The sequence below is a fragment of the Pinus tabuliformis genome, chromosome 8 (genome assembly GCF_031772625.1).
Source record: "Pinus tabuliformis cultivar Carrire ecotype Pingquan chromosome 8, CPIR1, whole genome shotgun sequence".
Classification (NCBI taxonomy): domain Eukaryota; kingdom Viridiplantae; phylum Streptophyta; class Pinopsida; order Pinales; family Pinaceae; genus Pinus; species Pinus tabuliformis.
In genome coordinates, this window is record NC_142294.1 from 1,536,431,083 (window position 1) to 1,536,503,171 (window position 72,089).

Here is a 72,089-nt window from a genome sequence, read left to right on the forward strand (position 1 = left end):
TTCACTAAAAAGGATTCCTAGGCCTAATCAAGGGCAACCACCTCTAGGATTTACCATATATCACGTCATTAACCTATTGAGGATTCCTATGCCCATCGAGGCACACAATACCTAGCTTTACTGCAACCCATAGTTCAGCTCAAGGGTCACTAGGCCAATGGCTTTACCACAATCCACAGTTTGGTTTAGGGATCACTAGGCCATGTTTTTTTTCTTTTGAAGATCCACCTCACTTAGCTTCAAATCCATCCAAAAATCCAACTCAACCAAAACACGAGAACCCCATCATACCATGGCTATCGAGAAATGGAAAGTCTAGGATAAAAATGCTATCACACCTACCAAACCCATGCCATGACAGCAAAGAAGCACATGCAATACCATGCATGCCAAAGCTAGCAAGAAAATCGTGCATACAAAACAATACTTGAAAAGAATCATGTTGTAGTTACTTGATCCTGCTCTTCCTTGCTTGCTCCTTTGTTCCTCTTTTCTTGTTTCCCTTTATCGATCTAATTCCAAAGTGCTCCAAGAAAAATCTAAGTGTCCAAGAGAGAGAGAGAGAGAGAGAAAGAGAAAGAGAGAGAATAGTGAGAGAGCTCGAAAATTGAACTCACCAAAGGTTAAACTAACAAAAGGTTACAGTGACCAAGCCTGCTGATTGATCCTCAAAAGCCTTTTTATCAATAAGGCCTCTATTTTCTTCAATTTCCATTATTTTCCTTCATTTTTCTCCTCACATCCAACCTATGACCTTTCACCTTCTTTTTCTCCTAATTTTCATTATTTTCATAAATAAATGTGCCAAAAATGCCATTTTGCCTTTCCAAAGCCTTTGCCATTTCCTTTGCCAAATTCCTTAGCCATAATAAACCAATGAACACCTACTTGGATGTTTTTCCCAACATTCAGCTTGGAATACATGTCTCGTGACCATGGTCTTATATATTTTTCCTTTATTAACTTTTTACATGGAATTTTGACTAGGGTTTTTACAGTTGACACCATCATTTTGAATCAGTGTAAGTATTTTAAAATTGATTTTGATAGTGAACCTTTTTTTTCAATCCCATTAACCTCAAAATTCATCTAATGCATCCACTAATCACATGCCCAAAATGCACCAAAGGTAGCTAATAAAATTCACATTTCTTAAAATCCTCCTATAGTTTATGCTCTTTTAGGGTCTATGATGCCTACATGAGATGTCAAATATGATGTTCGAATGTATAACTATAAACCATTATATAATTCATGTACACTCGAAAGGAATGGAATACATCATTAATCAAATTCAAAAATATGGGTGGTACAAATTACATTTAAAAACAAGAAGAAAACAAAAGTTTACAAGCCATTCATATTGATATTTCATTGAATTAAAGGTTTCTTTCTACATGTCCTCTTATTTTACTCATTCCGATGGTATCCTTACTTGGGATCCAACTTGGCGAAGTACTTGGCATACTACAACTAATCTAGAAAGTTATTAATCATTGGATGAGGGTATCAATTCTTATGTATTATGGTCATAGTTAACCAAGCAAATGAGTTTCTTGGTTGAATCACTCCTTTCTCCAATAGTTTTGTCCACTATTTCTTTATTGCATTTTCTTCTTGGATTGCCTATTTATACAACCCAATATTTGGTGGTGGGGATCTAGGTAAAAACTATATATCATGTTCCTTTTCTCACTTAGTTTGTAGAGATTCCTTTAATTTTTTAAATTCAACTCTTGTTTAATTCTCTCTTGATAAGGGTAATAAGAGCTTCCTACTACAATCCATCGATTTCTGGGCTTGGTTGGCACTTACCAAAGAGATCTTGTATTCACCTTTTTGTGCTTTCATAATAAATTATTTATATCCTTGATCAGGTGGTATTATTTTTCTATTATGATAGATATTCCAAGGGATTTAAAGCACTATAACACAAACATCAAGTGGTACTACATCTCCCTCCACTTCATCAATATAGTTTTCACTTATACAAAAATTAATTTCAGACAATTTAACAACCTTGAGCTATGCATTATTATTTACCCATCCAAATGGATGCAAGTGAGGATGGCTATGAACATTGTTGAAATATGGCAATAAGAATATTCCAATTTAATTTTTCCTTGAATTAAATTCTGAATTAAAATCGAATTTAGTCTTAACAGCTACTTGGAAATACTTAATTAATTTGTTTCAAATTAATTAGTTGGAGAAATTCAAGTTAGAAGTCTTTCTGCAGTCATGCAAAATTTATCCCTTAAATTAAGGAGATAAGATTGAGTTATATTTGAGTTGTAATTAGTTAACTCATTTTACTAAGTTAAGTCGAGTTAAATTAGTTCCAAACTGTTTGAGGAACTAATACTGAGTTAACAGTCAGTTGATGCATGCATGCACTCAACTAGTGCTACTCCAGTTAACTGAAGATTCCCTCATCAGAAACTCATGCATGTCTATTCTGAGAAAGACCCAGTTGAGACAAATGTGCAGGGACAGTGTACTATTAGTTGTATGTGTTTTCTTATGGAGAAAACTAATGCATGCAGTCAAGTATTTATCCTTGAGGATTGTGCAGTTTTGGAGGAAGATCATCCACTTGCTTAAAGGAAAATCTTCCGCAAGAAACAACACAAGGAAATAGGAGCTTGGAGGCCAAAGAGGAAGGCTAGAGAGAAGCCAAGATTTCCTGTGAGCATACGTGAGCATTGTACTAAGAGCTGGCTAGCTGTGAGAGCTAAGGATTTGTATAATTCCTATGTATTTCCACCATGTATGATAATACAATAGTATGGGGTTTTAAGCTAAGGATTTCCCCAAAGTATTTTCATGTGTATTGTGTGATTGATTCTTCTTCTTCTGGTTATATTGTTCAGCTCAATCTTTAATCTTTTGCAAATTGATAGTAGAAGTAGGTTATAGTATTCTGCTTTGATTTATATTGCATTATCAGGTTAACCTACATAGAAATTTCTACATGGTATCGGAGCTGGATTTGTAGAGATTGTCTACATGGTATCGGAGCTGTGAACAGTATGTAGAAAAGAGAATTCAAAGTTTGAAGTCCAGAGTTGCAGGTGCAAATCGAATTCATATCATACTTCAAGGTTGGCCAATGGCATTCTATGGCTTGAGACTCGAGTATGCCTTGGAAGGTAGCTCAAATTACATAGCATGGAAAGATAGAATGGAGGCTATATTAGAAGACAATGGCTTGAAGGAATTCATTGATCAAGAAATCCTGAAGCCAACTTCAACTAATGCACAGGAGTTGGCTGAGTGGAAGAAGTGTGTGGCGAAGGCGAGACGGATCATCCTTGAGGGAGTTTGAGACCATATTGTCTTGAGTCTCCATGGGAAAGATAGTCCATTTTCAATGTGGAAGACATTGAAGGACCTCTACCAGAACAATAGTGACTAGAGGAAATTGGCACTAAGGATAAGCTTCGAAGAATCAATATGGAGAAGGGCGATACTATTTCCACATATCTAAATAAGCTCACCACCTGCAGGGATGAGCTTGGCAGTGTGGGAATAACTACTGCCGATGATGATATGGTGAGCCTTTCTCTCCTTGGCCTTCCAAAGAGTTGGAATAGCTACCAGGACTCTGTGAATGGAAGGGAGAAACTGCCAGATTGGGAACAACTGTGGTTGGATCTTATGCAGGAGGAGATCAGGAGAAGCACACAAGATGGTTCTTCATCCAAGAATGACGATGAAGAAAATTTGGCCCTAGCAAGTAAGGCAAGGAAAGGGAAGGGGAAGGCTTCCCATTTCAACTCGAATTCTTCTCATGGAGGGAAGAAGGGTGACATGTCTAAAGTAAGATGCTTTAATTGTCATAAGACGGGACATTATGCGACTAATTGCCCATCGAAGAAGTCCAAGAAGGGATCCTTGGAAGGATCTGAAGGTGAGGCATTAGCTTCTCAGTTCGAAATGGACTTTACCCTCATCACATCCATGGTGTCATCGATGATGGGTTGTGTCTAGTATCTTGACAATGGAGCCTCATTTCACATGCTCGGTGATAAAAATTTATTGAGTGCCTCGGAGGAGAAAGACCTCAAGATGTGCATAGATATGGGTGACGATGGAAGGTATAGTGTTTCAGGAGTGGGCACAGTTGCTTTTTAGAGGGAGCATGGAGCTCCTCTCACCTTGACAGATGTGATGTATGTTCCTAGATTGAAGGAGAACTTCATATCGGTCGTGATGTTGGAGGAAAAAGGCTACGATGTTGTCTTTAGTAAAGGAAAGGCATTCCTAAGACACATAGCCACGGGTCAGACCAAGAGGATAGGGATTCGGGTGAAGAATCTCTATAAACTAGAGGTAGATGATTGTGCAGCGTTGAGTACGAAAGTAGAATTGGTGCAAATCCAAGACATTGGCAAGTTGTGGCATAGGCAGTTGGGCCATTTGCATCATGGGGCTTCGAAGATAATGCAGCAGATATCTACAGGACTTCCCAAAGGTAAACTTGAGCAAGTTGACACATGCAAAGGTTGTACCTTAGGGAAAGTACACCAAGTCTTCCTTTCATGATCAAGACAGTCAAGCAGAGGCTATCTTAGAGCGAGTTCATACTACTTTGTGTGGACCATTCTCGACGGTATCCACAATGAAGAAAAGGTATTATGTGATTTTCATTGATGACTATTCTTGTAAATGTTGGATTTTTTTCATGCAAAAGAAGGTCCAAACTTTCAAAAAGTTTTATGAGTTCAAAGCTTTGGTCGAGAAAGATTTAGGGAAGAAGATCAAGGCCTTGAGAAGTGACAACGGTGGATAATATGTCTCTCAAGAGTTTAAGGACTTCTGTGCAGTGGAAGGAATTAAACGAGAGTTGACGGCACCTCATAACCCACAGCAGAATGGGGTGGCCGAGAGGAAGAATAGAACTATTGTAGGGGCAACATGAGCAATGCTGCATGACCAAGGCCTACCACTTCACTTGTGGGCTGAGGCATGCAACACAATGGTCTATTTACATAATAGAAGCCCGCATCACATACTTAGGATGAAGACACCAGAGGAAGCTTTCTCCAATAAGAGACTAGATGTGTGTCACTTTGGATCTTTGGCTCATCAGTATATTTCCATGTGACAAAGGATGCACGAAAGAAGCTTGAGCCGACAGCAGAGTTGGGGATATTTGTGGGGTACACTGATACACCTCACAACTATCGGATATACTTGCCTACCAGTCGGAGGATAGTGGTTTGCAGAGATCTTAATTTTGATCAACAGAAGGCCATGTGAGTTTCCCTTGAGAGGGAGCTCCAATTACCGGCTGTGGAGGAATTTTTGGTTCCTGAGGAGGAGGAGCTTCAGAATGATGCGGAGTAGCCACATGCAGAGGTTCTAAGAGTGGAGACATCTACTCAAGCAGAGTCTTCTAGAGATGGACGGAAGTGAACGAGAGAAGCTGACAGATTATTGGAGGATGCGAGAGAGAATGTGGGAGCACCATCTTCTCAGCGCAGACAGAGAAGGTCACTTGAGAGGTACATTGGATAGATGGCCCTTGCTGGGGAATGTGCTAAGATCGAGCCATCTTCCTTTGAGGAAGTAGTGTAGCAACCAATTTGGGTTGATGTTGTAGTGGAGGAGTATGACTCCATAGTTCATAAAAGTGTTTGGGACATGGTTCCAAGACTAGAGAACAAGTCAGTGGTGAGTTTCCATTGGCTTTACAAGGTAAAGCAAGCTACTGATGGTAGTGTGGAGAAGCATAAGGCAAGATTTGTTGCCCGTGGCTTTTCACAAGTCGAGAGGATCATGTTGTTGCAGTATATTTCAACAGAGGAGCAAGATGCTTGTAAACTCAAGTTCCACAGAGACAGGATCGAGGTGGTAGATAATCCCTTTCTTGTTGAGAGGGAGTGTTGAAATATGGCAACAAGAATATTCCAATTTAATTTTTCCTTGAATTAAATTGTGAATTAATATAAATTTTGTCCTAACAGCTACATGGAAATAATTAATTAATTTGTTTCAAATTAATTAGTTGGAGAAATTCAAGTTAGAAGTCTTTCTGAAGTCATGTAAGAGTTATCCCTTAAATTAAGGAGATAAGATTGAGTTATATTTTAGCTGTAATTAGTTAACTCGGTTTACTAATTTAAGTCCAGTTAAATTAGTTCCAAACTGTTTGAGGAACTAATACTGAGTTAACAGTCAGTTGATGCATGCATTCACTCAACTAGTGCTAATCCAGTTAACTGAAGACTCCCTCATTAGAAACTCATGCATGTCTATTATGAGAAAGACCTAGTTGAGATAAATGTTCAAGAACAATGTACTATTAGTTGTATGTGTTTTCTTATGGAGAGAACTCATGCATGCAGTCAAGGATTTATCCTTGAGGATTGCGCAATTTTAGAGGAAGAGCATCCACTTGGTAAAAGGAAAATCATCCAAAAGAAAAAACGCAAGGAAATAGGAGCTTGGAGGCCAGAGAGGAAGGCTGGAGAGAAGCCAAGATTTCCTGTGAGCATCTATTAGGATTGTACTGAGAGCTGGCTAGCTGTGAGAGCTAAGGCTTTTTATAATTCCTATGTATTTCCACCATGTATGATAATATAATAGTATGGGGTTTTTAGCTTAGGATTTCCCCAAAGTATTTTCATGTGTATTGTACGATTGATTCTTCTTCTTCTGGTTATATTATTCAGATCGATCTTTAAGTTCTGCAAATTGATAGTAGAAGTAGGTTATAATATTTTGCTTTCATTTATATTGCATTATCGGGTTAACCTATGCAGATTTTCTACAAAATTCCAATCCAAGCTTGTTGATAAAATATTCTACTATGAGGTTGGATGGATTATGAATTGGAATAAAAAAGAGCATCCATGTTTACCTTCATAACCTGGATGTCAATATGTAAGTACTTAGCCATATTCTTTTCGTCCTTTGGATAGGGGCTACTCAAATTCACCTCCTTATACATTCTCATTAAACAATATTTTTATTTATATTTGAGTTACTCTCTAATTGGTGGTAAATCCATTGTTATAATGTTTTTCTTCTAGGTATCCTCTTTATAGTTATTGAATACATCTCTGGATGTAACTTCCATCACTTACCTTGATCATCAGTATTATAATGATTACAATAGTTGTTCCAATCCTTATACTATTGTGTTATGGTTGTTTTCTTCATATTCTTTCCTTTCCACTTCTTCTTTACCTCCTTGGAAACATATTGGTAGACTTTTAATTTTTACCTTCTTGGTTGTCGTTTCTTCCTGTCTATATTCTCCAAAAAATGTACTTATGCACATACCTCATCAACTACCCTAACTTTAAGGAACATCACTTTCCTCCATAAATGTTTGTGTATGCCTCCTGGATGCTTTAAGGGTACGTACAAGTTCTTGTGGGAGACATCTAACATAATCCATTGTTTTCTAAACTTGGTAGCGTACCCTTACACATTCTTCCCTCTCCTCTAATAAAATTAATACCAGTGGACCCTCTAGTGTTGTTCATAACTAATATGTTAAAATTGGTAGGATAATTACTTCACTTATACAATAAGAGATTAGAAAGAAGTGATGTCCGCATAACTTGGTATTTCTTTCTTTGTTTCTTTTTTTGACTCGTTTCTTAAGTCCTTTTTATCTCAAGATTTCTCATTTCAGCCACATTTTTTGTTAGAGATACCAAACCTCTAAAAAATTCAAAGCTTATTCTCTATAGCTTCCATGAGGATGACATTGTTAAAAGAGATGTTAATCACTTGTGATTCTAGAATTAAGAATATAACCTTGAACATGTCCTATGGATTTCTACTATAATCATTTATGATGGTCGAGGTTTTAAGGCTTCTTTCTTAAGAAACTTCCTATATCCCACAACATTTGATGGAAACACTAAATAAAGTTACTATAATATCAATATGATTTTTAAATTATCATTGGTATTCCATTGAAATAATTCAACACAACAAATCTTGCAAGTTAATAAAATAGCACACCATCCAGACAATGAATAGAAGTTATACCTTAGGAAAACCTAGTAAAATAAACACCCAACTAGAAGGTGAGGCATATGCCTTGTTATTCTCTTTTTAGTTATGAAATGCAAATACAAAGAAAGTGAACTCACCATGTAGTTTCCAATGGATATTGTCACTTGTATTATTGCTATAGGATCTTCTACCTCCTCCAATCTACTTCAATATCCCACTCCCAAATGCTCTACTCAACTATGTAACAAGAAAAAATACAGTATGAATGGAACTTCTTCCTTTTCTAGAAGCACATGGTTTAATAATCATTTATTGTTAGGGATATAGATTTTTTATGCCATCATTGTTAATTAGGATTAGGTTTTTTGAACCTCTAGAACTTCTTGAAATTCCACATGTGACTAGATCCATGTGTGAGTAATGGAAGTTGACAAGGAATACAATACCAACATTCATAGTTTTCAACATAATAGGTCATGGTGGTTAACATAATAGGTCAAAGTTGTGGGAGGCATAACTTCCTCATATTAACTTCAACTAAGTAGATATTTGCACTGTTAGAAATGTCTTTATGTGTGAAAAATATTGAAAGGGAAAAAAATTATTTGTAAATTTTTTACACCAAAAATGACTATTTAAACCTAAAATAGACTATAAGTTTCTAGACCCCAAACCACCGAAGTGGGACTTATCACTAAAATGGACCCTCCAGGTCAATAGCTCCAATTTTCCTACCTCTAAATGAATAATAAGTTATATAATAATCCATTTAACATTATTAATAAAGAGAACATATACAATACTCATAAGGAATATCATTATTTGTCTCAATACAAAGTTGGTGAGAAAAAAAATTATTTTACGTAAGAATGACCCCCAAGCTAAAACACAACTAGAGTCTTGCATACCTCATGAACCCACACTAAACTAAAGATATAAGTTTTAGTAAAGCTAACGTTGGGAAGAAATCAACTCTATGAGGATCAATAATAAGTTCTAAATATATTAAAATGAAAACCCTTGTCTATCTCATCTTTAAATAGATCATGAGCATACATCATAAAAATCATGTTAAAAGTACTCTTTTATGAAATTTCAATCAGGATTAAAACTCTCATAATTAATGTTGTGAATAATAAACCATTATTTCAAAAAAAATATTTAATTTTTAATTATCAACTTAATATGCATTAAAAATTTAATAATTGACTCTCGAAACTTGCACTTTCTAAATTAGAAATAAATTTTATAAACATTAAAATGAAAATCATTATCTATGACCTTCATTATCTATGACCTTTAAACTTTCTAAATTAGAAATAAATTTTATAAACATTAAAATGAAAATCATTATCTATGACCTTTAAATAGATCATAAGTATGCATTGAAAAATCATACTAAAAAAACATTCTTTAAAAATAAATTTGATGAAACTTCACCATCATAAGCACGCATTGAAAATTCATACTAAAAAGACATTCTTTAAAAATAAATGTGATGAAACTTATAATTGTGAAGGATGAAACAAAGTCTTCAAAAACTTTGTTTAATCTTTCATTATTAATTTAAAATATTAAAAAAAAATATAGTTGAAGCGAAATCCATTTCAACTGTCAAAAAATCAATAAAAGTTTTAAATATATAAAAACTCCCCCTTCTTATCTTTTACTAAAATTTAATAACTTCTTCCATAATCGAATGTAAAATACTTACCCTTATTGACAAATAATCTGTTTAACATTCTCATAACAATAATTATTCCTCACAGTACACACTACACTTGTTTCCTTAACCGACCGATAAAGCCCACTCATTAAGGATATATTACAAATATAATTGAAATAATTATTTTCCAATGTACAAATTAAACAAGTCAAAAAGGCAAGAGACTTTGCTTACCAAGCTATATAATTTTTTATTACCAAGTTGTTATCAACCTTCATTGTCATACACTTTAGGACATTTTGGTCTAAGTCGTCTTCTTTTTCCCTATTCAAAGTTTTATAAAGATTATAACTTCGTCAAGATATATCCAATCGCTTTTCCTTTTGCATACTTTATTGGTGTACTTAATTCAAATGCAATGATCATGATTGGTTACCAATGAACATTAAAACGTAATTAAAAAAGGTGGTCAAAGATCATTAAGCCGAATTTCTAGGTTGTGACAATGCTTACCCCCACCTTCACATCTCTTGGTATCTTCCCATTTCTACTTTTTTGACACTCTCTCAAAGTTTCCACTCATAAGGAGAAAAAATCGTTCCCCACCCTTTGAAACTTCCCCACATTCACATCTTTTGTTATCTCCGTGATGTAGGGGTTAAATATAAATATAATTTTAATCAAATATTAAATTAAAGAAGGGCATACAAGGTTAGACTTTGGTGTCAATATTTGTAAATATTTTTTTCAAAAGTAAAGTAATAATATTGAATATTTATTAATTTTGAGTCACTTAAATGTAATATAATATATATTTAAAGGTTATATTTTCTATTTAATTTCATATATATTTTCTATTTAATATATATTGAATGGTTATATGTCTTGTGACAAATCACATTACCCATGTATGTATTTTTAGATGTTCTCTTATATGTAGTTTAATTAACAATTTGTTTAATGTTAAAGGGGTTAGCTCATTTCATTATAGTGTTTATTTGGTTGAAAATTATGGGAGAGAAAATAATTCATGTTAATATCGATACAAGGGATGCATCAATGAATGTGGGAAAATATTTTTTAGGTTTTTTTACAAGGTTTCTTTTAAAAAAAGTCAATTTATGTAATCATAAATAACATTGCCAATGTTGTGAGGTTATGGATTTGTTTTGCAAATGCTTTAACACACAAAATTTGAAATCTTAATCTCTAAACTACATCTCTAAAATAGTTCATAATTTTAAAAATAAGAAGCTTATAAGAAAACATAAAGTATTTAACCTTCCAAAAAAATTCAATCCTTCCATTGTTGGAAAATGGAAATAGCCATGTAAGATTGTGCAAAATCTACCTCATCACTACATGCTCTAATATCCCTTATCGAAACCCTATTGTCAACCAAAATTAATATTTTTGAAATTCATACCAGCCTTAGCTCCCCGAAGGGTTGAACCTTTTTGCTCCCCTCAGCTTTATTTAGTCTCTCATGGTATATGAAACTTAGTAGGGAATTAATGTTATGATGAGGGAGCTTATGCAAGCGCATAAGTTATTTCTAAAAGTTGAATCAATCCAATGTATCTCCAAAAATTGACTATATCAATGTATCTTCCAAAAATGGATTAGATGAAATGTCTCTCCAAAAGACATAGTAGATCCATATCTTTGAAAGGTAGAACTTATATTCTCAACCTTAATTTAATATCTTTTAGATAATGATTGAAGAAATATTTCATTAAAAAAGAAAAACTTTTATTCCAAATTCATCCTCCAATTGAGTTTCATGGGATTTTACTAGTCTTTTCTTTGTTTGTTAACTTGTTTGTGACTTACGAAAGTAGATTTTTCTCTAGGAAAACCATGACCTTGGAACATCTAAGTCATCAAAATCACCTAGAGATACCACCTAGTCTATGCCACGCCAATCCTTAACATCACTAGATTTTTTTTTATGTCTCCTCCTAAATAACGTGAGTTTCAAACCTTTATCACCTTACAAAATGGAACCCTTGAAATCCAATCACACTAGTAGGATTTGATGGTTTTTAGTATCCTTTAATATTATAATAATTATTGTTGAATTAAAAAATTTTAAACTCTTAAATTGGTTGAACAAAAATCCTATAATAGTTGGGTCTTATGAAATAGGTGTTCAATTTTTGGATTGATTGTCTAAGTATACTCCAAGAAATTAACCAACCAAATAAAAGAATTTAGAATTTTCTAGATAAATGTGTGCTATGTTTGCTTAACTTGAAATTAGAAAAAAATGAATGATGAATTTGTGTGATATGAGATTTTTTTATTTATTTTTTTATGAAAGTTAACAATTTTTATTAATATAAAAGAATGAAAATCACACTCTTCAAGCACACGTAACACATTACAAATATATATTATTTAAGCATTCAAAAATATCCAACTATATGTTTCTTAATATGAGAAAAAAAATTGATTTACACATAATCACAGTTAGAACAAACCCTCAAAATTTAATTTTTCTCCTTCTTTGTAAACCTTTGTCCACCTAGGGACCTATAGAAATCTAATATAAGTAAACTTCTAAAGGTAACTATTCACCATAATTATCTACTCCTTGTGTAATTTTTAACTCTCTAACTCATGAACTTACTTCACTCCTCCTAACAAGGTATCCATTACTATTACAACATGTGAAGGAGTGATGTTCAAAATGCATTTATCCTTTTGATTCTCTACCAAATATAAGCTACCTTAATTCAATTTTGTTGGGATAAAATCTTCATCTTCATCTAGTTTAGAGGTTTTTGTAAATTATTTACTTATTCATATAACTAATTATACTTCTACTACTTACGATATTATCATCTCCTTCTCTTTGGCTTGGACCCTTTCTTTCTTGGATCGTGAGGTAAAACTTGTGGTAAAGTATTCTAGACATGTCCTATTTCTTGAGAAATCTAGAACCAGAAAGCTATATTTTCATAATCATGAATCTATTTCCACATGAAGTTATACCATATAAGAATCATGGAAGAAAATACAATAGAAGAGACAAAATTGTTTTATATATATTTTGAACATTGAAATACTAGACTAATTGTTATAGCCTTAAAAACCACTCATATGTGACTTACACAATCACATCATATTCTACACTAAGACCCTACCTACATCATTTCCTCTTAGAAACATGATTTTGAGCACGTTCATTAACACAAAATCTACTAGAGTGTAACCAGTCATGGGATGCACCTCTTGTATCACATGATGGTTGTGATTTTCACTACTACCAAACAGTGACTACCATTTGGAGCTCCAAAATTGATAGTCTTAAGAAGAATCATCTTAGGAATCAAGTTACACTTTGTATGTATCACCATCAAACTTGATTACCAGCGTAATCTTGCCTAGTGCACTGAAGAATTCAAGCACATCCACTCATCCTAATACTATCTTTGCTAGATCTATATAATAAAGGTTAAGCCAAAGGAAATATGAGGAAGAAAACAAGTATGTCTATGTTGGAGAATTTTTGAGAGAGTCTGAAAGAGAGACTAAGGTAAAAAACTAGAGAGGTCTATTTCAGGAACTGAGGTAATTTTTTTATGTACTACAATTTTGCTACTGATTAATACAAATGGATATATAGAACTCTCCCATCCTTAACTACAGTATAAATTCAAGCATGTTAGTTTCATCAATATATTTTCTATATGCATTCTTGTTGGAAATAATTCTGAGAGGGGCGTGAATCAATTTTATCAGATCAATAATTTTATTTCTCAAACAGATTTATATATGCTACTTCAATGAAGTGAACTGGCGTGTACACACAATTGTGATTAGAGAAACCAACGTATATCCAGAGAACTTGTGATTTAGAAAATTTATCATGTGTTGATCTTAAACCAGTACATCAGTAATTTATTAGATAGTGCAGTAAAAGCAAAATAAAGCATCACACATAAGCAACACACATGAACACAAAGATTTAAGGTGGAAAGCCAATGTGGGTGAAAACCACCTGCTGCTCTCTTCTCTGTATTCTTTTAATAATAAGGAAATCTGTTTACAATATTGTACTGGTGCAGACTCATACCAGTACGCAGGCTTCTACCTGCACAAGGTTACAACCTTCTCTCATTCTCCAGCTTCTACTGGAAGGGAGCTACAACCCCCTAGCTCTTGTACTAGCCAATATGTTTACTAGTACGTAGGTGCCATCCTACAGAAAACTCCACTCTTCCACTAGGGACCACGTTTCATGAATTTTCAGACTGGATGCTCCTGGCACATATGAAGACCTTGACTCATCAATAACCCATCAGAAATTTAGAAACTCAAACTTCATCAACCAATATGCAGTTAATTTGAAACAATCAGATCACTATCACCATAACACTGTGTTGAACTCAGAAACCTTCATCATCATTTAGAACCAGTTGTAACCTCAAAAACTATGAATGAGACTGTATACACTACTTGGCAGAACCCAAACTGTGTGTATATGCTACTTCCATTAACCAAACCTGCGTATACCTCCAAAGCTACTGCAAACACATACTTTTGAATCAAGTCTGTACCAACTAGCAATATATTGAACATCTACTATCAACTTACAGAGCTTTACATAGGTAGCAACAGAGATCACTTCTTCTCACTTATACAATCAATCTATCAAATATCAAACTCCTTATTCATTTAGTTTTACATTCAGATCTAAGAAGACTTCATTGACAGACAGCAGTAAAACAGCAGCACTGATTTGATAGATCAATCATCCCTGAACATCAAGCTTTTCTTTTGCATACACTACTTGGAAGAGCCGAACCAGTGTATATATGCACCTTCACCCAAGCGAACCAGCATATAGATCTACAAATACTTACTTATAACTTCATTGTTATTTCGAACTTCAGACATACCCAGATCATCACATATAATGGATAAAACATGTGTTAGCAATCAGATCTAGACTATCCATTATTAGATCACATAATGATAAGTCATTATGATCTTGATCCATCATTAGATCTCATCCATCATCACACACTTAGGTGCATACTTAGTTCAGATCAAGCAAAGCATCAGAAACCCATAACATGCATATTTGCTTTTGATGTAACACTTCATAAGATATTCATTACTTGTGCACTTAGCCCTTTGATATTCTCCTCTTATATACTTAGATCCTTTGCCAATACCTCGAACGAAAACCACTTAGGACCAATACCTTGGACCAAATACCTAGGGTCAATACCTTGGACGAATACCTTGGACCAAAATACCTTGGACCAAATACCTCAGACCAAAACCTTGGATTTCCAACATGTACATGCTTTTCCTCTTGTGGGAGTGCATGTATACGTATATGCTCTTTTTTTTCAATGGACCAGTGTGTATACACTGTTTTGACTAAGTGGACCTGCGTATACTTCTTAAACTACTTTACATCAACCTTTTCCTTTACCTTCTTTATTCTGATTAGTAGACCTTAGTTCCATCTTCCTGTTCTTCTGTACCATTCCCGTGTAACCTCTGAATATACCTGTTGCCTTTTACCAAAATTGAATTGACCTGTGAGTGAGTTGCCATCAAGGACAACACTTGTATCATAATGCAAACAATATCCCCCTTTGGACTTGATGGCAACCATGATGGTGTTGATTTCTGCACGTTGTAAAAATTGTTAGAGATAATAAGAAACACCAAAATTCTCTCCCCCTTTGACATCAAGGGCAAAGGGAAAACCAGGATACTCTTCATATCTAAACAACTAAATATGATCATGCTCCCCCTAGGCACATGCTGAAATATTTGATTAAACTCCCTCTTTTTTCATGTTCTAATATCATTGTACATGTTGTGATGCACTAACCGTCCATGCTCCCCATGAACATATGCAAAGTCTGCAAAAATGTTTTCCAAAAGAATAACATGACTCTATAACTCAACTATGTGAGTTTGACCTTGCTATCACCAATGACTCATACATACATCAATCTCCCAATCAACTAGGGATATACCAAATTTGACTCATCAACCCAACCAAGTGGGGATATACCAATTGTTTATACATGACAGAAATACAATAAGTATTACATCATCCATCCCATGCAAAGTGGGGATACAAATTACATCATTTTTCTAATAGTACTCATTCAAATGTATGAGAAGTCATATCACACCCTAGACTTTTACATGAATTAAGAAACAAATGGTATAAATATTTGAACTCATAGCTGGACTCAGCAACCATAATGCCAACAATGCAGAATGCATGTGAAGCTTAATGCTCCCCCTGAACCTATGCTACCTGTGCATTGTTAACAAGTCATTAATCAAGGCCTATTTGTTAGTCAGATAAAAATTAATGAACAAAACATATCGTTAGACTGTAATCATCAACATCAAAAAGAGCACCCATATCAAAGTCCGACCCACTGTTTTTCCTATTAGAAAAACATATACGCTTCTTCAACCATGGAAACACGCGTGTATATGCAACTATACTTCACGAAACCCGCGTATAATAACCTTCCTCTGAAAAACTGGATTTAACATTAGGATGATGCAGCAACTACTCCCAGCGTTTGTTTGAGATATTCAAATGTTTCTCTGGGTAGTGGTTTAGTGAATTTATCATCAACCTATTCTTTAGAGTGGACATAGGCCAATTTGACCTTTTGTTTAAGCGCTTGTTCTTGTAGAAAATGATACTTGATGGGTATGCACTTGGTCTTGGAGTGCATGACTGGATTCTTTGAAATACTGATGGCACTTGTATTATCACATAGAATGGAGATGGGTGGAGTACATGTGATCTAAATTTCTTGAAAGTTTGCACCATCCAAAGTAGTTGTGTGCAGCAAGATGCAACAGCCACATATTTTGCTTCAGCTATAAATAAAGCAATTGAAATTTGTTTCTTGTTGAACCAAGACACTAACCTAGAACTCATATAGAATGCACCACCACTAGTGCTTTTTCTATCATCAACACTTCCTGCCCAATTTGCATCTATATATGCATGAAGAATAAGATCTGCATCTTTAGGATACCATAGTCCAAAGTCCTGAGTTCCTTGAAGATATTTGAAAATTCTTTTGACTGCCTGAAGGTGTGATTCCTTTGGATTTTCTCAGAATCTTCCAACTATTCCTAATGCATGCATGATGTCAGGTCGGGTGCCTGTTAGATAAAGCAGACTGCCAATCATGGAGCTATAAGTTGGTTGATGTACTACTGTTGATTCATCATTTGAGCTGAGACTGCATCTTGCTACCATTGGAGTATATACAAGTTTAGAATCTTCCATTCTCTACTTTTTCAAGATCTGCTTGAGACATTTGGTTTGTGAAAGAAAAATACCATCTTTAGTTTGTTGAACTTGTAGACCAAGAAAATAGGTAAGTTCACCAAGAAAGGACATTTCAAATTCTTGCTGCATTACTAAAGCAAAATTGTGACTCATGGATTCTTCATTGCTACCAAAAATGGTATCATCAACATAAACAATAATAATTAGCAATTTATGATTTTCAATCTTTTTATATAAATTGTTATCTGCAAAACCTTTTGTAAAACCTTGTTGGTGTAGATATTTGTCAAGGCGGTAATACCAAGCCCTTGGAGCCTATTTTAGACCATAGAGAGCCTTTTTGAGTTTGCATACAAGTTTTGCATCATTTCCAAGAATGAATCCTTCTAGTTGTTCAATATAAACTTCTTCTTCTAAATCTCCATTAAGGAAGGCTGATTTTACATCCATTTGGTATACTTTGAATTTTTGAAAACTAGAAAGAGAAAGAAACATCCTTATGGCTTCAAGTCTGGCAATAGGTTCAATAGTTTCTTCAAAATCTATACCTTCTTGTTGAGCATACCATTTACAAACAAGTCTGGTCTTGTTTCTAATGACTTCTCCATTTTCATTCAGCTTGTTCTTGAATATCCATTTAGTTCCTATAATATTTTTATTATGAGGTCTAGGAACTAATTCCCAAGTATCATTCTTTTCAATTTTCTCAAGTTCTTCATCCATGGCCTTGACCCAACATTAATCTTTGCATGCTTCATTTACATTTTGAGGTTCAATGGAGGATAGTAATGCTAGATAGCTTAAGGTCCCTGTAATAGTTCTTCTTGTTTGCACACTAGCCTCCTTTTCCCCTAAAATTTGAGTTTCTGGATGAATTTTTTGAACATACCTGGATGGAATCTTTTCTTCTACCATTATACCTTCTTCTGGTGCTTCATTAGTTTCTTCTTCAATATAATTTTGATTTGATGTGGGAAATTAGTCCATCTTCCTCATTGTCATAATCTTCTGTTGATTTTATCTGTTTTGGATTTCTGTATGCTTCATCAACTACAACATCAATGCTTTCAACAACTTTCCCAAGTATTTTATTATAACATTTATATCCTTTACTTCTGGAAGAATAACCAAGAAGAATACCTTCATCTGCTCTAGGTTCAAACTTACCAAATTTTTCATTAGTCCTTTTGATAAAACATTTGCTTCCAAAAGCTTTAAAGTATTTTACAGTAGGAGTCTTACCATACCAAAGTTTATGTGGAGTTTGAGTGCTATTTACCCAAACATTTGCTTTGTTGAGAATAGTCATGGCAGCAAATGTGGCTTCACCCCAGAAGGTTGTAGGAGTTCCAGATTCATCTAGCATGGCTCGAGCCATTTGTTGAACTGTTCTGTTCATCCTTTCTACTACACCATTTTGCTGAGGTGTTCTTGTAGTGGAGAATTCCCTTTTTATTTCATGTTGTTTACAAAAGTCAAATAATTCATCCGATATAAATTCCCCTCCTCGATCAGATCTGAGGCATTTGATTTTTCGATCTGATTCATTTTCAACCAAAGTTTTGAAAGCTTGGAACTTTTCAAATGCTTCATCTTTATGCTTTAGAAGACCTATCCAACACATTCTGGAAAAATAATCAATGAAAAAAATAAAGTATTCTTCTCCACGAGGTGACTTTTTCCTTGTTGGTCCACATAAATCAGTATGGATAAGTTCAAGAGGCTTACTAGCTGACCCTTCATTTTCCATGAAGTGAACTCTGGTTTGCTTGCCAATTTGACATGGTTTGCATATTGTATTTTCTGGGATGCTGATATCTGGAAGATCACGAACAACCTTGAGTTTGCATGCTTTTCTTATTTTAGAAAAGCTTAGATGTCCCAATCTTCTATGCCACAGCCAGTTTTCATCATTTTTTCTTAGATAGCATTGTTGTTGTCGTCCTTTGAGTATGTATAAGTTGTTTGAAGTTCTTGTACCTTTGATAACGATCTCTCCTATATCAAGCTCACGAAACACACATCCATTTGATCGAAACACCACTTCATTTCCTTGATCACACATTTGACTGACACTCAACAGGTTATGCTTTAAACGATCTACATACATAACATTTCCATATTTAACCTTTTCTTTCAAGAAAATAGAACCTTTACCTTTTATGACAGCTGGAGTGTCATTTCCAAATGAGACATTATTTTCCTTTTCTAAGGCATTATATGAGTGAAGTTTCTCTTTGTCACATGTCATGTGTTTGGAGCATCCACTGTCGATGTACCACTAATTTCTTGTCCTTTTGCATACAAGGCTATACCACATCTTTCTATTTGAGATTATTTCCTTCTCTATATCTTGGGATTTAATGGTGTTTCCTCCTTTTGAGGTGTTTGCCGAAATTTCCTTCTGCGTTGAGATTGTTCATGACCAAAGTTGTTACAGAGCGAGCATTCTATTTCATTTTCAAGAGGAAAAAAGTTATTATAGGAACTTCTCTTAATCCCTATTACATTCCTTTGATTTCGTGCTTCTCTAGTCATGATGGTTTTGTAAGCAATGCATTGAGCAACTTTGTGCCCAAAATTATGACATGAAAAGCATTGCCCATTAAAGAGGTTTCCGTGACTATTGAATCTATTTACCTGTTGATTGTAGTTTCTATTGATATTCGTCTTTGGAGCAAATTGAGTATGATTTCCCTGAGGTTGGTTGTGGCTTCTATTGATATTCATCTTTGGAGAAAATTGAATATGATTTACCTGGTGATCAGCTTTATGCTTTTGTTGACGATTGGCATACTGTTCATTGGTCTTTGTTGCATCAAGATAGCTTTTGGTGGAGGTTGATTACTTTTGTGATTGAGATGCTTCTTTAGTATATCCAAGACCTGTCTTTATCAGAGGAGAATGCTGAACTTTGACAATTTCATTTAAAGTTTCTGATCCTTTAGCAAATCTAAGATTGAGAGATTTCGTTTTCTCAAGATCTTTTCTTAGACCCACAATTTCACATTCTAGTTTTTCATTGTGTTTTTCTTTTTCAGCAAGTTGGTATGTCAAGGTATCTATGATCATATTCTTTTCTTCTAAATAGATTTTAAGTTTAGAGATTTCTTCATGAAAGTTTTCTTCTTCTAAAGCATCCCAAAAATCATCATTTTCATAAGCCATGAGAAGTCTACAATCATCACTATTAGATAAACCATCACTATCCTCTTCACAACTATCCCAAAAATCATCGATATCATAAGCCATGAGAAGTATGTAATCTTGTCTAGTTTCCTCTACCTCACTATTAGATAAACCATCACTATCTTCATGAGTATAGTAACTCCTTATATTCACAACTTGTTTCCTATTCCCTTTTGCATGTTCCTTTCCTTTTTAATATTTATCTTTATGAGGACATCTGGCAGCATAATGACCGACTCTACCACAAGAAAAGCATTTGAAAGGTAGCTTACCTCTAAATCTTCCAGAACCCCGTTGAAGCTTCATGACAAAATTTACCTCATCTTCTTCTTCTGAAATGTGTCCTGATTCATTATGTTCTTCATTTTCTTTTCATTTTGCTGAAGCTTTAAATGCGGCTTCTCTCATATTTGATGGACCTCCTTTTCTCATCTCAAAAGTATTTAGGATTCTATGAAGCCATGTCATAGTGATATTCTGCAGATCCTATTTTTCTTCTATGGTAGACACTTTTGATTCAAAATTAGCAGACAAGGATCTCAAAATTTTCTCAACTAAGGTAACTTCCTTTATTTCTTCACCCAGATTCTTCATACAATTAACAACCTCATCTATACGTAAGAAGTAACTAGCTATACTCTCATCACTATGCATCTTAAGATTTTCATACTGAATTCTGATAGTTTGAAGCTTAGCACATTTTACTTGAGAGTCTCCTTTGTAGCTCTGAACGATTTTGTCCCATATCTCTTTGACTAATTTGAGCTACATGACTTTGAAAAACTCTAATTATGACAAACTTCCCAATAAAGTATTGATAGCTTTGGCATTGGTTTCATATTGCTTTTTACATGCCGTGTCTGTAGGAATTGCTGTTGGAAAATTATATCCTCTTTCCACAATTTCCCAGACATCTGTTCCAAGATATTTTAGATAGGTTGTGGTTCTTATTTTCCAATAAACAAAGTTTCTCCCATCAAAGATTGGTGGTCTGATGGATCCCATGCTTTCGTAATTATTCATCTTGATGGATCTTCCTTCAAGCGATCAAGCTTCTTCTAAAGGACCTACTCTGATACCAATTGTTGGAAATAATACTAAGAAGGGGGTGAATCGGTATGATCAGATCAATAATTTTATTTCTCAAATAGATTTATATACACTACTTCAATGAAGTGAACTAGTGTGTACACACAAAGTATGATTAGAGAAACCAGCATATATCCATAGAACTTTTGATTTAGACAATATATGATGTGTTGATCTTAAACCTGTACATTAGTAACTTATTAGACAATGTAGTAAAAGTAGAATAAATCATCACACATAATCAACACACATGAATGCTAGGATTTAAGGTGGAAACCCAATGTGGGTGAAAACCACCTGCTGCTGTCGTATCTGTCTTCTTTTAATAATAAGAAAATATGTTTATAATCTTGTACTGGTGTAGACTCATACCAGTACGCATGCTTCTACCTGCAGAAGGTTACAACCTTCTCTCGTTCTCCAGCTTGTACTGGAAGGGATCTACAACCCCAAGCTCTTGTACTAGCTAGTATGTTTACTAGTACATAGTTGCCACCCTATAGAAAACTCCACTCTTCCACCAGCGACCATGTTTCATGAATTTTCAGACTAGATTCTCCTGGCATATATGAAGACCTTGACTCATTAATAGCCCATCAGAAATTTAGAAACTCAAACTTCATCAACCAACATGCAGTTAATATGAAGCAATCAGATCACTGTCACCAGAACACTGTGCTGAACCTAGAAAGCTTCATCATCATTCAGAACCAACTGTAACCTTAGAAACCATGCATCAGATTGTATACACTACTTGGCAGAACCCAAACTGTGTGTATACGCTACTTCCATTAATTAAACCTACGTATACCTCCAAAGCTACTGCAAACATAAACTTTTGAATCAAGTCTTTACCAACCAACAATATACTGAACATCTACTGTCAACTTATAAAGCTTTACATAGGTAGCAACAGAGATCACTTCTTCTCACTTATACAATCAATCTATCAAATATCAAACTCCTTATTCATTCAATTTTACATTAAGCTCTAAGAAGGCTTCATTGACAGACAGCAGTAAAACAGTAGCACTGATCTGATAGATCAATCATCCTTGAACATCAAGCTTTTCTTTTGCATACGCTACTTGGAAGAGCCGAACCAGTGTGTATATGCACCTTCACCAAAGCGAACCAGTGTACAGATCTACAAATACTTATTTATAACTTAGTTGTAATTCCAGACTTCAGACATGCCCAGATCATCACATATAAAGGATAAAATGTGTGTTAGCAATCAGATCAAGCCCGTCGATTATTAGATCACATAATGATAAGTCATTATGATCTCGATCCATCATTAGATCTCATCCATCATTAAACACTTAGGTGCATACTTAGTTCAGATCAAGCAAAGCATCAGAAACCCATAACATGCATATTTTCTTTTGATCTAACACTTCATAAGATATTCATTACTTGTGCGCTTAGCCCTTTGATCTTCTCCTCCTTATATACTTAGATCCTTTGTCAATACCTCGAACCAAAACCACTTAGGACCAATACCTTGGACCAAATACCTAGGGTCAGTACCTCGGACCAAATACCTTGAACCAAATACCTTGGACCAAAATACCTTGGACCAAATACCTTGGACCAAAACCTCGGACCAAATACCTCGGACCAAGATACCTTGGACCAAATACCTCGGACCAAAACCTTGGTTTTCCCACATGTACACGCTTTTCCTCTTGTGGGAGTGTGCGTTTACGTATACGCTCTTTTTGTTTAGTGGACCAACATGTATATGGTGTTTTGACTAAGTGGACCTGCGTATACTTCTTAAATTGCTTTACATCAACCTTTTCCTTTACCTTCTTTATTCTGATCAGTAGACATTAGTTCCATCTTCCTGTTCTTCTGTACCATTGCCCTGTAACCTCTGAATATACATGTTTCCTTTTACCAAAACTAAATTGTCCTGTGAGTGAGTTGCCATCATCGACAACACTTGTATCATAATGCCAACAATTATTATGTGTTTTAATTAAGAAGGACAATATCACTTTATTGCTAAAAATATGTTTTGTGCAAATATTTTGGAAAAAGTGTCTATGTTTTTCTATGTAAATAAAGCATGTCATACAAGCTAGAGCTTCGAAACCCTAGAGTCATTCCCACCAAGGACACGTAGGAAAATCATTGTTAAGAAAGGTGCACTTTGATTACATGTTTTCCATTTTGTATATCTAAATGGACTACTTTCTTAAATTTGATTCGTTGTCTATATAATGTTTTGTCCTTGTTTTGCCTCGCATTAAGGGAAAACTCAAGGAAAGACTCATGTGTTCGCGGGTCATATTTTTCTCCATAGAAAAATTAGTGACACCACTAGGTAGAACTAACTCTCTTTCTTTATGATCTAATTTGTTGGGTCCCTAGAGTTACACTATGTCATGTTATAGTGCAGAGCCTAGGGACATCTAAATTTTCTCTAATTTGTTGTTACTGATTTGATTTTATATTGAAAATTTGTGTATGAAATCATCTATGTTTATCCAATTTTGTTAAAGATAGCTCTATGTTCTTTAGAGTTTTAAATTTCATGTGTATTCGTTCTTGGTTTCAAGCTTCAACAAGAAAAATAATACTGATGAAAAATTGCAACAAATTAAATCAAATGTTAATTCTTTCTTATTGCAAATGCAGTTTCGTGAAATGATTATATGAATTCTACCTTAAATTATGTTGATATTTTATGTGTTCATAGAGGGGATAGATCCTTCGATTTATTATAGGAAATACCTCTTTCAATTTCTTTATTGGAAGTCTGGTGACGAGGAAATGATAGGTACAAACCATAGTTCAGATCTTCCGGAACATATCTATGATAGACCTCGTGCTCTAGAGATTCAATATTCTAGAAATGAAATATCCAACGAGGTAGGACCATCTTGATGAAGATAACAGATCGGTCTTCTGCACTATAAATATGGATCGATTTCAACAAGTCGCACACCCATATTCCAAAAATCCTTAGAGAAAAGTAATTACACGATCAAACTATTGGAACAAGATAAGCTAAAAACTCAAAGCCACTATTTGGTCTGGGTTTGAATCCCTCAGTTCTTTTTTTTTCTTCAAGAGCTCACCAGGTGAATTTTGGAGTTCCTCAGCCCCAACTAACCGGAATCCCATCCAATAAAACGGAAGAATTATAAATCTCCAAGATAATAGATAGGAATACTGCAAATAGAGCCATTGCAAAACCTCCTGAGCGTGCTTAACCCACGATTGATTTACTTATAAGGCATGCGGGGTTCTACCTTTCCTTAGCTACTCAAGGGAAGGCAAGTCCTCTCCTTATCAGTCGAGCCTGCTTACGCATCCTGAGCGGTACTTCTTTTTTTTTACAATCATCCCAACTCGACTACCGAATGAGTAAGATTGTTCAAGCAACTCCTAGTGTCCTACCACGGGCGGGTATACTGAGAGATTCATTCAATAATATAATGATTCATCGCAAGCGAGCGCAGTGAGCACAAGCGCAGTGAAAGGATTGGTGGGGCTTGAAGCAAGTGAATGATTATAACGGCAATAAATCGGCTTTGGGATTGGCGCTCACATTATGATTGGAACAGTATCAGTGGTTCTGCAACCTGCCTGTAAAAGAGAATATTGGCCTCAGTGATTGCGATCTATCCAGGCGCTGAACTCTCTTGAATAGCAGCTATGGAACAGACAATGAAAAGCTGTAAAAAGGGCTATATCTGCACAACAAGAGCTTAACAAACAGAGATGGAGACCACCTACCCACCCTGCAAGTAGGATATGATCGGCTAGCTGATAGCTCCGTGTCGCTGCTCTCCGTTAGCATGTAAAGCTTAGGATCGGAGGCGTAAAGTATAAGAAAGAGGATGCAGATCTATAATCTATGCTAGCGCTAATACCCGTCACCGAACAAACTCGGACCACCACCACTATATAATTGGGATTCTAATTAGCCTTCACCCTTTACCACCAACAGGAGTAGTACCATGACAGAAAGAAGTACCGGGACCTGAGTGCGTGCACCTTGCACCAATATAGCTATCAACGAAGAATATGGGTTTCATTATATAGAGTGAAATGGTTGCTTCCAGTTAGAAAAGGTGATCCGGGCGATACGATACGCGCTTAGAATCAGTTTAGGATGCTCGCCCCGGAGATTTCATTGTTGGTAATACCTGCCCTAAACTCATCTGATGGTGGGATTCTCGGTTCTCGCGTTGGGGAAGATACCGGGAAGCTGCCCTTTACTATCCAATGATCTGCCAGGGAAAGAGACGTGTGCCCCGGTTTCATATTTAAGTTGCATGCACTCTATTTTCCCCATATATTTTTCACGGGAAAATAAAGCAACATGAAGAATCATTTTCATCCATTCAAATTAGATTCTACATCTTTGTTTGTGTATACCTCATTATGTAGTAAATGTAGTTAAATCACTTATAATACAACTAATATTTGATTGTGCATTTCTGGAATTTGAGAATTTCATACATTCAAATATTCATCATAAGCCCTCACAAGAAAGTACAAGTTACCTTGATTAAACACCATTCAAATCAAATTTCAATCTCTGTTTTAAAATTCATGTTTCTTTTGGTAATCTTGGTAAAGGAAAACTATCAACCATTAAAAATAATTCTATTAGGCAAGATTTCCACTAGTTTTTAGTTGGAGCATTCATGAGCTTTTCGTTTGACATAAAGAACTAAAAAGGGTTTGCAGAAGGGGAAAAATACAGAACATACCTTAGCAAATTCAAAAGAACAATTAATAATTACTTTAAACCTCCTAAAATCATATGGGTAGACGAGCAACTAAGAATTTAGCCACAAGAAAACATAATATTTTGAATTTTGCAATTTCATTAAAAACCCATGTAAAACTAATCAAAATTCCCAAGATACTCTTCTGATAAATTCTAAAGACTAAAGAAAACAATCATACTAATTCAAAATTGATTTTAATTAACAATCCCATTTCAACATCATAACAAACCAAGTTTACAACATAATTTGCCATGAAAAATCCTTGAAATTGTTTTAATCTTGTGAATAACTAAAAATATAAGGTGGGTTCTTATAATTACATCCATGAGAAGAAATGATAGCCCAAAACTCACTTAAGAATTCCTCCTTAGACAACTTCAAGCTTCCCAACAAATTCTAGAGAAAATTTGACAGAGTTTCACCTACACCAGAAAAATTCTCCCTTAATTACCTCAAAATGAGGCCTATATATAGGAAATTAAGACTCATGAACCTAACCCTAAACCACTAGTGATCTTAGGAAAACCACTAATAACCTTTTCAAAATTAAAGTTGTATTAAAAAAAACTTCCTCTAGAAGTTTCTAGAAAATCTATGAGTTGTAGGGTGGGTCCCAATTGATTTGGATGTAGTGAATTGCCTTTCTCTCTCTTTCCTATACAGTGAGTATCCTTCTCTCTTTCTTGGATGATACCTTGGCTAACCTATTGATGGTGCCTGTCATACCGATGTTGGTGTCGATGGTCGAGGTCATGTGTCCCACTATTGTGGAGGTCTTAAACTAGAATTTTCCTTTGCTAATGTTGTTAGTGCCTAGATTTACCTCAAGCTGAAAAGGTAGGATCTAGGGCCAACATCAAACCATGCTCAGCCTCGTAGCTAGCCCTACGAGGACGGGAGAGGGCTCTCTCCGGGTCAATCTTAGCAAATGATGATCTAAGGGGCATGAGATGACTGAAATGTCTTATGATTTTAGGCTAGGTATGAAGTGCAAGGATTTGATTTGATTTTTTGGGGGTTTTGTTGGAATCAAGGGAAAGGCAAATTTGGGTCCGGGGATGAAGGCCAGTTTTGTAGAGTTCTGATTGGGGCAAGAAAGGAAATCTTTTTGATGCTTTGATTTATAAAGATGGAGAGTTCAGACTAGTGAGAAGCTAAAGAGGGCAAGAGGGTATCAAGAATCCTCTTCAAACTGAAGAAAACATTGAAAATTAAACAAAACTGAAAGGCAGAGTAGAGCAAGATAATGAATTCTCCCTTTGTAAATCATTTGTTTAATTTCAGAAGCAAAAGAGAAAGGAAGTGGTACACACAAATATCAGTGAACTTACAAATTACATAGAGAAGAACACCATCAAAACATAGAGCCACAGGGATCCCAAAAAGTGTTGCAAACCCAGGTCTTTCCTTTGCCAAAAATGCAAAAATCAAATGTACAATGGAGTGACAAACAATCCCAAGTGTCCAACCATGCTAATGACTGAAAAAAAACATAATATAGACAAACATAGCTCATCCTTGCCTCTAGGGGTCGAGCTCACAAGTTTAGGAGCTGATCCAACTGATTCTAAACTGAGAACTAGAAACTAGGCAAGATAACATCATGCCTCTAAAAACAAGGGAACTGATTCATTCAGTTTCAAACAACCTCTAAACTGATGAATCTACCTGTACAAGTGAAAATCTAACATATTTACATCATGATCCATCATTTTTTATCAAATTACATCATAAATTTTCCATTAGGAAAGTAAAAAAGTGAAACTAGTCAAAACTAGGCGAAATTCTGAGCCGCGGAGTGAAAAATAGGCCAAATTTCCCAATGCGTCGCGCCTGAAATTTGAATACGTAGCACAACTTTGAGGCTGATTTTGAGGGCCTTCTAGAAGTCAAAATTGGACATGGAATAGCTCATTGGAAATTTATTTGAGTCTACTTTCCAAACCAACTAGAATTTTTCAATTTGGAGTTCATTTGCCCAGTAAAAAATCAAATCAGCCAAGACTGGTCAAAATGTGCAAAATGAGGCTGCCTAAAGGCAAAGTGTTGTTGTAGTCAACTTTTGAAGGTCTTCCTAAACTCCAAATTGAGCTAATGATAGCTCATTAGAAATCTCTTTGTGTCTAGTTATCTTTTTACTCATAAAAAAATTCATTTGGCCAACTAAGCTAGGAGAAAACTTGATTTTCCCAAAGTCACTTTATAGGTGCATCAATTCTCTCGAGGCAACTGTATTTTTGACATTTCTCTAAAACCATGACACTTGTGTAAAAAGTGAAGGAGTTTTTTCTTAATTGGCCTATTTTGGACAAAAACGTCTCTCAGTTTTCCCAAATTCATCTTTTATTGGTCAGAAACATCATTCGAGTAAACCTATCCCGATGTGTGGAACAGGGGATTTGTCGAAATGAAGAGAAATGAAGGGGATAAGGGCCTTCTAAATTCTTGAGAAAATTTTTGGAAGTAGGGAGCGATGTTAGGAAGCAGGGGAAAGTGGAATTTCAGATATTGAGTGAGGGGAAGAGATCCAAAAGGGCTAAACACAGGCCCAGCCTAGAAAATTGTCAAGTTGTAGCAAGAAACTAGGGTTTGTGGAAAAATGAGGAATTTGGGGGATCTCAGTGATGGGAAGTGTTTAATAAGGTACATTAAGGATAGGTGAAGGTGTATGAACATCCGGATACAAGTTTTACTAATGGTTTGACCATCCAAGAGAAATTACCTTCAAAACGCTAGGAGAGGGAAATGAACCTTACCTAGGCATAACTGAAGCATGGACAAGGTGTAAAACGACCCATTGGAACCTGACATGATGATGACATCCCTCTGAATGATGGTACAATCAGCTGAATGGTGACATGGACTGACATTTGGACAACTTTGAAAGGAGTAAAAGAAAACCCTAGACCTAATGCCTAGTGACCAAATTTTACTTGAAGACTCACTGAAATGACAAAATTTGACCTTGACACCTTAAAATCACTTTGTAAGAGAATGTTTGATCACTACAGGAAGGCTGCAAAAACTGACACTAACAGATGCCACCTATGCAACTGGTGCATATCCCTTCTAAAAGGCCAATTTGATGGCCCAAAATCTACCCTAACACTAATTTCATGAATCCACTCCATACACATCTATGCATTCACATTTATTTTACATCATTTCCCAAAGAATTCACCATGCACATTCAATATAAAAATATAATTCATGAGCACCCATTGTCTTTCTTTCCATTAATCACATTGAATAATTATTCTTCATAAAATAATACCACTCTCCACCATTTAACACATACAGTAAATTTAATTTCACTAAATCTTTAATACTATTTCTCTACCCAATTAACACACATAGACACTAATTCTACCAATTCCAAATTGTAAGGATTCCTCAAAGATCGTGCACATAGACACTTCATACATGGAAGATATGAAAACTTCATTTCATTAGAAAAACCTGTACGTACAAAAATATTGAGGAAAACATGTGTTGAGCGATAAAAAGGTGTCTTTTTAACTCCTAATTATTTTCACATTAATTTTCAACCCAAAGATGAATTTTTATTTCAAGAGTGTACTTAGTCTAAGGTAGCTATTTACTCAAGAGTAATGTTTTGCAGTATAGTGCTTAAAATCCAAAAGTAAATGAATGCTTGAAATAAAATCTACTTACAATTAAAAGAAACTTAACACTCTGAAACTTAAATCATTCACTGAAAAAACACAACAATTATCAGTCAAGGATACAGTAGCAACAACTCATTCCTTGTAAACTGATGCAAATGAGATCAAACATAAACAAGATCCACAATTTGAAAACTTAGGCAATGATAGCCAATGTCCTTTACAGTTGTTGATCTTACAATCCATACTAAAGAAATAAACTAAAAATGATAAATCAATAATGTTGCTAACAGTAATGGAATAAACACACTTGCTGCAATAACATTTAAAAGGAAAAAACAAATCCTTGCATGAAAGAGATAACAGCAAAGTCTATTTGAACAACAAAGCTAATTTACCGGAAATGAACAACAACACTAAATTAATGGAAATGAACAACAGCAAAGCTAAATTAACAGCAATCTGTAATGAACAACAAAACCTTAGTCTAAGGAAATAAATGTAGCAATTGTATCCTACAGGAATCACATAATAGCCATTACTCTAAGGATAAATCAAACAACATACGGAAATAGAATGGCAACTAATTAGAAATGAAATATAGAACAACACTTAAGATCAAATATAAATGTACAGTGAACCAAAATACACACGGCACAGGTTAATATTAAGAGAAACAGTAATCTGACTTCGATACCATAAATATCAATCTCGGTTATAAAGAATAATGATTGTAATTCGTAATGAAACATCAATGTCAGTTGAACAACAATCGCGATTAAGTGTAAACCATAGATGAATATAGTAATACCAACTTATGAATGTCACAACACGGTTACTCTACAATTGAACAACAATAGAATTCGATAAGGACCAGTAACGTTATATCAATGATTAAAGGAACATTAATGCATTACAAAGTCAGAATGAACAATACGACGCTTCTGTCATAGAGAACGATATTACTCAGTTGAACATAAATCAAATATAACAGAACCGTGATATAAAATAACAAAACACATCAGATTACCAAACAAAGCTGATAATGAAAACTACGCACAAACTAAAGATAATGGTACAGGAGTGAGTGTTCCACTAGGGCTAGGCCCTTAGCCTCCAGGGACACACCGCTTGAGATTACTCCAGGATCAAAGATGGAATGGCAAGTAGATTTATATTAAAACATCAAAGCAGAGTTACAGTGCATTACAACAAGAAATCTCTCCATCTCTCAGCCATTATCCATTCTCTCTACCATCCTCAATTTTGAATCTCTAATTCTCAAATCATAATTCTAAATCCATCATTCTGAATCCTCAATTCTGAATCTCGAATCCATCCTCCCCATTCTCTGATCTTTGTTCTGATTTAAATACACAAAGAGCAGAGAGCAGTTACAATTGTGATGATTACAATATGATCATTATTACAAAATTGGATTGTTTCTAACCAATTGATCAATAAGAAAATATATTTCCATCCATCTTTCAACAAGAGCAAGGCGAATTTGCCTTTGCAGCTGAAATTTGGAAAATGGCCACACAGCAAATCTAAGAAGATCATGCTCGAAGAATCCTGTGTTTCTCTCAATACAAGCCGAATTTGGGCAAACCGTTCTTCAATAAAGTTAATTTGGTCTATTCTAGACAAAACCCATGTTCTGGATTTTCCAGATTCTTCTTCATTTTCCCAGAATCTCAACCGCAAAACTGTCACTTCTTATTCCAACGAATTTCTGAGTTGGAATATTTAATGATCAAATCTTCAATCTGGAAATTGTATTGGAGGCTAAAAATGGTGAATAATGTTACAACCAATTTATTAAAACTATCATTGATAAAATCATGCATAATCATCAATTTATTAGAAATAAAGGAGAATAAATAACATTTGTTCATAAGAGCATAAATCATTATAAGATGGAATTATATAATAAATTATAATAAATGACATGATAAAGAATGGTAGAAATGGGTGAAATAAGCATTCAAAAGTGATAATAATAATGGCATATTAATGGCCCAACATACCCTCACATTGAATATATTGCATGTCCTCATGCAACCCAAAGACAAAACACATGTGTTAACCAAGCAATAAAAAATTTATTCATCCCAGCTCATGAAATGGATAGAGCAAATGAATTCTTCCTTAATTAATGAATATTCAATTTTTATCAATCTTGATGAAGGCATAACAATTTTTACATTGACATTCAAGTTATGTGCTTATTAAGTTGCAGCAAAATATGATATAAGTGACAACAACCTTCATTAACCATTTTCTCAAAAACTACAAACTAGATTTTGTTGAAATGTTGCAAGTAGATTTCTACTATATTAATGCTTCTATGATCCAAAAATCAGATCGTTTTGATGCACGGATCATGAGATATAAACAAAATGGTTGTAGGTGATAGTGCATGATTTCCGAAATTTTATGAACCAATTTAACTTGAAATTATCTGGGCTTGTATATTTTAATGATATGTCTGTGTTTTCCAAATATCATAAGAATTGAGTTCATAGTTCTAAAAGTATTATGGAAATCAATTTTTGCACTGAAATTGTATGTCTTAAATGAGAAATAAAGTAGAAAACATCCATCATGTATAGCAATTCCTCCCCCTCTCTGAAAAATTAGCATGCCCTCATGCAATGCTAGAAAACAAGTTGAGGTGGTTGCTACCATCTGTTGAAATCTATGCTTGGTGTAAAACAACATGGAATAAGGGAGATGTTGAGAATGAATAAGAATAGCAATGGATGATAAAGAATATTAATGACATGGTAATAAGAAAGAGATGAATGAAAGCAACACTCCCCCAAACTGAAAGATGATATGCTGCTGAAAAATGGGAAGTGGTAAAGATGTGGAATGAAAGATGATAAATAATGCCCAAACTGGATTTTCATGAAATTCTCCTATATTCATAATAAATTAGAAAATTATGCTATTTTAACTCAAGTTTTACCTCCAAAATGACATATATGTACTGGCATTTGTTGAAGTTGATGTAGGTAGAGTTGGTGCTGAAATTGATGCAAAAGATGGAATCCAGGCAAGCACATCATATCTGAAGAATTGTTCACATTCGCAAGTTGCTCTAGCCTCTTCTATTAGTTGAAATAGTGTGATCATGCTGCGAATATAGTTCTACCCATACTTTTTTTTTCCTATAAACAAATCACTATTTTGCATACAATGTTCTTGAATCCAGAGTGTTAGTTTTGAATAGCAACAGATAAGATGCATGCAAAAATTTCAATCAAAAAAACTTTTGTATACATGCAATACTAATATTTTGTCAAATCAACAAGTTATGTCAGAGTGCAGTAATCATATCGCATGATATCCCATAATGCATACATTCCCCCCTCCAATTGGAAAAGGAATTCCATGACCATAAAGCACATGAAAGGTGTTGTGCTGACGGTAAGGCAAGGGAATGAACAATACAACAGTGAATGAAGCAGAGTACACATATCAATGATAGGATGGCAAGAGGTATGGTTATAATGAGAGCAGAGTGTGTAAAGATAGTTATGAATCAGAGATAGGATGCTTTAGATTGATGATAAGTTATGAAAAAAAAGAAAGGACAACAATATGCCAAAAAGATGCTTTGTTGATGGTATTCTATCTAAAAAATGATGTGATTAATCAAAAAATAATTTCTCATGCGTAAAGGTTCAAAATAGGGAAAAAAATTAAGGAAATAACTTCTCTAATAAAAATAAAAAATAAGAAAAGGGTAATATACTAATAATTGATGATAAGATATAACTTCAATACCATAAGCAGAGCCTCTGCTACCAGCAGGTGTCCATAGCCTCGGCAGGGTTGCTTTTTAACCCATATGAGCAGGGAAAATTTTAAGAACCCCCCCTAAATTTACATATATAATAAATGGGCGAATCTCCATTGTATATAGGAAAAATGGAAGGCGATTTTATCAATAATATCATATGTATATATAATTTTTTGGCGAATCTCTCACCAGGCATGGCGAATATTTTACTCAATTATAAAATCTTGTGTTTATTGAATACACAATTGAAATCATTGCATTTCTTTAAAATATCTTTTGAAATCAAAATTACCAAAATTACATATCGATAACCTAGTGGGTGTAGGATAAAATTCACCCGTGCCATTCACAGAAAGCATGAGAAAAAACCTAATACTATATGTAAAACCAAGAAAAATTCAAATTCATCACTTCGAGGGACCTCGTAACCACCCTGCCAATACACAAGTATGTTCCTGTTTGCTATTAGAAAAATTACCCAAATTACAATCTGTTTACTCCAGCATATGTTGGAAAGTTATAGAAGGATGACTAGTGCAATCAATCAATTCCTTTTAGCCTTGGATTTGTTTCAGTTTAAAACAGAAGTATACAAATATACTTGTCCAATGTCTATGCTTTAACCATTCACCTTAAGATGTTTTTACAATATAATTTCCTAAGTCTATTTAATATCTCCATTATCATAAAAACCAACCTATATCCATCTTAACTCCACATCTATCACTCTTAGGGGGATGAAATCTATTTATCCCTCTGAGCACTTGGTAGACCCAGAATTAAGATGGATCTAAGATGATAGAATTTTCCCTTTAAATAGTCTATGCTCACATGAATACCATGGTATTACCATGGGTCAATACCATGGGTTATCATAAACCTGGAGCTTAAAAATTACTATTAGTAATTTATAAAAATTAATAAAATTAATAGTTGATTTTTATTTTATTTTTTATTTTAACCAAGCTAAAATGTTTGACATACATTAAATTACAACATCCATTTTTACACTTGATCGGATCAAATATTTGTTCACTCTATGCTAGTTTTCATATCACGATATTTGATACCTCTCGTAGATCCAGAGCAAAGATGGATCTATGCTGGTTTAATTCCCCCATTTAAATAGGCTACATTCCAAGTGAATACCATGGGTCAATACCATGTGCCATTTTTATTTTTATTAATACTAATATTAGGGTTAATAATGTTTTTTTGCATGGTATTAATAACAATCTAGTCCATGGTATTTGTCCCATAGTATTTTTCCCATAGGTTTCACCTAAATATAACACATTTTTTGAGTGTCCTTAAAAATAAGGTTACTTATGGAGTAAATATAAAAAAATGTTTTATTTGTTTACCATACCTCTCGTTTATTTATATTTTTATTAATTTACCATACCTCTTTTACAAATATGGTATTTGGCCCATAGGATTCACTTAAATAAAACCCATTCTAGAAAATGGACGAATGGATTCACTTAAATAAAACCTATTATTGAAAATGGGTGAATGGAAGGTTGTAACTCCTAATTTCAAGGGCTAAGTTTACCTTTTTTACCCTCTCCTTTAAAATAAGGTGGGCTATTTGAGGTGATTTGTAAAAATGTACTATGATACAAATATTCGCCCACTAAAAATTTAAAACCCCTTAATTTCGCCAAAGGGCGAACATTCACCCCTAAAATTTTCTATGCATATGAGCCAAGATCCTCAATTTATAAATGGAGAGTTACAATGTTGTTCTACAGAAGAGATCAGTGTGTTGGTGTGGTAACTAGATAACCACACTGCCATTCACTGGGATGTAGCAAAAGTGATCAGGCCGGCTCGTGATGAGACCTCTTGTTCCAAGGATAATTTGGCTATCCAATGGATCATAACCCTGGTGTGGTGACCATAATGGGAATGTCAACTTTGTTACACCCTTATGAACATGGTAGGCTGGCTCGTAATGAGGCCCCCTATCCTCCATCTACGAACAAAATTTTGTTGTTATTACACATTTTTATGATAAAAAGAGGGAGGCTCAGTACTCCTTAAGAGCAGGGATGGTGGAAGAAGTTGAACATATCAATAGAAAAAAAATATATCGATAATATCATTTATTACAGCCTATTATAACCAAGAAGGGTGGAACCAGCATGGTATTAAGATAATCAATCAGTATCATGTACAACAGAAAACAATGCAATAAAGTAGTATATAAATAATTGTGTCCCTTTTGAAAATAAACTATCATAAAGGAGTTGTCATGTTAAGGATCATAACGTGAATGATATTAACTCACTTCAATAGAATCCATAATTCTTGTCCTCATAAAAGTAGTGTACTTCATGCCATGTGTTAGAAAATTACATATTACAGAGCAATGGAACACATAAAATATTGCAGAAATACAAACACAAAAAACGCATAAGACAAGAGAGACATAGATATACGTGGTTCACCTAGTTTGGGCTACGTCCACCCCAAACAGCCAGTCCTTCCTTTCTATTATCCAGCAAAATGAAGAGACACAACCTACAACAGATCTGCTATAATACCCTCTGTTTTCTTTCATAGTCTTGCCTCTCTATTTCTCGCTCAGAGAATACACATATATTTCATAACCTCAAATACAATTCCCTCATACAAAGAGAGGGGGTTTCCTTCTAGGGTAAAAAACCTTAAACTAAACATAAGTTCTACCGTCAGATCATCCACCTAATGAACGGCCCAGAATGACTAGAAATTACTATACTTTTACAAGGCAATTTTACATCTATTTTTGGTTTCAGGGGCGCTGCCCCCAAGCCCCCACCGGGGAACCGCTAGCCCCCAGACCAGGGAAAATTTTAAGAACCCCCCCTAAATTTATAAATATAATAAATGGGCGAATCTCCATGGTATATAGGAAAAATGGAAGGCAATTTTATCAATAATATAATATGTATATATAATTTTTTGGCAAATCTCTCACCAGGCATGGCGAATATTTTACTCAATTATAAAATCTTGTAAGATCTTGGCGAGTCTTTCACTAAATAATAAAACTTTGTAAAGTTCTAGTGAATCTTAGCATAGGCTACATGCTGGTTTAATTCCCCCATTTAAATAGGCTACATTCCACGTGAATACCATGGGTCAATACCATGTGCCATTTTGGTGAATACCATGGGTCAATACCATGTGCCATTTTTATTTTTATTAATTCTAATATTAGGGTTAATAATGGTTTTTTCCATGGTATTAATAACAATCTAGTCCATGGTATTTGTCCCATAGTATTTTGGCCATAGGTTTCACCTAAATATAACCTATTTTTTGAGTGTTTGTAAATATAAGGTGACTTATGGAGTAAATATAAAAAAATGTTTTATTTGTTTACCATACCTCTCGCTTATTTATATTTTTATTAATTTACCATACCTCTTTTACAAATATGGTATTTGGCCCATAGGATTCACTTAAATAAAACCTCTTTCTTGAGCCTTCATAAATAGAACGAGGGTTATGGACTAAATATAAAAAGAGGTTTTATTTATTTACGATACGTCTAGTTTATTTATATTTTTATTTATTTACCATACCTTTTGAGTAAGTATTAAAAGACGTTTTATTTATTTACCATACCTCCACTTTACTTATATTTTTATTTGTTTACACCCTTACATGTATATAAGGTGACTTATGGAGTAAATATAAAAAATGTTTTATTTATTTACCATACCTCTCATTTATTTATATTTCTATTAATTTATCATACCTCTTTTATAAATATGGTATTTGGCCCATAGGATTCACTTAAGTAAAACCTATTCTTGAAAATGGGCGAATGAATTCACTTAAATAAAACCTATTCTTGAAAATGGGCGAATGGAAGGTTGTAAGTCCTAATTTCAAGGGCTAAATTTACCTTTTTTACCCTCTCCCTTAAAATAAGGTGGGCTATTTGAGGTGATTTGTAAAAATGTACAATGATACAAAATATTCACCCATTAAAAATTTAAAACCCCTTAATTTCGCCAAAGGGCGAACATTCGCCCCTAAAATTATCCTTGCCCCAGACCCCCTAGCCAGGGGGGATCGGCCCCCCCCGGACCCCCGCGGGGGGGACAAGTCCCCCCTCCCCCCCCCGCGTGGAGGGGTGTACAGACTTCCTGGGGTATACATCCGACTGAAACAAAGACCTCTGAACAATCATGCTCCACACACAACAATCTCCCACTTGGAGAATGATTGTAGCAACTCCACCTCTGCTTCATTTGCTGGACAATGACTCCTCTTTGGACCTAGCTATTTCTCATCTTCATCGTCATCCTTGAAGGCCAATTGAAATTGAGCATATTCTTAGTTTCTCCCTGGTTATAACTTTTGTTAGCATATCTGCAGGATTCTGGCTAGTGTGTATCTTTCCCAGCTTCAACTCTCCATCTTCCAACACTGATCGTATGAAATGGTACTTGAGCTGTATGTGTTTAGTCCTGGAATGAAATGTTGAGTTCTTTGCAAGAGGTATGGGACTTTGGCTATCACTATATAATGTGCCCATATCATGCTCCTTACCCAATTCACCCATAAACCTTTGTAACCAAATCATTTCTTTACTAGCCTTTGTAGCAGCAACATACTCTGCTTCTGTTGTTGAAAGTGTAACAACACTTTGGATTTTGAAACCCAACTGATAGCTGTTCCACCAAAAGTAAATACATATCCTGTAGTGCTCCTCCTGTTATCTCTGTCACCTGCCATATCTGCACCAACATATCCTTGTAGAGAAATGTTTGAACCACCAAAGCATAATGCTTGATTTGTGGTACCTTTCAAATATCTGAGAATCCATTTCACTGCCATCCAATGTTCCTTTCCTGGATTGTTCATGTACCTGCTTACAACTCCCACTGCATGTGCAATATCAGGCCTTGTGCAGACCATTTCATACATTAAGCTTCCAACTACTGATGCATATGGAACTTTAGACATATAATCCATGTCTTCTTGGGTCTTTGGGCACATTTCCTTACTAAGTTTGAAATGGCTAGCAAAAGGTGTACTAACTGGTTTTGCATTGTGCATATTAAATCTTTTCAACACCTTTTGTATGTACTCATTCAGAGACAATGTCAATTTGCGATTTTTCCTGTCTCTAGTTATTCTCATACCAAGAATTTGTTTTGCAGCTCCCAAATCCTTCATTGCAAATGAATTTGCCAATTTTCTTTTGAGCACATTTATTTCCTGCATGTTAGACCCTACAACAAGCATGTCATCTACATACAATAACAATATAATATAGCTGCCATCATTTTTCTTTTTCAGATAAACACAATGATCAGAGTGACATCTAGTATAACCTTGTTCAGACATAAACTTGTCAAATTTTAGATACCACTGCCTTGGAGCCTATTTTAAGTCATACAAGCTCTTCTTCAACTTGCACACTAGTTTCCCCTTCCCTTTTACCTCATATCCTTATGGCTGCTGCATATATATCTCTTCCTCCAAATCCCCATGGAGAAAGGTTGTCTTTACATCTAACTGCTCAAGATGAAAATATTCAGCTGCTACTAGACTTAGAATAGTTCTGATTGAAGTCATTTTAACAACAGGAGAAAATATTTCATCAAAATCAATACCTTTCTTCTGTGCAAACCCCTTCACCACAAGTCTAGCTTTGTACCTCTATTTTCCTCCATCTTCTTCCTTCAGCCTGTAAACCCATTTATTTTGCAATTTAGTTTTACCTGTAGGAAACCTGACTAAGTCCCAAATCTGGTTGTGCATTAAGGAGTCCATCTCTTCTTCCATGGCTAGCTCCCACTTCTTCCTTCTTTCAACCTGCATTGCTTCTTCATAACATTCGGGTTCACCAGAATTAGTCAACAATAAATAATATAATGAAGGAGAGTATCGTTCAGTGGGTCTACTTATCCTGGTAGATATTCTAACACCACTTTTAGGTGTTTGGGGTGCCTTTTGCTGTTGTGGTGGTTGCTATTGTTGTGGTTGTTGATTATTATTATTTTCAGGCACCTTTACTTTTTCAGTGATTTCATCAAGAACTGCATATTCCTTGTTTTCTTTTTCCTGCTTCTTTTCCTGCAACTGATTCTTATACAAGACCTTTTCATTGAATATTACATCTCTGCTCCCAATGATTTTGTGATTTTCGTAATCATATAAGCAATAACCAAAATCATTAACACCATATCCAATAAAGGTACATTTCTTTGACTTTGCTTCAAGCTTTGTTCTATTTTCTTTATCAATATGAACACAGGCCTCACAACCAAAAGGCTTTAAAAAGGAGTAGTTTACCTTTTTACCTGTCCATGCTTCCTCTAGAACACCACCATCCAAGGAACTTGAAGGCCCTCTGTTTATTACATAAACAACAGTATCTACAACATCTACCCAAAACTGTAAAGGCAATCCTGCATGCAATCTCATGCACCTTGCACGCTCCATGATTGTTCTGTTCATCCTTTCTGACACACCATTCTCTTGTGGTGTTCTTGGAACTGTCTTCTCTCTGCGAATTCCATGCTCTAAATAGTACCTATCAAACTCTTTGCTGCAATATTCACCTCCATTGTTTGATCTGAGACACTTCAATTTCTTTCCTATCTCAATCTCAACCAAAGCTTTCCATTTCTTGAAAGTATCAAATACATCAGACTTATTCTTAATACAATAAATCCAAGTTTTTCTAGTTGCATCATCAATGAAAGTAACATAATAACGAGAGCCACTGAGAGATGATACCTGAGCAGGTCCCCATACATCTGTATGCACAAGCTCTATTTTTTCACTCTTCTTTTCTTTCCCAACTCTGAGAAATTTGACTCTCTTCTGTTTTCCATAAATGCAATTTTCACAGAAGTCCAAATCAACATTCTTCAAACCCAGCAACAAATTCCTTGAGTGAAAAATCTTCATCCCCTTTTCATTCATGTGTCCGAGCCTATGATGCCATAATGTTGCATCTGCTCCTTTGGAAATTAAAGCATTAACAGAGTTATAAATACCATTGCATAAATACAATGTACTAACCTTTTTGCCTTTTGCTATTACCATGGCTCCTTTGGTGACCTTCCAAGCTTTATCTGTGAAAGTTGTCACACAACCTTCACCACCTAACTACCCTGTTGAAATCAGATTTTTCTTCAAATTTGGAACATGCCTTACCTCCTTCAGTAGCCATTGGTTTCCATTCTGTTGTTTTACAAGAACCTTACCCATTCCAACAATTTTACAGGGTTTATCATCACCCAAACAAACTTGTCCAAAATCTCCTTGAACATAGTCATGAAAGCATTTCTTATCAGGTGTGGCATGGAATGAGGCCCCTGAATCTACCACCCAGGAATCAGTAATATTTTCGAAAGAAAGAATCAAAGCATCTTGTAACACCTCACCTGTCACATTTGCTTCATGATTGTTTTCTTGCTGTGCATCTCCTTCTTTCCCTTCTGAGATCTACAGTCTTTCTTTAGGTGTCCTTTCTTTTCGCATTTCCAGCACACTATCCCCGATCTGGACTTGGATCTGTCTTTCCTTGATTTACTGCGATATCCTTAGCTCTTTCCTCTTTCCATTTTTCTTCCCCTAGACTCTGCACTCAAAGCATTACCCGATGTCTCACCGAAGATTTTCCGTCGCATTTCCTCACTAAGGATAGCATCGACAACATCATCAAACTTTAAAGTACTAGATCCAGAGACAGAGTTACTAATGGCCATTACTAAACCATTCCAACTTTCTGGCAATGAGCACAAGAATAACAGAGCTCTAACTTCATCTTCAAAGTTTACCCCTACAGAACTTAATTGACTTGTTACTTTATTGAAATCATTTAAATGATCTGCAACAGATCCACCTTCCGACATCTTCATATTAAATAATCATTTCATAAGAAATACCTTGTTTGAGGCCGAGGGTTTTTCGTATAGTTTTGACGACGCCTGAATCAAACCCTCTGTCGTTGTTTCCTTCGAAATGTTGAAGGCAACTAACACAGCGAGGCACAAACGTATTGTTCCGAGTGTCTTTCTATCGAGAAGGTTCCATTCTTCATCTGTCATAGCCATTGGCTTCTTTGTTTTTCCACTCAATGGTAGGTACAGATCTTTCTAATACAGATAATCTTCCATCTGCATCTTCCATAATGAGAAGTTTTGGTCGTTAAATTTCTCGACCCTAAACTTACCATCTTCCGCCATTGCTCCCACTCGAATGAGGAACCCTTCTTTCCTATGAGTTTATCAGCCAAATAGACCTTTGGCTTTGATACCAGTTGTTAGAAAATTATATATTACGGAGCAATGGAACACATAAAATATTGTAGAAATATAAACACGAAAAACGCATAAGACAAGAGAGACATAGATATACGTGGTTCACCCAGTTTGGGCTACGTCCACCCCGAACAGCCAATCCTTCCTTTCTATTATCCATCAAAATGAAGAGACACAACCTACAACAGATCCGTTGTAATATCCTTTGTTTTCTCTCACAGGCTCGCCTCTCTATTTGTCGCTCAGAGAATACACATCTATTTCACAGCCTCAAATACAATGCCCTCATACAAAGAGAAGGGGTTGCCTTCTAGGGTAAAAAACCCTAAACTAAACATAAGTTCTACCATTAGATCATCCCCCCTAATGAACGGCCCAAAGTGACTAGAAATTACTATACTTTTACAAGGCAATTTTACATCTATGTTTTGCTTCAGGGGTGCTGCCCCCAAGCCCCCGCCAGGGGACCGCTAGCCCCCGGACCCCCCAGCCAGGGGGGATTGGCCGTCCCGAACCCCCGCGGGGGGGGGAAAGTCCCCCCGACAACCCCCTGTGTGGAGGGGTGTACAAACTTCCTAGGGTATACATCTGGCTGAAACAAAGACTTCTGAATAATCATGCTCCACACACAACACCATGAAAGGGAATCAGTAAAATGTGGTTGAGATGAACTAGGAATAATCTCACAAGAGGAAGGAAGGGTTGCTCTCAAAAATACTCCCAAAGTGTTTCTCCTTTGAGGGAATAGGAAAAACACTCAAAAAAATGTTGTTCCTTGTAAAGAACAGCAAAGAAAATGCACACCAAAAAGCAAAAATACACATGAAAAAGGTGTTGTTCCCTGTAGGGAACAGCAAAAAAATGCATCTGAAAAAGTGTGTCATTTGAAAAAGGAAGGGAAAAAAGGTACAAGTGTTGTTCCTTTGAAAAAGGAACAGCAGAAACCGAAAGTGTCGTTCCTTTGGAAAATGAACAACAGAAAACGCAAATGTCGTTCCTTTGGAAAAAGGAACAACAGAAACTAAAAGTGTCATTCCTTTGGAAAAGGAACAACAAAAGCACAAATGCCATTCCATTGGAAAAGGAATAGCAGAAAGTAAAAGTGCCACTCCTTTGGAAAAGGAACAGCAAAAACGCAAATGCCATTCCTTTGGAAAATGAACAGTAGAAACTAAAAGTGTCGTTCCTTTGGAAAAGAAACAGCAAAAACACAAATGCCGTTCCTTTGAAAAAGGAACAGCAGAAACTAAAAGTGTCATTCCTTTGGAAAAGGAACAACAAAAACAACAAAAGTGCACACAAATGTTGTCCCTTTAGAAAAGGAACAGCAAAAACGACAATGTTGTTCCTCTTGAATAGCAAAATGCACAATCATAAAATGCAAGTACGTAAAGAATGAATTAGTTGTTCACTGTATTGATGCTGAGGATGGGCCACAATTTGAAGGAATCAACACCTGAAACACAAAATATAAGAGAAATAAAAAAAGAAACAACATTTTATTTAAAAATAGTATGTAAATAAATAAATTAAGTTACAACAGTTATGATATTATGTAAAAAAAGTGATCTCTTTGAAAAATGTTTTGGCAACAGTGACAAGACATGAATCTTTCAAATGGAAATCAATTCTTCATTTCTTCTGTTAGGAATCTATTGTGTAATGAGTTGGATGAAATTCCCTTGTTTCATTAAAATTTCTTTCAAGAATCACTCGTCCATAAATTGACCTTCTTTATTTTCCCAGGACCTGCAAAAAAACGAGTGTCTACCTGCAATAAAACATTAAATCATAGAGAAAGAGAGGTGATCGGGCTCCCCTAATCCAAGAATTATGCAAAAAAAACAACAAGTAGTTACTCTGTATAACAAATCCACTGAGAAAATAACAAAGAAAAATTTATTTGTCACCTGCGGGAGAGTAGTGGTCGACCATAATAACCAGTGGTGTTTTAATCACAACTTCTTTGTTTTTCATCCAAATTGAGTGATTCAAAATCCAAATAAGTAATAATTCAAAGTTATATGTCCAATAGAAATAGGTTTTAAAAATTAAGTGATATGATATGTCAATTTTACTTAGAACAACCTGCATAACAGAGTCATTTTCGATTACCCCACTTAGAACAATAGTGGATATTTTAAGCATAGACTTTTCGTTTGATGTCAGATTCTAATAATTCAAATTGGAAATGAAATTAGATTCATATATTTATCTCCAATAGAAATAGGTTTTTAAGAAAAGAAGAATTGATAAGTCAAATACTCTGAGGAACAGCCGAAAAGACAATGTTTTAAGGGTGCTAATTTACGATAAACAGTCAGTATTTTTATCATAACTTCCTCATACGATATCTAAAATGAGTGATTCAAATTTCTTTGTAAACTAGATTCATAGGGGAATATACCATAGAAGCAGGTTTTAAAAATATGATCATTTAGGCCTCCACAAATTGACTGTCCCAACTCTGTTCCTGAGCTTCCCGCTAGACACCCTGTCAATGTTTCGGTTCTAACCTTTTCATTTCAAATCCAAATTGAGTGATTCAAATTGGGTTGGAAATTATAAATGAAGGGATACTTAGGATAGAAATATATTTTAAAAATATTCCCTTTTGGCCCCTCAAAACATGACTGTCCTGACTGTGTTTTCAGAAATTTCATCAAGCCCACAAGCCAAAAAATATGATATTCAAGAATTTTTTCCAAATTGGTGATAAAAATGAAAATGAGTGTTTTTAGAACTATTATTTCTATTATAAATCATCTACATACACAAATGAGTAAAAAAAGATTATCATCGATGTTGATTTCTACAGTGTGTTGCAACAAAAAAACAACTAGTTTTACATAAAAGACAAAATGCATTTATTTATGTCCTTATTTATTTTATTTTTTACACTACCCTACTTTGATTTGAAAAATGAATATGATTATGTGTAAGAGTACTTCCAATGGAACCATTTTTGAAATAAGGCTTCAAATATTTACATACCCAAATTTGAAAAATGAATATTAGGGTATGAGAAGCCAACTTCCCTTGAAAAGATGGTGTCAAAAATTGTTGAAGTATGGAGTGATGTTGTAAACAAGTAATGGACTGAAACCAATCTTCAATATATATTTTACTTTCTTGATTTCCCATAACCATCATACCATGAAGTTCTTGAGCTTTTAAAATGACTTGTTGATGCATACTAACAGAAACCTCATTTTCTTCCATAGCTTCTACAATGAATTTGAAACATTCTAAATCTCATTGTAAGTTTTCTCTAATGGCGCATGTGAGATAGAATGGGTGGGAAGGGTGGGTAAATTTTGCAGTTCAACATTGTAAGCATGTTGTACTAGTTTATTATGGTGAGGGTGTAGAATGAGTTGAGCAGGAAATTATGTACGGAATGGAGCAGTTTGATGATGTAGATGATTAGGTTGAGTGGATGATTTTGATATGCAAGTAGGATGTTGTGGAAGAGCTGGTGAAGAATATGAAGAATGTGTTTGTGCTACAAGATGAGGGAGAGTAGTCATGCAATCATAAAATGAACCATGCCAAATTTGTAGACAAAATTGATGGTGGTTATATTGAGATTGACATGGTTGCCCTAACACATTAGTATTCCATAATGGATTATGCAAGTAAGAGAATGGAGAAGAAGTGTTTTGAACCATACCTATAGGCCATGATTTCCATTGTTTTGACCTTGTTACATCTTCCTCATCACTTTGGTATGCTACTTCCATCCTAGATAAGGAAGAGTGAGTATCTATGAGATGCTCCTTTCGGTCATGAGGGCAAAACACTTCATCAAATTCTTGATTTTTCTGAACCTGCAAAACATCCAATTTTGAACTTAGAGAGCTAATAAAATCAACCTTAAAATTTTCAAATAAAACATTGATTTCAGCTCTTATGTTTCCTATTCTTATAGCAGATTTGGAAAACAAAGAATGAAGATCTCTAGAATTTTTACTAGCCTTGGAGATTCCTCTTGAATACCTTATGCATAATTCACAAACATCATCATATGACAACTGAAAAACATCACCTTTTCCTATCAGATTTAAGAGTTCTAAAAATTCATCTTTGATTCCTTTGAGTAGGAGTGTTTTTAAGATCTCCTTTTCCAAATGTCTATGCTTTGATTTTTTAAGGTTGTAATGAAATCGATCTACATAGTCCTCCAAGCTTTCATCCTCCCCTTGTATCATACTAAAAATATCTTCATTGGATTTGCAATACTCTTGGTACTTCTTCAAGAATATGTTCTTCATGTCCTCCCATGTTTGGATGAATTTCCCACCTAGGCTCATGAACCATCAGAGAGCTGCTCCTTTTAGAGTAAGAGGAAACACTTTCAATCTTTGATCATTAGTACAATAATCATATCCTCTACAAAGTATTTCGAACTCAAATAAGAATGTATCTGGATTTTCATTTGTCAAACCATGAAAATTTGGTAGAGAAGATGGGGGAATTATGTGCATTTGTGTAACTCCTACTAGATTTTTGATAGGAAATTCAAAAGTTGTAATGTGAGTCATTTCTTACCATAATAGAAGATGTTCTTCATGTGTTTTTTTCGAGGCTTCTTCTTCAAATGTTCCTGTCAATTGGTTAGTGAAGTGGGCGGTGCTTACATCACCACTTGAGAGAAATCATGAGATTTGTTTTTCAAAATTCTTCTTTTTTTTTAAGTCATTCACACAGAAATTCAAACATCTATTTCTACCCTAAGTTCTTTAATAGTTTTGTTGGAAAGCGGGTGGGGGAGTAGGGCTTTTACATGCTCCGTATGCAAGTTCTTACCTTCCATTTTTAATACCCAATTCTTTCCTAACAGGCACTCATCAGATGCACACTACTCTTTAAAAATGGCTACACTTTACCCGGCAACGGCGCCAAAATGTTGAGCGATAAAAAGGTGTCTTTTTAACTCCTAATTATCTTCACATTAATTGTTAACCCAGGGACGAATTTTTATCTCAAGAGTGCACTTAGTCTGAGGCAGCTATTTACTCAAGAGTAATGCTTTGCGATATAGTGCTTAAAATCCAAAAGTAAATGAATGCTTGAAATAAAATATACTTACAATTAAAAGAAAATTAACACTCTGAAACTTAAATCATTCACTCAGAAAACTACAACAATTTATTAGTCAAGGATGCAGTAGCAATAACTCATTCCTTGTTTAACTGGTATAAATTAAATCAAGTGTAAATAAGGTCCACAATCTAAGAACTTAGGCAGTGATAGCCAATGTCCTTTATAGTTGTTGATCTTACAATCCATACTAAAGCAATAAACTAAAAATGATAAATCAATAATGTTGCTAACAGAAATGGAATAAACACTCTTGCTGCAATAACATTTAAAAGGCAAAAACAAATCCTTGCGTGAAAGAGATAACAGCAAAGTCTATTTGAACAACAAAGCTAATTTACCGGAAATGAACAGCAACACTAAATTAATGGAAATGAACAACAACAAAGCTAAATTAACAGCAATCTGTAATGAACAACAAAACCTTAGTCTAAGGAAATAAATGTAGCAATTGTATCCTACAGGAATCAGATAACAACCTTTACTCTAAGGATAAATCAGACAACAAATGGAAATAGAATGGCAACTAATTAGAAATGAAATATAGAACAGCACTTAAGATCAAATATAAATGTACAGTGAACCAAAATACACATGGCACACCTTAATATTAAGAGAAACAGTAATCTGACTTTGATACCACAAATATCAATCTCAGTTATAAAGAATAATGATTGTAATTCGTAATGAAACAACAATGTCAGTTGAACAACAATCGCGATTAAGTGTAAACCATAGATGAATATAGTAATACCAACTTATGAATGTCACAACACGGTTACTCTGCAATTGAACAGCAATAGCATTATGTAAGGACCAATAACGTTATATCAATGATTAAAGGAACAGTAATGTGTTACAAAGTCAGAATGAACAATACAACATTCCTGTCATAGAGAATGATATTACTCAGTTGAACATAAATCAAATATAACAGAACCGTGATGTAAAATAACAAAACACATCAGATTACCGAACAAAGCTGATAATGAAAACTATGCACAAACTAAAGATAATGGTATAGGAGCGAGTGTTCCACTAGGGCTGGGCCCTTAGCCTCCAGGGACACACCGCTTGAGATTACTCTAGGATCAAAGATGGAATGGCAAGCAGATTTATATTAAGACATCAAAGCAGAGTTATAGTGCATTACAACAATAAATCTCTCCATCTCTCAGCCATTATCCATTCTCTCCGCCATCCTCAATTCTGAATCTCTAATTCTCAAATCATAATTCTGAATCCGTCATTTTGAATCCTCAATTCTGAATCTCAAATCCATCCTCCCCATTCTCTGATCTCTGTTCTAATTTAAATACACAGAGAGCAGAGAGTAGTTACAACTGTGATGATTACAATATGATCATTATTACAAAATTGGATTGTTTCTAACCAATTGATCAACAAGAAAATATATTTCCATCCATCTTTCAACAAGAGCAAGGCGAATTGGGCTTTGCAGCTGAGATTTGGAAAACGACCACACAGCAAATCTGAGAAAATCATGCTCAAAGAACCCTGCATTTCTCTCAATACAAGCCAAATTTGGGCAAACTGTTCCTAATTAAAGTTAATTTGGTCCATTCTGGAAAAAACCCATGTTCTGGAGTTTCCAGATTCTTCTTCATTTGCCCACAATCTCAACCGCAAAATTGTCACTTCTTATTCCAGCGAATTTCTGAGTTGGAATATTTAATGATCAAATTTTCAATCTGGAAATTGTATTGGAGGCTAAAAATGGTGAATAATGTTACAACCAATTTAGTAAAACTATCATTGATAAAATCATGCATAATCATTAATTTATTAGAAATAAAGGAGAATAAATAACATTTGTTCATAAGAGCATAAATCATTATAAGATGGAATTATATAATAAATTATAATAAATGACATGATAAAGAATGGTAGAAATGGGTGAAATAAGCGTTCAAAAGTGATAATAATAATGGCATATTAACGGCCCAACAACTTGTTCCTCTGTGAGCCAGATTGCGCATGCATTTGTCCGTTAGTTTTCACCTTAGGCTTACAATATTTATAATAACATATAGAGACAAAATAAATTTTCCTAGATCCATAAATCAATCCACAAATTATTCATGATTTTAAATGTAGACTCGATTTTTCCTTATTGACAAAATACTTCCTATCCATAGTTTTTCTAAATCCTAAAACCACCCTAATAATTTCTAAGATTTCTAAACATTTTCTTATCCTAAAAACTTGATAATTTCTACGATGATTTTTTTCTTCTAAAACCTCTCATGATTTATTTCCTAAATTTTTTATGCCTTGAAAGACAAATTTTCTTCTTAAAAATATTATCTACTAAATCTTATCTCTATCTATATTTATTTAAGAAATAAAGAAATTAAAATTATTTACAGTAAGGAAATAAAATTCCTTTTCCGTGTTGAATCTCCAAAATTATTGATGACTTGGAAGCTTTAATTCTCCTGCATTAGACTACCAAGGTAGAAAAAAATTTCATGGTCTCTTGACCATGGGTTGTTGTTGTTGATGTCCTCCTAGATCCCATACATAGTTATGCTGCTAATCATCAAATTTTTCATGTTGTTATACTTCTGCACCTGGTTCTCGAATTCCCCCATAATTCCACTCATGCTTTTCTAATTGCAAGGCCTTTGTCTTCACCATGTTTCTGCTCACCACTCCAACTAAAAATTTTCTGGCCATGATCTAAAAATGAGATCTTAGACTAATGTTAAGGTATTGCAGACTCATGTGCAGCATTTTCCTATATTACTTAGTGCAACGGATCGAAAAGATTGCGAATAATATAGACAATGAAGTAGTTATAAAAACATAGCAGATACATGCATAACACAACAACTAATCAAGGAGTTCACCCAAAACTCTTGGGCTACGTCTCCTGGTCCATGTTTTAGTGGCGACCTCTCTATTATGTCTTCAAAAGCAGAGTTTTTGCAAATGTGAGCTCAAATTGAGTCTCAACACAACAGGGCTTTACTTGGATCCCCCAAGTCTTTTTGAGTACAAAAACTCTTCCTCTCACTCTCTACCTCTATTTTCTCTCTGTCTCAGCACTGTCTGCCCCTATCTTTGTCATTCAGTGGCTTTGAAGCCAATCGACATTTGTCTGTTCATTTTCCCCTTCGGGCTCTCTGGCTCTCGGCCTCTGTCTGCTCAAATCCCCTCTGAGCGTTAAACAATCACTGTTAAACGTCTTCAAGGATGGTGGCCACCTGTCTTGTAATGGAAGGGACCATTGGCCCATTAAAAATCTCAAAAAAATCGTTCTCTATTTACACAGAGAAATACACGTAAAACATTGTAAAATCCATAAAAATGCCTTTTATCAGACCTGAAATGTTATTAACTCTGCCCTAAAATCCATCGGGTCCACCTTTGTATCGCTATCGCAAGTTGCTTGGTCGTAGGTTCCTTTGTATTTGGGTTTATTATGAAAAATCCCAAATACAAAGAAAATCCTAACAAAATGGCTTCATTCCAGACTTCAAATATTTTAATATTGCATTCATAACCCTTTCTGGTACGACCATATCACATGTCGCATCTCCCTGTTTGGCTTCTGATCGTCGATTGCGCGGATTGACCTTATCGGCTATCGACGCATCACATGGTCGCTAGCTTCTTTGGCATCACCCTTATAATGCTGCTTTGCGATATTGTGATATCGCAATTGCATATTACTGATCCTTCGGCCTGCGGTTAAGTCCTTATCTATATATATATATATATATATATATATATATATATATATATATATATATATATATATATATATATATATATATATATATATATATATATATATATATATATATATATATATATATATATATATATATATATATATATATATATATATATATATATATTAGCAATGCGATAGCGCAGTTGAATCTGGACCGTTGATCTACGTGCTTGATCGATGATCCTCGTTTAATCGCATTGATCGCTATCACACTTCCCATAAAGCCGCCTCCGATAGACTATGCCTATCATCGCAGATTGCAATATGCCGATCAGATCTGGACTGTTTATCGGCCAGATCCAATGGCTCCTGTGCAAATTTGTTCAGCTTCTGATAGACTCTATTTTTGGCCATTTTTCATGTTTTTTCTCTCTCGATAGTGTAATCCGCCTTTTGTGAAGGTTTTTCCTCCGCGATAGTTTTTCATCTTTGAAGACTTAAAGGGTTTTTAGGATCCATTTTGGATCATGCCTTCCCACTTAAAAGCTTTTTGACCACCAAAAGTTGGTTTTTAAGCATCGATCAAGTGAGGATATAGTGTCCTCACTTGTCCAATCTCTATCCATTGTGCACTGCCTAGTTTTGAACCTTTGAGTCCGATTCTGAGGTACTTAACATCCCCTCTGCATGTAGTTCTCACTTTTCTGTCTAGAACAGTGTCTTCCTGCAACTCATTGAGATATTCAGGAAACAGATCATCAATAGAAGGCAACTAACTTTGCTCTTCGGGATCTTCAATCACTGAAAGTTCAAATAGTCTCAAGTTCTCTGCATTAATGACTGAATAGATGTGCATATAAGCTGGAAAATCAAGGCGAAAAGAATTTTCACCAATTTTCTCAAGTATCTTGAAAGGCCCATACCTTATTGGCTTCAGCTTCTTACCTTCACCTTGTATTCTATCTTTGCTGATGTACAACCAGACTTGATCGCCAACTTGGAAGCTATGCTCAATTTGATGCTTGTCATGCCTTGCCTTGTACTTGGCCTGGCTTCTTTCCAGCTGTTCCTACACTGCTTGGTGAATTTCTTGGATATGTTCAATAAACTTGGTTGCTTTGTCCACGTCACTATGTCCATCAACTACTATGTATCCAAGGGAGACTTTGGTGTAAAACCAAAACAAGTCTCAAAAGGAGATCTCTAAGTAGAAGAGTGCTTGGCATGATTGTAAGCATGTTGCACATAACACAATTGTTCATCCCAAAGCTTGGGATGCTTCTTGCAATAGCCTCTGAGTAACCGGATCACTATCTTTTTGACCACCTCTGTTTGGCAATCTGTTTGTGGATGAAATGATGTGCTCTTCTTCATTCTGGTGTCCATCAATTCCCACAGACTTGACCAAAACTTCTCAACAAATTGGGAATCTCGATCAGATACAATGGAATTGGGTAACCCAAAATGAACCCATACATGCTGAAAGAACAACTTCGTTGTTCGTTCAGTTGTAATCTGCTTGTTACAAGGTATTAAAATACACATTTTGCTAAACCTGTCCATAATAACATATAAATAATCATGACCTTTTCTAGATTTTGGCAATCCCCCACCAAAGTTCATGGAAACACTTTCCCGAGGATGAGAAGGAACTGGAAGTGGAGTGTATAAGCCTATTTTTCTATTGCTCGGCTTGCTTTTAGCACACATGGTACACCCTTTAACGTATCTAGAAACCGTTTCATGCATTCTTTTCCAATAACAGAACCTTTGCAGTTGTGCAATTGTTTTACTTACACCAAAATGACCTGATATAAGAGAAGTATGTGCTTCTTGGATTATGCTAACTCTTTTAGTTTGTGGAATGCATAACTTTCCCAAATGATACAAGAGTTGGTCCTTAACATAATAATCCAATTCTTCTACTTGTTTTCCATGACTTAAGGTTGCATATACATATTTAAAATCTACATCTTGAGGATATTGTTCAATGTAGCTTTCATGCATTATTGAGTTATTCTTAAGTATAGTAGATCCATTTATGATTGGTCTTGATAGAATATCTGCAACCTTATTTTGTATGCCTTTCTTATATCTAATGACAAGATGAAATTACTGTAGGAAACCCATCCACCTATAATGTCTTGATTGCTTCAATTTAGTTTTTGAGTGCAAATATTGAAGTAGTTGATGATCTGTATGTATAATTGTTTCCTTTCCCATGAGGTAATGTTTCCACTTTTTCACACTCTGTACTAATGCATACAATTCTTTATCATATGTGGGATAATTAACTACTGCAGAAGTAAATGTATCATACTGATAGCATGTGGGTTTACCGTGTTGCATCAACACTACTCCCATGGCATAGTCACTAACATTTGTTTCAATCTCAAATGGTCATTGATGATTTGGCAGTGCTATTACTGGTTTTGTACTAATTTCTCTTTTAAGTTGTCGAAGGCTTTCTGTTGTTTGCCTCCCCACTGAAACACCTTGTTCAATCCTGTTAAAGCATGTAAGGGAGTTGCAATCAAGGAAAAATTAGCAATAAAATTTCTCCAATATTGTGCTGCTCCTGGGAAACTCCTAACTTTTGTAGCAGATTTGGGTTTAGGGCAATTCACAAGGACTTTGACCTTAGAGGGATCTATCTTCAATTCACCATCCCCTACAATATGACCCAAATAATTTAATTATGTTTTGCCAAATTCACATTTTGATAACTTCACATAGAGATTTTCTCTTTTCAAAACATCTAAAGTTTTCTTTACATGCTTCAAATGTTCTTCCCATGTTTTACTGAAAACAAGAATGTCATCTAAATATACAATTACAAAATCATCAATAAAAGGTCGAAGTACATCATTCATAACTCTCATGAAAGTGGCAGGAGAATTAGTTAAGCCAAAAGTCATAACCAGCCATTCATATAGCCCTTGCTTTATTTTGAAACCAATCTTCCATGCATCTTGTTCTACTACTCTGACCTAATGATAGCCACTATGCAAGTCTAACTTGGAAAAGTAAACTTCTTCTTTCAACTGATCTAATAAATCATCAATGCGAGGAAGAGGATAACAATTCTTGATTGTTATTTTATTCAATGCTCTATAATCAATGCACATCCTCCATGAACTATCTTTCTTTCTCACCAGTACGATTGGAGATCCACATGGTGATGTGCTTGGCCTTATGAACCCTTTGTCAAGCAGCTCCTGTACCTGCTTCTTGATCTCTACATTCTCTAAATCGGATAACCTTTTATACCTATGGCTATGACTATTGTTTCATCACCTAAGTCTGATCCCAAGTCTTTTTGAATAGCAACAGCAATATTCTTCTTCCTCCCACCAAACTTCTTAGGTTTCAGCTCTAGATGCAAAGACCAACAGTGTTCATCATCGTTTCCATCCTTCTTGCAGTGAGTGCATGAAGGTTTGTCTTTCTGTATAGTGTTTTCCTTCCTCTCTTTCCATTCCAGCTTCTTCTTTTCCTTGTTCTTGCTTGTAGAGGGTTTTGATGATATCCCAATCTCTGGGTTCACATTCTTGCCTCTAGCTTCTAGATGTGTAGCCTGAATTGATACATCATCTAGGCTAGTGGGGTTAAACATGAGAATGGTGTGCTTCAAATATCTATGCAGACCACCTATATACTTCAGCAAAGTTTCTGGTAAGTCTAGAGATATGCCTAGCATTAAAGCTCTTTTTCTAAATTCCTGGGTGTAGCTTTGTACACTTTGGCCCTTTAATTGGTGAAGAGCTTTCCAGCTCAACATTGATTTCTACATATAAGGTAGAGGATAGAACTGTTTTTTAATGGTAGAAACAAATTCATTCCAGGTAGAAAGAATTTTACCATGTCTCTTCAGATCATCTTGTGTCTTGCCTTCCCACCACACTAGTGCAGTTCCTCCAAGGCGAAGGCTAGCTACTTGAATCTTTCTCCTCTCTGAATCAATGTTCTGCACCCTGCAATATACATCAATCTGTCTAATCTAGTTATCTAGATTTTTTGCATTTAATTCTCCATCATAGATTGGCAAATCAAACTTTACATCTAATTTAATCACAAAAGTTTTCTTCTTTTTCTTTTCAGGGCTAGTTTAATTTGAAGAAGATGGTGAGGATGGTGATGATGGAGTAGACGGTGGAGAAGGCCTCTCTTCTTTTCCTTTGCCTTCTGGGTGGGCATCTAGAGGAGGTTCCTCTTCTCCTTTATCTGGTTGAGATGCTGAAGTGCTTTCACCTTGGCCTTTCTTAAATTCCCGACACATCTCTTCCACCATGGTCTGAAGTTCCTTAAAACCTTCTATAAATTGAGATTCTGCTCCCAAGGGAGTTTCTTCTGCCGTTTTCCTCCGAGGATAGACTCTTCCAATTTCTGGATTGGTCTCAACAAGTTCTCCTTTTCCCAGTTTGAGCTTTGACCTAGTTAGCATTCAAAAATCCAGCACAAGCTCATCTAACCTTAGCAAACCTAAAGCTCTAATACCACTTGATTTGAAAATGAGACCTTAGACTAATATTAAGGTATTACAAACTCATGTGCGGGATTTTCCTATATTACTTAGTGCAACAAATCAAAAAGATTGTGAATAATATATACAATGAAGTAGTTAGAAAAACATAACAGATACATGCATAACACAACAATAATCAAGGAGTTCACCCAAAACTCTTGGACTACATCTCCTGGTCCAACTTTCAGTGGTGACCTCTCTATTATGTCTTCAAGAGCAGATTTTTTACAAATGTGAGCTCAAATTGAGTCTCAACACAACAGGAATAAAACAACAGGGCTTTACTTGGATCCCCCAAGTCTTTTTGAGTACATAGACTCTCCCTCTCACTCTCCATCTCTGTTTTCTCTTTGTCTCAGCACTGCCTACCCCTGTCTCTGTCATTCAGTGGCTTTTAAGCCAATCGACATTTGTCTATTCATTTTCCGCTTCGGGCTCTCTAGCTTCCATCCTCTGTCCTCTCAAATTTGCTCTGAGCATTAAACAATCACTGTTAAACATCTTTAGGGATGGTGGCCACATCTCTTGTAATGGAAGGGACCATTGGTGCATCAAAAATCTCAAAACAGTCGTTCTCTGTTTACAAAGAGAAATATGTGTAAAACATTGTAAAATCCATAAAAATGCCTTTTATCAGACCTAAAATGTCATTAACTCTACCCCAAAATCCATTGGGTCTACCTTTGTATCGCTATCGCAAGTCGCTCAGTCATAGGTTCCTTTGTATTTGGGTTTATTATGAAAAATTCCAAATACAAAGAAAATCCCAACAAAATGGTTTCATTCCAGACTTGAAATATTTTAATATTGCATTCAGAACCCTTTCAGGTCCAGTCATATCGCATGTCACATCTCCCTATTTGGCTTCCATTCACCAATTGCGTTGATCGACCTTATCGGCTATCGGCACATCGCATGGTCACTGGCCTCTTTGGCATCACCCCTTATAATGTTATGATGCGATATCGCAATTGCATATCACTGATCCTTCAGGCCGCGGTTAAGTCCCATAAAGCCGCCTCTGATAGACTCTGCCTACCATCACCGTTTGCAATATGCCGATCAGATTTGTACCATTGATTGGCCAGATCCAACATCTCTTATGCAAATTTGTTTAGCCTTTGATAAAATCTGTTTTTTGCCATTTTTCATGTTTTTTTCTCTCTCGATAGTGTAATCTACCTTTTTGAACGTTTTTCCTTCACGATAGTTTTTTATCTATGAAGACTTAGAGGGTTTTTAGGATCCATTTTGGATCAAGCCAAGAAAGTGATCAAAACAAAAGTATACAACCAAACAAATATGATTTCAACCTCATCTCATGCTTGTAGAGTTTCTACCTGAATTATTTTCCCTTCTTCAATCTTTTGATTGAGTTGGTTGTCCATGTTGCCATCAAACTCTTCCTCGTTTGACATTGTTGCATCCCCATTCACAATAGCTTTTGCAAGTTGTTCATCCTCAATTTTTGTTCCACTTGCATCATTTTGAAAACTCATAATCACTTATGTCACACCTGCATGCACACAATTAGTGTGAAGATTGAAATTTTTCTCTACCTTTGGCTCTTCATTCCTTATGAGAATCCCATTCACGTATTGCTCCTACTCTCCACTGAGAAAAAAAGTTAAACTTTGTTCTCCTTTATCTTCCTCTTTCTTCATGACAACTTCAAAGGGTTGTTCATCATCAATAAAACCTACAACCATAAACAAACTATAAGGAAAAACGTAAGGTCTTTTAGCCTCATTTTTTGTATTAAACATCAAATCTCCACCAACATTGTTATCTTCTCCATGGATTTCTCATTTCTTAGATTCACCTTTGTGAACTTCCTCCTCAAAATTAGTAGCTTTGAGTTCTTCCTTCAACCCGTGTCTTAGCTTTTGTCTCTCCTTCTTGGCCCATGATATTTCAACAACCCATTTAACCCTTTTCCTCAAGTTCCACCCATACTTTTGGTTCTCCTCATTTTGTTGTAGCAACTTTGTAAGTACATTCAATAATGATTTTATCTCAATGAGTTCCCTCTTGTACTCTTCATCACTCATTTTGCTTATGCCAACTAGTTTTGCATCCATGTGGCTTCCCTTTGAATTCTTCAAATGAAATCCCATAGTCATCTTCATCTTCCCCTCTCATGAGCTTCCTTCTGCCCTCTGTGACATGAAAATCACCTTTGTAGTAGAAGACCTTGTTCCTGCTAGACACTCCTCACCAAGATTCTCCTCTCAACTCAAATTGTTTCCATTCTTGGTCCCATCCTCTGGAACCCATTTTGAGCACTCCTTGCTCCTCATTCCTACTAGACACACCTCACCAAGCTTCTCCTTTGGGCTTGAACTATTGGAATTCCGAGTCCCCCCTTCTAGAACCCCTTTCGAGCACTCTTTTCTCTTCAAGTTTCTATAGTCACTATTTTTCCTCCATCAGAGTTGTGTTATCTATCAGAATTCTCATCACATCCTCCTTCCCAATTGCTGCTAGCTATCATCAGTATCCACAAATTAAAAAAAAAAAAAACCAAAATCAATTTACCTGCACCTATTGTAATCTTGTTCTAATTTTTCCTCCATGCTATAGCGCAAAATTCTTCTTTTGTCTCCATATCTCCTACTTTGTTACCACTTAATGGCGCAAAATTTACCCTAAAACCAATTCCATGAATCCACTCCATACACATATGTGCATTTACATTTATTTTACAACATTTCTTGAAGAATTCAACATGCGAACTCAATGTAAAATTATAATTCATGAGCAGCAATTTTTTTTCTTTCCATTAAGGACATTGAATAATTATTCTTCATAAAATAATACCACTCTCCACCATTCAACACATGCACTAAATTTAATTTCACTAAATCTTCAATAAGATTTCTCTGCTCAATTAACACACATAGACACTTCATTCTACCAATTCCAAATTGTAAGAATTCTTCAAAGATCTTACACATAGACACGTCATACACAGAATATACGAAACTTTATTTCATTAAAAAAACTTGTACATACAAAAATACTCAAAAACATTTGTTTCTCTCTATGATCCTGATTCCATATGAATTTGGCCATTAGTTTTCGCCTTAGACTTGCAATATTTATAATAACATATAAAAACGAAATAAATTTTCCTAGATTCATAAATCAATCCACAAATCACTCATGCTTTTCAATATTTACTCACATTTTCCTTATTGACAAAATATTGTATATCCATAGATTTTCTAAATCCTAAAAGAACCCCAATAGTTTCTAATATTTCTAAACTTTTTCTTATCCTAACAGCTTGCTAATGGCTAGCAAGATTTTTTTCTCCTACAATCTCTCATGATTTATTTCCTAAATTTTTCATGCCTTAAAAGGAAAATTGTCTTCTTAAAAATCTTATCTCTATATATAGTTCTTTAAGAAATAAAGAAATTAAAATTATTTATAGTTAGGAAACAAAATTCCTTTCCATGTTGAATCTCAAAAAGCTTGAAGCTCTAATGCTCCTTCATCAAAATTTATCTATGTCTAGCATAACTTTCCATTCCTTTCCTAATGGGATGTCACATGCTTGTGCACCCAAAATTGTTCCTTCCATGGCTGTGAATGTTTCATAGTCCACTTTGCCCAACTATTTGAAGGTTCTCTTTAACATGAATAAAACCTAAAAATAATCTTCACACAGTGTTGTAGGGAAAAGTATCCGATTCGGATGACCCTATCCCACTCTAAGGGTGATAGTACCTCAGCAACAACTGTAAACAAAACTACTTAAGGTTTACTTCTTTATGAAAGCAAGAGAGAATGAAGAAATGCACTAACCGTTGCCTTGCGCTTAATATTTGCTCCAATCTCTTCTCTTTGCTGCTTGCTCCTAGCTCTTTGCTCTTTTGCTGGCCCAGCTATAATGAGATCCTGCAAAATAACAAAGAAGGAAACTACAAGAAGCATGCATTCATAACTGATTCAAGGATTAGCATAAATCAAATATACAATCATCACAATACATCATTGAAACAAATGCATATAGAAGAACCTCAATAGCTTTTATTAATGGAAGAAGTAAAGTTCTGAGAAGGTTACAACCATTGAAGGCTCCAATCCAGCAACACCTCCCAACAGAAAGAATTTCTCCTCTTCACCTCCTTCAAGCAATCACTCAATAGTTCTATAGTGAAACCAACAGCATATCATTACTTTGCACAAAATTCCAGCCTCCTGAGCTCATAGGAGAGAGCTCAATATATAGATGAATTGAGAAAGGATGAGTCAGCTTGCAACTGATGTGTAGCTGCCTTGTGTCCTATCTCTCTTCAGTTGATCTTCAGTTCTTGAGTCCACTTGGAGAACCTTGCTTCCACTTGGAGAAACAGAGCCTCTGACTCATCACAAGGCGAAATCCCTGATCCAAGTGTCATTTTTGGAAGATTCCAGAGCAATGACTCAGTGTGCCACTTGTCCCATCTCGCTCAGCGCAGGTGGCCTTTGTTCTACCTGCTTTGCAACGCAGGTACACCATGGAGGAGTTGAGTTTCAGCGCAGAAGCCTAGTGGAGCACCTGCTTTGATTTTAGGATTGCTTGTTTTTGAGTGTTTTCAGGTGGAGAACTGATCTGAGAGCTGTTGGTTTGCTGACCTTGTTCCTCTAGGGGTAGGAACATCATGTTTAGGGACTTCGGATCCCTTGGATTATTGACAATTCATGCCTGATGCTGCAAGGCACAAAATTGTCTATAACACACAGGTTTACAATATATTTCCCATGTAATGGATTGTCTTCTTCTCCAAAACCTTTTTCATTCTCTTTGATATCATTTAGGCTCTTCGTGAGTAACTCCTTTAAATTTTAATCTCCATTCTCATTAAATAACCATGGGAATTTCCTCTTGATTAACTTTTCAAATTAATCCTTTAAAATTTTCCCTTCGTTAGCTAGTGCTTCTACTTTCATTTCCACCAATATGATCATTTTTTGTTTCCTCTTCATCTAGTTAGCCTTAATTACCCATTTGGATTTGCCAATGTTTTCCTTGGTGTTGTAGTGGTTACAACCACCCTCCAAAATTTTTCCTTAGCATATTTTGGAGTCTACCCTACCAAAATTACACAACACTTAGTCTTGCTTCATCAAGTACTCAAGCTTCAGTGTTTCCTCGCACAAAGGAAACCTATCGATCATAGTTGATCCATTCCCCTCACAGGCTGCTTACCCAGACTTGGTCCAGCTGTAGGCTGAGTAGCTTCCCCTTGAAAATTGCGCATTCCTAGAGGGAAACTAGCCTTCCCTCTAGGAATTGTGCAATCCTCTCTGACAGCCTGCTAGGCTCCAGGATTGCACAATCCTGCCAGCCAACCCTCCTAGCGAGATTTATGCAATTTTTCCCAGTAGTAGGCCGTTCAACCCAGGATTTTCGCAAATCTAGGTTGCAGTCAACTACCCTGCCCATAAATTTTGCAATCCCCTTGGGTAGTTAACCCAGCTTACAGTCAAGAATGCGCATTTTTCCCAAGTAGTTGAGCACTAGCATGCATGGACAATCTGGTTGACTAGTTCCACCCAGGGCCGAGGAAACTTGACTTGCATGCATGCATGACTTGATCTTCCTAGAATAGTAAGAAACAACATGCAAAAGGAATCCCATGATTTAGGGAGCTATTTTTAGCAGCAGGGGATTACATGCAAAGTTGCTTTAAACGTTTCCCTCCAAGTGTCGCTTTTTCCTAGATTTGTAGCATGCATGTGATGAGACAAAAATTATTTATTCAACACATCATTCACATCAATATTGGAGCTCTGACATCCAACAGCACATCCAGGACTCTTTGACACATCCAGCTCAGCTATTCATGGGTAAGTGGCCTTAACTTGTCTTTTTCAGCATTTCTATCGCTTTTTGTGTATTCACTTGTGTGAGTGTTGTTTTCTTGATTTCTTTGAATGCCTGTTGTCATTTACATACATTCTAGGTTATCCTAGCTCTGTTTCAATTTTCTTTGTTATCTCATTAATGTCGCATGCATGAAACTATTTTGCACGAACGTTCACCCAATCGGTGAACGACCTCACCCACATGCATGTTGATCTGTTTGTTGAATCTTCCATTCATTTTTTCCATGCACTGTTTATCACTTCTGCTATCACTTAGTGTTTCCATGCACTTCATTGACTTACTTGCTTTCAGTTTCCCATCGGTGAGTCAAGCCAACCTTGGCCCGGTCTCTGCCTTCACCAAGGTTGCGTTGCGTAATCAAGAGAAGGAAGGCTCACCTTCCTCTCCAGATTTGCGCATTTTGGCCCAGCACTGGCCTCCTGGACTGATTTTTTCATTCCTAGAAGACAATGGCTACTTTGCCCAAGAATTTGTGTAAATTTTTCCCTGGGCCAGCAGTCCTTCCTAGCTGGGATTATGCATTGCGTAATCCTAGTAGCCAACTACCCAACTGGATTGAAAATTTCGTAGATCCAGCAGCCATTCTAGCCTCCCAGTCAGTTAAGACTACCTTTTGCGTAGTTCTGCCAGCCAATCACTCAGCCTCCTAGTGAAATTTGTGCAATATTTCTCATCCATTTCCCATGTATGTGTGGTGTCCTTCGCCAGATTTGCTTTGTTTTCACTGAAAAATTTCTTGCCATGCATGCTATTTGTCTCCAGATCTTTTAGGTGTTCATCTGTCTCAATGGCTTCCAAGAGAACAGGATCTCAGGAGACTAATGGTATGGCAACTGGAGCAACAGCTGAGCAGGTGTCCTCTGGTCTACCGATGTATGAAGATATGAAGTTGTATCTAGACGGGGACATCAAATTGAAGTGGCAAGAGGTGAATGAAACATTTGCAGGTACTTTTGGGGAAGACCTTGAAGATCGTCAGGTGTACGTGAACATTCATAAGTCTGACTTGTAGAGGATTGCATGCAGGTACCCCACATTTCCATGCGCGGACATGATTCACTAGATCGTCTTTCACACTGACCCCGAGATGATGACCTTGAAAAGTGTTAGTGGGAAGAAGCTTGCAACCTTCTGGGCACGAGATTACTATGAGATGTATCAGATGGATGAGCCCGTCACTGTCATGACCCCTCCATTCAGCTTGCCCAACAGTAGAGGCCACTTTAGAGACATTCTGAAGGTTTGGGTAAATGAGGCAGCTTGTTTCAGGATGACACCCAATCAGATCTATAAGACAAAGATATTGAGGAAGGCATACCAATACTTGGTCATATTCGCATGTCGACTGAGTGGCCAAGAAAGCACTGAGACCTTCCCTCAGGGTTGGTGGTTGTGCTTGACCAACTAGCTAGAGAAGTAAGACCATGCAACTGGTCCAACATACTGGCTCATCAGCTAAAGGAGAAAGTCACAAAGTCTCGACAGTCGCTCGAAGGCATGCATGTATAAATTTACATGTCCACCTACATTCTAGATGCATTTTGTGCCCGACATGAGTTCCTGGGCTTAGAGTGGGCATGGTCACTGGTGGAGACTGTTGTGAACACATATTTCAAGCTATTCTCTGAGTGTAGTTTCAAGGGAGTAATCATACGGTTGTTCGACCATCTTGTCACCCAAGTGTACAGGTTGATATACAAATAGGATCTGCCCTGCATGTCATAGGAAGCAATGAATGCATTGTTAGACATTTCATATTGGTATGCCTCACCATTCGGCACATTCATCCAGGTGTTCAATGGGGAGAAGCCTCCGCATGTTCTACCAAAGTTTGCTTTGGACGTGCTTGTCATTGTAGGAAGTAGCATATCATGTCTCACCAGGATTGACAACTAGGCCGCAACAGAAGAAGAAGGCACCTTGGCCCACTCTTTTGTTTATGAATTTGGTTATATGAGATCTGTAGCATCAAGCAAGTGGATGTCGAAGCTGAACAGATGAAGAAGTACCCATTCGACCTCCGAAGCTTCAACCTGTATGACCCACATTGCATTGTGAAGGATCATTGCATGAGAGTTCAATTCAATTGGATCCATGGAGCATTTCATAAGGCTGAGGAAGACTCATGCAGGTATTGTTACAATTACTCCAAACCCAATGAACAAGTCGGTTTCACCATAGAGTGGTTAGCACGGCAGCATGAGGCAACACCATGGAGAACACCACCAGTAGCAACAACAACAGAGGAAGTAAAGCCAAGCATACCTATGTGTGACAAAGGGAAGAGAAAGATTGTCACCTACATGGAGGAGGAACAAAGCTGCAAGTTTCAAGTAGATCCACTTGTAGAACAAGAAGCTATGGCTATCATAGAAAATTTTAGGGGCGAATGTTCGCCCTTTGGCGAAATTAAGGGGTTTTAAATTTTTAGTGGGCAAATATTTTGTATCATAGTACATTTTTACAAATCACCTCAAATAGCCCACCTTATTTTAAGGGAGAGGGTAAAAAAGGTAAATTTAGCCCTTGAAATTAGGAGTTACAACCTTCCATTCACCCATTTTCAAGAATAGGTTTTATTTAAGTGAATCCATTCGCCCATTTTCAAGAATAGGTTTGATTTAAGTGAATCCTATGGGCCAAAGGCCCAAATACCATATTTATAAAAGAGGTATGGTAAATTAATAAAAGTATAAATAAATGAGAGGTATGGTAAATAAATAAAACATTTTTTATATTTACTCCATAAGTCACCTTATATACATGAAAGGGTGTAAACAAATAAAAATATAAGTAAAGTGGAGGTATGGTAAATAAATAAAACGTCTTTTTATACTTACTCAAAAGGTGTGGTAAATAAATAAAAATATAAATAAACTAGACGCATGGTAAATGAATAAAACCTCTTTTTATATTTAGTCCATAACCCTCGTTCTATTTATGAAGGCTCAAGAAAGAGGTTTTATTTAAGTGAATCCTATGGGCCAAATACCATATTTGTAAAAGAGGTATGGTAAATTAATAAAAATATAAATAAACGAGAGGTATGGTAAACAAATAGAACATTTTTTTATATTTACTCCATAAGTCACCTTATATTTACGGACACTCAAAAAATGCGTTATATTTAGGTGAAACCTATGGGAAAAATACTATGGGACAAATACCATGGAATAGATTGTTATTAATACCATGCAAAAAAACATTATTAACCCTAATATTAGTATTAATAAAAATAAAAATGGCACATGGTATTGACCCATGGTATTCACCAAAATGGCACATGGTATTGACCCATGGTATTCAGCTGGAATGTAGCCTATTTAAGTGGGGGAATTAAACCAGCATAGATCCATCTTTACTCTGGATCTATTAACCCTCGAGAGGTATCAAATATCGTGATATGCAAACTAGCATAGAGTGAAAAAATATTTGATCTAATCAAGAATAAAAATGGATGTTGTAATTTAATGTATGTTAAACATTTTAGCTTGGTTAAAATAAAAAATAAAATAAAAAACAACTATTACTTTTATTAATTTTTATAAATTACTAATAGTAATTTTTAAGCTCTAGGTTTATGATAACCCATGGTAATGACCAATGGTAATACCATGGTATTCATGTGAGCATAGACTATTTAAAGGGGAAATTCTATCATCTTAGATCCATCTTAATTCTAGGTCTACCAAGTGCTCAGAGGGATAAATAGATTTCATCCCCCTATGAGTGGTAGATGTGGAGTTAAGATGGATATAGGTTGGTTTTTATGATAATGAAGATATTAAATAGACTTAAGAAATTATATTGTAAAAACATCTTAAGGTGAATGGTTAAAGCATAAACATTGGACAAGTATATTTGTATACTTCTATTTTAAACTAAAACAAATCCAGGGCTAAAAGGAATGGATTGATTGCACTAGTCATCCTTCTATAACTTTCCAACATATGTTGGAGTAAACAGATTGTAATTTGGGTAATTTTTCTAATTGCAAACAGGAACATACTTGTGTATTGGCAGGGTGGTTATGATGTCCCTAGAAGTCATGAATTTGAATTTTTCTTGGTTTTATATATAGTATTAGGTTTTTTCTCATGCTTTCTGTCAATGGCACGGGTGAATTTTATCCTACACCCACTAGGTTATTGATATGTAATTTTGGTAATTTTGATTTCAAAAGATATTTTAAAGACATGCAATGATTTCATTTGTGTATTCAATAAACACAAGATTTTATAATTGAGTAAAATATTCACCATGCCTGGTGAGAGATTCACCAAAAAATTATATATACATATCATATTATTGATAAAATCGCCTTCAATTTTTCCTATATACCATGGAGATTCGCCCATTTATTATACATGTAAATTTAGGGGGGGTTCTTAAAATTTTCCATGATGGCTATCCAATAGAAGAGGAAGCAGTGCGACAAGAAAATTGTGTGAAGGCAAAGGGATAAGAAGAGAATGAAAGAAGCGCAGAAGAATTTTCATGAGCTGAGGGAGCAACTCCGGAAAGAACAAGAGTTGCACCAAAATGAGAAGGAAGCGCAGTAGTAGCACATTCAATAGGGGCCGCATCATGTGCAGACAGATGAGGTAGTGCCCACACAAGTAGTTGATTCTTCTAAACATATGGCATCAGGAAAACAGGGTGAACCCTCGCAGGGGCAAGAATTTGCTCATGAGATAGAACAAGCTCTTGAACAGTTGGATGCATACATGGAGCAACAGGAGTTGGAACAGGACACTGACCTCATGCCTCACCAAAGAGAGGTTGACTCACCTACTTCAATGCATCCAGATGATGAGAAAGTCTCAGATGACCAAGGAGGCACTGAGATCCTTGGGGTCAACTGGAAGTAGAGATGCACAACATCTCCTTTGATGAATCTCATCACAGAGTTGTCCAAACTCATAGAGTACTGACTCCATAAGACCAAACATCCCCTGTGCAATTTGAAGAGCAAGTGATTGTGGTTGATGTGCACAAGCATCCAGCTGCATTGGCCAACGCAACTAAAGTGTATGCTGAAGCCACTAGCTCAAGTGTTCTTTTTCTCATAGATGAGAATGAGCGAATGGCAAAGGAACTACAGGTGGCCAAGTAGGGAGGAGACTTGGTGACAATGTCCGCCTAAGCCGAACTAAAGAAGGAAATACTGGATGAAGTGTTGTCCTTGGACACAGTCATGCAAGCATTGTACTCCAAGTTTGGTACTGTGCGTCAAGCAGTCGTTCATCTCCATGGATGGTAGCAGCGATGTGCAAGAAGAGTATGCATATTTAAGAAAATACATATTGTTGTTGATAACATGTAAGCATGGACAATGAAGTAAAAGGGAGCCTCGCTTCATTTTCCAAAGATGATGAAGGCCAATGCAGTCAAGCTCCAAGAATGTACCCAGAGTCAGATCTGAAACTATGAAGACCTATCACAACTCATCGCTAGCATACAGGCTTCCCATGCATGGGTATTCAAAAGCATGGAGGTTATAGTGCACACTCATGTGATCCCATCACTTGGGACCCTTACTCAGGAGAAGACCAAGAAGCAAATCCAACAGGAGCTTGACTCATACTTCGACGAGTTGATGTGCACCACCACCAGCCCAGACATGCCTATGAGTGTAGACATTATGCACAAGTACGTTGCTGGTCTAGCCACACTAAAGATAATGATGCCCATGCTCATAGACAAGTTGGATTGAGGAGCCCAAGCAGTGTACCCAGATGCTATGGAGGTAAGGTTCAGGTTTCAAATGGATGTCACAGCAGAACACACGGACACTCTCAAGCACTACCAATCTTGGCATCAATATGTCGTTGTTGACCGGCATGAGGATGTCAAGTAGTTGGACTTATATGGTTGTCTAAGTATGAATGATGTCTAGTTTGGCTTGTCCAAGCCATTGTTCACATGGGTACATGTGCATTGTAATGTTGAGTCATGTCAAGTGTAAGTCAAGTGTCAAGAGTGGATTTAACAGTCATAGAGTAGGTGAGGAGTCATGAGGGTAGTTGAATGGTCACAAAGGGGAATGTCAAGGGTCACCCCACCCTTTGCTATAAATAGGCCCTAATAACTCATTGTATAGGCTTTCGGTCATCCAAGCTTCTACTAAGACTATTTTGAAGAAGGCTTGGATAGTATTGTAATGCACCATGGCTTCTCCACTACACAGAGCTAGTACATCTCTTTGGAGGAGCAAGCAGATGTGGCTGTAATGTTCCACTGTTGGGGCTAGCAGGTTTACATGGATGTATTGTATGATTATGACTTACACTTCTTTACATAATAAGAGCCGACACATTGTCATGCGTATGTTTTTATTGTAATTGGACTGTTTTGATTGCCTTAATGATATATGTTGTTTAACTTACGTAATTGTGTATGAACTGAATTGTATGAAATTATATGAATCTTTTTGTTAATGTGTTGCATATGTTATTAATGTTGTCACCATCCATGTTGATTGCTCTTCTGGACATCAGACAGACCTTTCTCATGAACCTCGCTATATCAACCATCACACTCGTCTCAGACTGATCTATGAGTGTTGTTCATGTTATCTTACTCTGTATGTTGTGACTACTGCATCCGAGTGGACTGCTCCACCGAAAGTTGTGCATGTCCTTTGTGTGGTGTGTTCCTAGCCGAGTTGCGACTAATCACTTTCAACCTGGAGCTCACCTTCACCTTCCTCTCCCTTCGAAGTGTCGGAACCTCTTGTACACATTCCTTAACTCTCTGCATTAGTCACACCCTTGCTACTGACAGAGTTATCTTACTTGTCTCTGCATGACATAGCGGTCAAGGCATTACCTTATGACCCACTGCTAGGACTTCTACACCAAACGGTCTAAGGTCTAATTGGGACTTCTTACCAGGGAGATCCCCTTGACATGCTGGTGGGTCCAGCACCATCAACATTTCTAGTGCTAGAAGGAGGGCTTGATGACAAGCAATGTCCTCTCATCCAGTTTGAACCTTTGCATATCTTTCATGGAGTCTTGCATTCTTCTTCCCCAGAGGTGTTTTTCAAATCGTGAAGATGTCTCCATCTCGGGCAAGCTTTTAAATCTCTTGTCCATCTCGGGTTGGCTTATTGGGCCCTGACCCAGGTTCAGAAGAGTTATTAGCCAAAAAAATCCCATAGCTACTGGCCCTTTCGGCAACATTCCGCAGAGCTCAGACTGAGGTCTCACCCGAGGTAGCAGGGGAGGGTGCTGGAACCATGTTTCTGCATCCTTGCGATGTCTTGATGTGGTCTGGAGGGGTAACGAACCACTTTTTGGCCTTGCACCACTAAGGATTATTATCGTGCTTTCGTGAAGATCTGTGCGGGTGTAATTTCTTATTAGTGAAATTATTATAGATCTGATCTTCTGTTTAAAGTATTTAAGCAAACGTTTAACAATAAACCTAGTGCGCACAATTATAAAAAGATATAAACTTAGATAACAGAAGCATAAATCAGAACATAGTAGAACCCCAATACTTTAGAAACCACTTATCCTTATTAAAACTTTTCGCCAATACAACCAGATCCACCCTGCACACTCAGTTGCAAGGGTCCACGCACACAGTTGTGGACTCTACTAGGCCTCTACGCACATAGCTTCAGAGCCTCTATCTATCTACCACCACCCTTGACTTGGACTTATAGATGCAAATAATACTGTCTTCACAGACTCATAACACCAATATCCAAGACAAAGACCTCTCCAAAAACTGCCTACTATCCATAGAGCCTTGCTCTATTTATACATTCCCATGGTCCACAGACCATGGGCAGGTCGACTCACTTCTTATTATTTTACATTATTCTTGGGCAGACAACCCTTTGACTTGACTCGTTACACTTCATGCTCCATGCACTTCACATAGTCTTTACCATACTTTTTCCCAAAATTGTGGACTTTGGGTCCCAAAACTATTACGTGGGGCCTCCGCTACCCAACAGGCCCCCAACACAATCAACATGACTCGTCCCATGTCACTCAGCGGGTGCAGCAACCTTTGCGCAAAGGTCATGCAACAACTTCTGGGCTTTGCTTGTACTTGCAACAAATGCTTCTGCCATCTGCTGTACTTGTTCTACATGAGCCAATGATGCATGAGCGTCTGCTTCAGTTGCCTTTTTGGTTCTATATGCTACCTACATGTGGGCCACCTTTTACTCAATAGCAGTGGAAATTGTGAATGCCTCATCAATCCATGGTTGGAGACATTCTTTAATCACTGCTTCCTTCTGTCTCACAGCATCAGCTTGTATCTTCAGGGCCTGGGCCTCCCTCATCTTGGCCAAGCATTGCATAATAGCAACTATCTGCATGGTCCCTCTGACATTATCATAGGCTTGTTGGAGCTCCCTTGCCTATGTTTCTAGGCATTGTAAGGTTGGATCTTCCTAGAGCGAAGTGAGCGTAATAAATGACTGATTCAATAAGTCGGCGCACTCCTTCATGGCACGTGTGATCATTTCCCACCTAGATTGAATGATGCTTCTGCGCTGCTCGCTAACCTCCGATGGTGTTGAAGGTTGTACTTGTAGTTTCAGCTCTACAATCTACAAGCTGAGAGGCAACTGAATCTTCGTGGCCTCCTCCTTGGCTTTGCAGAACCCACTAGCTAGCTTGTGGATTTTTATGCCAACAGGAAACTCGGGCGCAATCTCCAGCTCAAGGGCATGCGAACATGCTTCTCCTACAAGTTGTTCCAACTATTGATTCTGTGTGACTGCTTCATCCCGTTGGAGGCTCAACTGTTCTATATTAATTCTTTATTCACTGAGTACCTATTCCATGTGTCCTTCCCTGGCTTGGAGCTCCATCGTTACGCTGTCCTAGAGTTGGTACAAGCTTTCACATGAGAGGGCAACCAAATTTAAGCCAAGCCCCATAAGCCAGCTTACAATAGCTCTGTCCTCCACATTTTCTGTTATCAATGCTTCGATTGGGATCGCGATAATATTAGCCATTTGGGCCTTTAGTAGCTACTCCGTGGCTGACATACTTGTAATGCCCTGAGTAGTGATTTTTCCGACTTTGAGGCTCGTTTCGCAAGTTCCTGTATCTGTGTGTAGAGCGCCCCCAACACAATCTGGTGCTCCCACATGGCGTCGTTGATTGCATCCCAGGTGGCTTTGTGAACTGTGTCCCCTATGTCACCTAGGTCTCCCTCGGTCAATGTGGTCAATTCTCCGTCCCATTTGGATGCCTTGGCCTTCTTCTATGGCTTCATCTATTCTATCGGCTGTAGCCATTTTAAGGGTGCACCTGTGGTGGTTGGCGATGTTCCTTCCATACCTGTATCTGTAGCCATCTTTGTGGGCACCTTCAGGCTACTTTCGGCCTTTGTCGTCACAGCTCCTCTTGCTGGTGCCTTGCCTGTGGAAGTCTGCACTGCCTCCTCGGCTGCCCTAACCTCCATGGCGTGTGTTCGTTCTGCTTTTGCTGTGTTATGTGCTTAGCTTCAGTCTTATGTTTCTGGATAATGGATCCATCGTGCCCCACCGCATCTGGTCTGTGCCATTCTAGTGGCTAGGTATCCAATACCACATCGATAGCTTCATCAATGACAATGAAAGGAAGTGTGGTCCACATCTGGTCAGGTTCCTTGCACGCCCGGATGTAGACAAAGTGCATGTCTTCTTTAAACTCGGCGATGTGCTTCACACTATAATATATTTCGTTGGACAGATGGGGTTGCTGGGTCATCCATTTCTAGACATTTTCATCCATCAGTATCCATAAAATCTTGATGCCCTGGATTCTTGCAGCATCCTTGGTCGCCCAAAGTGATGCATATTTGGCAGCTTCTAGCCAATCCTGGTCCAAAGATGGAAACTAGCTATCTTCGGATAATTCACTGGTAACCAACATGATGGACAAAAATAACCATGCATAGTGGAAGGTCTTGCCCTCCTCTTGGACCTCCCTACAGTTGGTCAAAAATTCGTCACAGAGGAATTGTGCCCAATTGAACCGTTCCCCTGCTATACATTGCTCAGCTAGCACGATGACTATCGCTGGAACCTCATTGTTGTGACATTTCTGCATAACTTTCCCTGCCAGCAATTGGGTAGTAACATGGACCGCTTTGTCTGAAATATTGTCAATAGTATACCCTCGCTGCCCTTTCTCCAGCTTGTATTTCTTTTTCAGGGTTTCTGTCATTGTCACATCACCACTCTTATCAACGATTTCCATGGGGTCTCTTCCTTCACAGGGGAGCTACGAGATCCTATGAATGAGTTCTATCACGATGTGGACAGGGTTATCTATCCATAAGTATCCATCATGTACCAGACAGAGTAGCTGTCTGATAACCAATATTGTAATAGGGGGCTGGAGAAAATGGGGAATGGAGAGGAGACAAAGCAACCCAGCTTCCTCCACCTTTCGTAACCATTCGTTTGGCTGAAGTGTCATAACCATCCCTTCCACACTTTGCTCCATCATTTCGCTAGTCGCCAAATGGGGAAATTTTTGGGTATCTGCAAGGTCCCAGTCTTCAAATTTCATCATCAAAATACGGCCAGTCACCATGCCTTCAAGTGGAACCCCTTTTGGAAGAGACGGGTTGATGAGTATGTTGTCCACGACATCCAGATCATTAGGGACCTTAGCCTTCCCTTTTCTTGGAGGAACATGGGTCCTCGTACTGGCTAGATATTTGCTTCACCTCCTTTGTCTGGGTCTATTTCTTCGATATAGGTTGGAGGTCCCTCTTCCTACTCGTCACTTTCAATTGGAACAACTTTTCCCTTTTCTTCCAGTGTGAGCTTACTAAATTGTGTATTTTGCGGCGACCTCCTTACTGGTCTTGGTATCTGTGGGTCCTTCTTGGTCTGCGGCGTCTTGGGTGATTTAGGGATTTTGGCTGCCTGTGGTGTAGGATTCTATGGAACCTCTTCGGTGGGGGTTATTGACCTGAGGAATGCCTCTCGCAATTGCTTTAGCATTGCCTAAAACCACGAGCTTTCTTCCATCGATTTTTCAGCCATCTTGCTTCTCTCGCCTTGAACCCAAGGTGTCCTATTCTTCGAATGATCAGGCTTTGTTGTGTGCCCCTTCCCTTGCTTGTTATATACGATTTCAAATTCAAATTCGGCCTTTCACCCTATTCGTGGCTTATTAATGCGATCTTGGTGGTTACCCTTA